This window comes from Triticum aestivum, chromosome 1B, assembly GCF_018294505.1.
Source record: "Triticum aestivum cultivar Chinese Spring chromosome 1B, IWGSC CS RefSeq v2.1, whole genome shotgun sequence".
NCBI classification, from domain to species: Eukaryota; Viridiplantae; Streptophyta; class Magnoliopsida; order Poales; family Poaceae; genus Triticum; species Triticum aestivum.
In genome coordinates this window covers 601929361-602001449 of record NC_057795.1, presented here as the reverse complement: position 1 = coordinate 602001449, position 72089 = coordinate 601929361, and positions in this window count along the sequence as shown.

The following is a 72089-nucleotide window of genomic DNA, read 5'->3' as shown; positions in this document are numbered from 1 at the left end:
CGGGATGAGGCCAACCCGCACCCTCCCAAGGAGGAACCATGCAGCCGCCACACCACGAAAGAGCACCAAGGCGCCGCCGCCACCCCAAGCGCTCGCCTTCATGCCCCCGAGCCCTGCACCAGCTCGACGCCTTCGTCGGCAAGGATGTCCCGCACCAACCAGAAACTCGGAGCAGAGAGGAAGAAGTGGCCCCACCGCCGCCTACGCCGGCCGAGCTTCGTCCAGTGGTGCCGCCAGGCGGGGGGGGGGGGCGGTAGGAGGGAGAGGGTGGAGACCAGTGGGTCAAGGTTTCCCCGTCCGCTCATGGGTGCGGCGTATGGGAGAGAGCCTGGCGAGAACTGCTCATGTGTTCGCCTCTACCTCATTAATTCCTCCAACTATAGGCCCGGCCGACTTGGAGGCACAACACGACTGAAGAGCTTTCTACCTTCACACTAGATGCACCGTTCATGCCTCGGTGTCCTTGCGGACTGGTCAGGCCGAGGTTTGTGCCTCTACTGGCGATACGGTTTGACATTTGTTGCATGATTTTCACCTTGAAATACACATCCTGAGGGCGTAGCTGAGTAGTCCAACTTGAAGGAGTGCCAAGTTCCTGTGGTCGGAATTGGAGGACATCTTAAATTATTCAAATGATTCAAAAATGATATTGCTATTTAGAAAAATTGAAAAGAAATCTGTGAAAACTCACATATATATGTGATTGATCTGTAAAATTTTGTTCAAAACTATTATCATTTGCAAGCTGCACAAAAAAAATCGGGCGCAATAACAAAAAAAGACACATCTTCATGTATGTATTTGTTTATTTTGCCTACAGAATGTATAAAAGTATATTGTAATGAAAATTCCCCTAAATGTGTTATATATATTTTCATGTACGAAGTTGGGGTTTGTCGCGGCCATGACTGCCACGACCTCCTCGCTCGCGCGCTCGCCATATATCTGGCCCTCCGTCAGCCGGTGCTGCTCCTGGAGGAACATGTTGTAATGATGTTTCTCCTGCGTCTGTTGGAACACCGACAAGGGCTCGGCGCAGGCTACACCTCTGCCATGGTGGTGTTGTAGTGTGTCTGCGCCTGCTCCATGGTGAAGCGGCATGCACAGGAGCCGCAGGAGCCGGGGTGGTGTCGTCGGAGCCCGTATCCATCGTTGTGTTGTCCTTGTTGGAGATCTCGGGTGAGCTGGCCGGCAAGCCGGACTCGAACCGCCTGCACGACGGCTCTGCCAGGCGGCGGCAAGGGCATCCATCGCGTGCTTCATCTCATTGAAAAGGCTCTCTCACATAGCTTTGTCGCATGTAGTCATGGCGAATGCAGTGCAAGGGAGGAGGATGTGGAGCGGCTTGTGTTGTGGAGTGGAGTTAGCCGGTTGTGGCCGCTTTTAAATAGCGGATTCCTATGAGGCCAGGCGTTCGAGTGCGTCAATGCGTGCCCACAACCGAAGTGGGTTTCTTGACCGGTGAGCCCGCTTAATGGCGGCATATGGACGAACGAGCATTGAACGGGCATGGTAGATATCCGTTCCGTCTAGTCACGCATCTCCGGCATTGTACAGCCGCGGACACCAAAGACGCGTCACGGACGACACCCTCGGTCGGTGCGCCTGCTTAATGACGACATATGAATGAATGGGGCATTAAACAGGCGTGGTAGATATCCGCCCCATCCGTCCAGTCACGCATCTCCTGCATTGTACAGGCGAGCACCAAAGACGCGTCACGGATGGCGCCCTCGGCCGGTGCACCTACTTAATGGAGGCATATGGACGGACGGGGTATTGAATGAGCATGGTAGATATCCGTCCCGCCTCGTCCAATCACGCGTCTCCGGGCACTGTACAGACGCGGACACCAAAGATGTGTCACGGCTGGCGCATCGCGTTAGTGGCAGAGGCAATGAGAGGTCGTGTCCGCCCTGAGCCATCTTCAATGTGGAGCGGCGCACTCTACAACGGCATAAATGCGGTCAGCTGGGGCCAGGTGGGAACGCGGGCGGCCAAGGGAGAAGGGGGTTTGGGTGGGCCGTGGCGATCAAAAGTGGGCTTCAGAGTGGTCCGGATTCCCGCAAAACCTCCACATTTGTCTCCAGTTTGCACGATAAAGTAGGCCGGAGCACGTCACAGACTGATACAGGATGGATGCGGAAGGTGTGAGGATCGGCCTTGGACATGGCTCACTCACGGTTGCTCACATTCAGTTCGACATGTGCAACAACCTCCTTGCCATCTCGTGCCGGATCACATCAACTTCTTTAATGTTGGCATCTACTGGCCACATATAAGAGCATCTCCAGTCATGCCCCCAACAGGCCCCCAGGCCCTTTTTCAGCGCCAGCGCCCAAAAACGGCCAAGTCGCGCCCCTAAGAGCCCATTTTCACCGGTTAGGCCCGAAACTAGTGCCGGCGGACCCAGGCCGAACCCGGCACGGTGGGGGGCGCCGGGGCAATCGTTTTTGGCACGAAAGAACGGCAAGCCCACTGACGGTGTCCTGGACTAGGGGGTACTCACCACGTCATCTCCCGATCTGTTAGATTGGGCCGAGGACCCCCATGGCCGTACTCATGGGCCAGTTCAGACAACTGCCGCATACAAGGAAGATTCCACAAGACTTGGCGATCAAGACAAGGACTCCTCGCCCACCGCCGTATTCGACTAGGATTCTTGTTATCCTAGGCCTCTGGTGCATTATATAAACCGAGGCCAGGCTAGTCGATAGATATACAACAACAATCATACCATAGGCTAGCTTCTAGGGTTTAGCCTCTCTGATCTCGTGGTAGATCAACTCTTGTACTACCAATATCATCAATATTAATCAAGTAGGAGTAGGGTTTTACCTCCATCGAGAGGGCCCGAACCTGGGTAAACATTGTGTCCCTTGCCTCCTGTTACCATTGATCCTAAGACGCACTGCTTGGGACCCCCTACCCGAGATCCGCCGGTTTTGACACCGACATTGCTGCTTTCATTGAGAGTTCCGCTGTGTGATCGGCGAAAGGATCAATGGCTCGACTGCAGGTCAACTGCGACGTCGGCTTCTTCGTCACCAGCTCGCCTGGTCACCTTGGTTTGACCGAGGACTGCGCCCTACCTCCGATCGTCATGTTCAGATGAAGGCCTTCATCAACACCAACTCCGATCTCTATCAAGATCATGGAGGAGTCATCCATGGAGCTCGGGGCTCAAAGTCAACATTGCCCTCAGGCGACCGTGCTGTTTTTCTGGACAGCAAACTTGTATCCGCTGCCACCGCCTCCTCGAGTGTCGCTTAAACGATTACTTCGGTGGAATTATGCGGAATTACTTCGGTGGAATTACGCCAAAATTTCGTCGAGTTCCGATGGAGGAATCTCTGGCAATCTCCGATATACCGGAGCCCTGTTGAATCTGGAGGAGAATCCGGACGAGTTTAGGGCGTGGTATCCAACATCTAGCTCGGATGTCCTTTGGAGGATCCAACCGTTGATTTGCTGCGGAATTCCCATATCTACCACCTGCCAACAATTCAGCTCGATCCGCCCGTCCAAACTCTGGGAAACTTCCAATTAGTGCATCACTTTTTGGATCTGTTTTCTGCGCGAGAACAAATCCGACCCGAACTCATCTTCTTTATGAACGGGATCTCGGACATCCCTTTTGAAGGAAGTCTTTGTATGGGGTGTTGTGTTTTATTCCCAAACACATCCCAGTAGTATTAAAAGTATTCTTGCAATACGAAATTCACTGTCGCGCCGGTGTAAAACCAGTCCGACATTATCACTCCACGACGGCCGACCTGCGTTAGACACGTCGTCGCTTTGTTCAACCGAGCTCAATTTCTTCGGATCATCATCTCGGCCAGCCGAACAATAGTTCGGCATCACGAAGGATAAATCGTCACCAACATCGCCGCCCCACAGATTACACGGAGCAGGCACACCTGCATCACCGCACGGTCACTTCATCAAGCCGGCATTGACCACGTCATGACCTGCATCGGCAGGGCCGCACTGTTGCTTTTTCAAGCTGGTGTCCATCACGCTGACCTAGTTCGACTCATCGGCTGACACCGAGGCTTCATCACGTTAGCTGGATCGGGGGCTTCATCATCTCTTCAACAACCTACTCTGGAGACTTCGGCGTCGCTGGCCAACCAGCTCCGTCACGTTAGTTGGACCGAGGGCTTTGCCTCGGCGAGCCAACCTTTGCCAGCATCACCATGCCGTTGCTTTATCGCCCATCAGGCGATAGGTGTGCGGATCGAATCCCAATTTTGGGAATCACCTTTCTCCGGATTGCTACAACAAATAAGCCAGGTGCTATTAATCCTAGTATATTTTTTTTGCTTGTTTGGGTTCGTTTTTCCAACAATTATTACTCTGGTTTGTCCATCATATGTACGCAGGTCTATCAAATGGTGGCCGCATTAACAACGGTCACATGGTGGTTCGGTCAGTTTCCGTACATAGTCCGGCGAACGCCGCATCCGGAACTCGGACCGACCTGTGAATTCAGGCCTTGACATGCCTTTACTGCATCACGCCGCCGCCCTGCATCGACATTGAATTTGGCGCCAGGCCATATTTCTTTTATTACTCACTTTGCACAAATTATTTGTTATGCAACGATTTTTTTTATTATTACTATTATCTCCGGTTTGCACTATTTTTTGTGCACAGGAAAATGATCCAGCCGGACTATATCCTTTGGCGTCACCTCGGCTAGACGGGGGGCTTCGTCAACACTTCATTACCCCATGCCGGGGACTTCGGCATCACCCTGCTCTCCTGCATTGACCGTGCTATGTCACCACATCGGAGTGCCGAGCTCTTTGCTCCGCCACCTCGGGACCGGCTTGGGTGACGGAACCTTGTCCCGCATCAAGCTCGGACCACGTCATCAATACCGAACACATTAACCAGCTAAGTTGCCTTCATGCTCAAAGTTTTAAATTTTTAACTTGTGTTCGGCTCGGCCAAGCATTATACTTTTTTGGAAAAAAGTTGCTTCTAAAAATTTCCTTGTCCAAACTTTGTTTGTGACGCGCAAATTCAAATACCCCATTTACTTCGGGGCTTCCTTCATGAAGCTTTTTCCTCTTGCATATGGTTATACTTGTATGGCTTTGTTCCTTGTTCGTGTATTACGCCACAATATGCGCCATATTGACTTAAGCGATTTGCAAGCTGGGTTGCCTGGCTCCTGTGCTTACCCCTACGTTCCCGATTGTTCGGCTAGCGAGTAAAGGGAGCACCTCTGCGATTGTCATGATCGGGTCACCCGAGCCGGACCTCAGACTGGGTGAAGCCGAAAGCTAGTGCTCTTATTGTTTTCAATCATGGTCGGCACACAACGGAACTCATGAGTATAAAAAATCTATTGCACAAGTCTCATAATAACAATGAGCACCGAAGAAAGGTATCGGTGGGGGTACTATTTTCTTCGAAGATGCTTCTTACTCTTCGCAGTAATATAGCATAAGTTCCCTGAGTGCGCTTTGTCTGTTACAGCCTTATAGCCTGATTGCCTGGTTATTGAAAGCACCGTCGATATTCTCGACAGATGGAGTACATAACACTTTTCGGTCCTTGACCGAAGAGGGAGAAGCCGATGGTCGGTTAAGACGCGTTTAAAGTTCGGTTGAACATAGATATGATACAAGTACTTCGGTACATACAATCATTTTTTTACCCAAGTCACTTGGGGGCTCTTATGTTTATTTGAGCCGTTTTATAATAAGTGTTTTTCTTCTTAGTCGTTGCAAAGTTTTTATTATTTATCACTCCTTTCTTCGACACAAGTGTGCGGTCACTAGCCGGGGAGCCTAATTTCTCTCTCAAAGCCGCTAGAGTTTAGTTTGCTAAACTGGCCTAGCAAGAAGTACTCCGCCTTCGGGATAGGAGGTTAAAGCCGTAGGCTGACCCGCTTGAAGTTTTGAGATAGGATGTGTCATGTTAAATCACGGCAGAAGCACCTTTTTTTCTAAAGTCCAATTTTTGGATTGGCACCGAACACTTGATCTAGTTCGGACATTAACCTTTTGAATAAGTTTTTTTGGCTTTTCGAGCCCATGGCACTTTTAAACTATTTGTGTGTTTTCAGCACAAGTCTCGCAGTGCAACGCCGGACACCTTTAGAGATTCGGCAAAAACGTTCTCGGATATTGCTCTACATGCATCGGTTTTGAATTGTGTCTTCGGTCAATAGTTGGGTTGCCCGGCTCCTGCGCTTGCCTCTTATGTTTCGTTTTGTTCGGCTAGGTGTGCAAAGGGAGAACCACTGCGATTGTGCTTCCAGCTCACATGGTTAAGCACCTCAGTGGAGAAAGCCGAAAACTGACTATCACAATAAGCGAAAACTGGCCAGCAATCCGATGACGGTGTTAAACGACGGGCCATTCATAACAATGGCCGAAGTGTTTACGGCTTGACCTCGACTGTCGCCGAACACTACCGGGGGCTATTAACTGGCCTCCCAAACTAAATCCTCGATATTTTGCTCTTACATTGGAGCTGACGTTTCATGATCATGCTTAGCATGACAACCCAAAGAAAGGAACCGATAGCGGAACTATTTTCTTTGGAAGACATTTCTTCTATTAAACAGTAATTTAACATATCTCTCTACGTACCTTTGTTTATAAAACCGTATGGCCAGATTGCCTTGTTTGTCATAAATCTTTGCCCTCATAAAGGCTTTACAAAGTAGGACAAACACTCCTCGACTATTGGCCGAGGAGGTTGAAGCCGACGGTCGGTCAACAAAGTTTTGTACAATACGGATCCGAGCATTAATGACATAAAGTACTTGGATACATTGAGTCATTACACATAATTTGTGATTTTACTATGGATATCGATCCTTAATTCGGCCTCCCGTGCCCGCATTAAGGCTCGGGGGCTACTGGGCTTTGGGCTTATTATTTACAAATATTAAAGGGGCACATCGATCCCCTGATCTGGTGTTGCCACCCGACCAGTGTCTCGGGGGCTACTGCATTGCCTGTCCAATGCAGAAAATTTTAAGTGTAATACAGTCTCCGAGGAGATTTTGATCCTCAGGTTGGTCGGCCGCACCCAATCTGAGTCTTGAGGACTGAGCACGCCGCTTTTTGTGTCCTGAAGTATTCTGCCGAGCTAGGACTTGATCCTCAGACCGATTTTGCAAATCAACCTGAGTCTCAGTAGCTACGGGGATGAGCGGTCTTATGTCATCCTTCATGGGCATCTCGGGTTTTAGACCGATACCCACCTTGACGGCTACTGGCTATGTATCTCGGTAGAGAATAAATTGCACCAATCAAAAATATTGACAAAAATCGGCTCACATACGGAGTGGTGCACCACCTCGGAAGCAGTCCGGCATAAAGCTCGGGCGCTAGTGGATGGCTCCATAGAGGGCATTTCCGGCGTTAAGCTCGGCTAAACTCCTTCAAACTTCTTTGAACCAAGGTGATTTATGACACCTCGGATACAGTCCGGCGTTGGAGCTCGGATACATAGTCCAACGTTGGAGCTCGGATACAGTCCGGCGTTGGAGCTCGGATACATAGTCCGGCGTTGGAGCTCGGATACATTCCGGCGTTAGAGCTGGGAAGCGGTCCGGAGTTGGTGCTCGGCTGCAAAAGATACCTCGAATGTAGTCCGGCGTTGGAGCTCGGACGCAAGAGGACGCTGCCTCCCGGGAACAACTTCAAACCCGAGGTGTGGCATAAAAATAACAAGGCATTGATAAAGGCCAGAAACTTAAAGGGGCTCCTCGGATACCCGACATGTAAACTCGTCGAATGCATTTCGGCGATCCTCAAGATCGAAGATGAGAAGATTTGTTGAACCAGTTTTCAAGACCGACGACTGAAGATGAAGAAAGGTTCGGAAGAATTGAGGAGCATCCCTAACTTGAAGACCGGTTCAGGGGGCTACTGACGGTGTCCTGGACTAGGGGGTACTCACCACGTCATCTCCTGATCTATTAGACTGGGCCGAGGACCCCCATGGCCGTACTCATGGGCCAGTTCGGACAGCTGCCGCATACAAGGAAGATTCCACAAGACTTGGTGATCAAGACAAGGACTCCTCCCCCACCGGTGTATTCGACTAGGATTCTTGTTATCCTAGGCCTCTGGTGCATTATATAAACCGAGGCCAGGCTAGTCGATAGATATACAACAACAATCATACCATAGGCTAGCTTCTAGGGTTTAGCCTCTCTGATCTCGTGGTAGATCAACTCTTGTACTACCCATATCATCAATATTAATCAAGCAGGAGTAGGGTTTTACCTCCATCAAGAGGGCCCGAACCTGGGTAAACATTGTGTCCCTTGCCTCCTGTTACCATTGATCCTAAGACGCACTGCTTGGGACCCCCTACCCGAGATCCGCCGGTTTGGACACCGACACCCGCCGAGTCAACGACCCACGCCTCATCGTCCTCACATCCCCTCGGTCTCCCACGGGGAATCAATGCCAAGGTTGACGCTGGTCAGCCTTCGATTGATTCCTCACGGGCGGTGCGGTGCGGCGACGCGCCCCCTCCCCACCACGCGTACACACAACGCCACCCCCCGGACGCTATATAAAGCAGCGCCTCTCTCGCCGGTGGACACACCCACCCGCAGCCCCTCTCTCTCCCTGTACACAGCCGCCGCCGACGAGCTCTCTCTCCTCTCCCTCCCCGTTCACAGCCGCCGCAGATGATGGGCGAAAGGTTCCCCGGTGATGGGGCAGCTACCAATGGCTGCGGACGCCGCTCTCTGCACGAGTGTGAAGCCCATCTCCTGCATGAAGCCAACTACCTGGCGCCTCCCAACATGCGCGCGCCGGGGCGGTGGAGGCTCAGCGCCGGGGGCGTCCCCGTCCCCCCGCTGCCCGACGTCACGCGGCCCGACTACTTCCGCACCAAGATTGAGCATGCGCGGGCATCTCTAACGGGGAACAGCGGGCCCTCCCGGAGTACGATGCCGACAACCACGAGGCATGGGCGGCGTACTTCGAACGCCGGCTGGCGGAGCGGCTAGCCACCACCAATAACGCGTCGGTGGTGCGGGGGAGCAAAAACAGCGAAGGCCGCCGCCTGTGGTGGGGCGCCCCCGCCCGCACGCTCCACGCCGTCCTCGAGCACCTCGAGGGAGATAACGAGCCGCCGCTGACGTACCTGGCCACCCCCGTCCCCCGCCGGAGTGGCGGCCAACGGATGCCGGCGAGGACCGGCTCCTCTTCCTCCTCCTCCTCCCACTCCTCCGGGTTGCCGGCGCTCTTCAACGTCATGGCCAAGCCCGCGGAAACGCTGCTCGGCCGGCGCACCCACAGCGCCGGCATCGTCATCAACAAGGGCAGGCGTGCCTCCTCCTCGGCTCCTCCCCGCCTTGTCAAGCCAAAGACGGAGCTGGGGCTCGCCGCTGTCAGGACGGAGCCGGGGCTCGACGACGAGGCGGCCATGAAGTGGGCGCGGGAAGATTGGGCGCAACTGGAGATGGTGCGCCAGCACCGCGCCCTGGCAGAGATCGTCGCGCACTGCCGTGGGCGCGACGAAGGGGGCGTCATCGTGCTTGAAGACAGTGACGACGACGCGCCGCCACCAGCCAAACTTGTCCGCCAGGGCGACCCCGGGCAGGGGTCCAGCAGCGTGAAGAAGGAGAAGGGCGGTGGCGGCAACGGCGACGGCGACTACGCCGCGTTCAGCGAGTTCTTCGGCCTGTAGTCGCGGCGCTTTGTTTTTTTATCTATTTTATGTTTTCTATGTAAAATAATGTAGAACGCCGAAGTTTATGTCCTGTTTGCCGAATCTTTGTAATGTTTGCTGAATTTTAACCGATTTTTTTTCAAAAATATTTAAAAAGGGCGACTGGGGGCGACCTTAGGAGCGGCGGCTGGGAACCCGATCGCCCCCAAGCCAATGTTTGGCGCTGGTTCGGCCCGAGGCGGCGATTTTTGGAGCCCCCTGGGGGGGGGGGCAACGGCTGAAGATGCTCTAAGGCTCCTAGGCAGTGATGAATCCATAAGATAAGAGAAGTAGAACAATGCAACAAAGGCGGGCTGAGGATCTGAGAACATAAGTAGTGTTTCTAAAAGTGTAGCCATAGGTGTGAGAGGTGTCGGTAAATTTTTTGCAGCGTACCTATCCATTTATACTCGTGAACATAGATGACATAGGCTGAATGAAGCTTATCAAGAAATTGTTCCACCTAACAGCATGCATGACATAGGTTTTGGACAACGCTAACGTCCACATGTGTGATAGGAGCCAAACCCGTCCACGCGCCCTATAACACATAGACTGCGCCACATCACCGCATGCATGCATGTGAAAATATTTTTGGATTTTTGGTTTTTAAAATATTTTATCTCTTAAATGAAAAATCTGATTGAAGATTTTTTTTCATCATTAAATCCCTCGCGACGAGATCTTCAAAACTAGATCTCATATCAATATATTTCGACGAATTTTTTGGAGGTTAAAAGTTGCCATGTCTGTTGCATATGAATTGCCATGATGTTTACACTGAAGTTGCCATGATATGTTTCAGCTATTTTCTTCTACATTTTAAAATGAATTTTGATATATTATAAAACGGGAATTAAGAAACTAGACTTGCCATGAACCATAAACTAAAATTTCCATGGTACATGCACTTAAATTTTCCATGGTTCATACAAAAAATAATTCTCATGGTTAAAGTACTGCAATTGTCATCATCAGAAAACTAAAATTGTCATGCTCTACAAACTAAAATTGCGCATGGCAACTTTAGTTTAAGCACTATGGCAACTAGAGTGTAAACATTATGGCAACTTTTGGGCAAAACAAAATTTCGTCAAAACATATCAACATGGGGTCTGTTGGAAATATGCCCTAGAGGCAATAATAAAAGTATTATTATTATTATATTTCCTTGTTCATGATAATTGTCTTTTATTCATGCTATAACTGTATTATCCGGAAATCATAATACACGTGTGAATACATAGACCACAATCTGTCCCTGGTAAGCCTCTAGTTGACTAGCTCGTTGATCAATAGATGGTTACGGTTTCCTGACCATGGACATTGCATGTCGTTGATAACGGGATCACATCATTAGTAGAATGATGTGATGGACAAGACCCAATCTAAGCCTAGCACAAAGATCGTAGTTCGTATGCTAAAGCTTTTCTAATGTCAAGTATCTTTTCCTTAGACCATGAGATTGTGCAACTCCCGGATACCGTAGGAATGCTTTGGGTGTATCAAACGTCACAACGTAACTGGGTGGCTATAAAGGTGCATTACAGGTATCTCCGAAAGTGTCTGTTGGGTTGGCACGAATCGAGACTGGGATTTGTCACTCCGTGTAAACGGAGAGGTATCTCTGGGCCCACTCGGTAGGACATCATCATAATGTGCACAATGTGATCAAGGAGTTGATCACGGGATGATGTGTTACGGAACGAGTAAAGAGACTTGCCGGTAACGAGATTGAACAAGGTATCGGTATACCGACGATCGAATCTCGGGCAAGTAAAATACCGCTAGACAAAGGGAATTGTATACGGGATTGATTGAGTCCTTGACATCATGGTTCATCCGATGAGATCATCGTGGAACATGTGGGAGCCAACATGGGTATCCAGATCCCGTTGTTGGTTATTGACCAGAGAACGTCTCGGTCATGTCTGCATGTCTCCCGAACCCGTAGGGTCTACACACTTAAGGTTCGATGACGCTAGGGTTATAAAGGAAGCTTGTATGTGGTTATCGAATGTTGTTCGGAGTCCCGAATGAGATCCCGGACGTCACGAGGAGTTCCGGAATGGTCCAGAGGTAAAGATTTATATATGGGAAGTCCTGTTTTGGTCGCCGGAAAAGTTTTGCACTTTATCGGTATTGTACCGGGAGTGCCGAAAGGGGTCCGGGGGTCCACCTGCCCCGGGGGGCCACATGGGCTGTAGGGGGTGCGCCTTGGCCTATATGGTCCAAGGGCACCAGCCCCAAGAGGCCCATGCGCCAAGGAAACTTGGGGAGGGAAGAGTCCTCAAGGGGGAAGCCACCTCCGAGGTGCCTTGGGGAGGATGGACTTCTTTCCCCCTCTTGGCCGCACCCCTTCCTTGGAGGAAGGGGCAAGGCTGCGCCTCCCCCTCTCCCTTGCCCCTATATATAGTGGAGGGAAGGGAGGGCATCCATACCAGAAGCCCTGGCATCTCCCTCCGTCCCGTGACACCTCCTCCTCTCCCGTAGGTGCTTGGCAAAGCCCTGCAGGATTGCCACGCTCCTCCATCACCACCACGCCGTTGTGCTGCTGCTGGATGGAGTCTTCCTCAACCTCTCCCTCTCTCCTTGCTGGATCAAGGCATGGGAGACGTCACCGGGCTGTACGTGTGTTGAACGCGGAGGTGTCGTCCTTTCGGTACTTGATCATCGGTGATCTGAATCACGACGAGTACGACTCCATCAACCCCGTTCTCTTGAACGCTTCCGCTTAGCGATCTACAAGGGTATGTAGATGCACTCTCCTTCCCCTCGTTGCTGGTTTCTCCATAGATAGATCTTGGTGACACGTAGGAAAATTTTGAATTTCTGCTACGTTCCCCAACAGTGGCATCATGAGCTAGGTCTATTGCGTAGATTCTTTGCACGAGTAGAACACAAAGTAGTTGTGGGCATTGATGATGTTCAATATGCTTACCGTTACTAGTCCAATATTGATTCGACGGTATTGTGGGATGAAGCGGCCCGGACCGACCTTACACGTACTCTTACGTGAGACAGGTTCCACCGATTGACATGCACCTGGTGCATAAGGTGGCTAGCGGGTGCCAGTCTCTCCTACTTTAGTCGGATCGGATTCGATGAAAAGGGTCCTTATGAAGGGTAAATAGCAATTGGCATATCACGTTGTGGTTTTGCGTAGGTAAGAAACGTTCTTGCTAGAAACCCATAGCAGCCACGTAAAACATGCAAACAACAATTAGAGGACGTCTAACTTGTTTTTGCAGGGTATGCTATGTGATGTGATATGGCCAAAAGGATGTGATGAATAATATATGTGATGTATGAGATTGATCATGTTCTTGTAATAGATGATCATGGAGCCCCAAGATGGAGATCAAAGGAGCTATATGATATTGGCCATATCATGTCACTATTATTTGATTGCATATGATGTTTATCATGTTTATGCATCTTATTTGCTTAGAACGACGGTAGTAAATAAGATGATCCCTCATAACAATTTCAAGAAGTGTTCTCCCCTAACTGTGCACCGTTGCTACAGTTCGTCGTTTCGAAGCACCACGTGATGATCGGGTGTGATAGATCCTTACGTTCACATACAACGGGTGTAAGACAGATTTACACACACGAAACACTTAGGTTAACTTGACGAGCCTAGCATGTATAGACATGGCCTCGGAACACGGAGACCGAAAGGTCGAGCATGAGTCGTATAGTAGATACGATCAACATGAAGATGTTCACCGATGATGACTAGTTCGTCTCACGTGATGATCGGACACGGCCTAGTTGACTCGGATCATGTAATCAATTAGATGACCAGAGGGATGTCTATCTGAGTGGGAGTTCATAAGATGAACTTAATTATCCTGAACATAGTCAAAATACCTTTGCAAATTATGTCGTAAGCTCGCGTTTTAGTTCCACTGTTTAGATATGTTCCTAGAAAAAAATATAGTTGAAAGTTGACAGTAGCGATTATGCGATCAGTAGAAAGCTTATGTCCTTAATGCATCGCTCAGTGTGCTGAACCCCAAACGTCGTTTGTGGATGTTGCGAACATCAGACATATACGTTTTGATAACTACGTGATAGTTCAGATAAACGGTTTAGAGTTGAGGCACCAAAGACGTTTTCGAAATGTCGCGGAACATATGAGATGTTTCGAGGGCTGAAATTGGGATTTCAGGATCGTGCCCACGTCAAGAGGTATGAGACCTCCGACGATTTTCTTAGCCTGCAAACTAAGGGAGAAAACCTCAATCGTTGAGCTTGTGCTCAGATGGTCTGAGTACAACAATCACTTTAATCGAGTGGGAGTTGATCTTCCAGATGAGATGGTGATGTTTCTCCAAAGTCATTGCCACCAAGCTGCTAGAGCTTCGTGATGAACTATAACATATCAGGGATAGATATGATGATCCCTGAGGTATTCATGATGTTTGACACCGCGAAAGTAGAAATCAAGAAGGAGCATCAATTGTTGATGGTTGGTGAAACCACTAGTTTCAAGAAGGGCAAGGGCAAGAAGGGATACTTCATGAAATGGCAAATCAGCTGCTGCTCTAGTGAATAAACCCAAGGTTGAACCCAAACCCGAGACTAAGTGCTTCTGTAATAAAGGGAACAGCCACTGGAGCAGAATTACCCTAGATACTTGGTAGATGAGAAGGCTGGCAAGGTCGATAGAAGTATATTGGATATACATTGTGTTGATGTGTACTTTACTAGTACTCCTAGTAGCACCAGGGTATTAGATACCGGTTCGGTTGCTAAAGTGTTAGTAACTCGAAATAAAAGCTACGGAATAAACGGAGACTAGCTAAAGGTAGCTGACGATATGTGTTGGAAGTTTTTTCCAAGCTTGATATGATCAAGCATCGCACGCTCCCTCTACCAACGAGATTGGTGTTTGTGTTGAGCATAGACATGATTGGATTATGTCTATTGCAATACGGTTATTCGTTTAAGGAGAATAATAGTTACTCTATTTATTTGAATAATACCTTCAATGGTCTTGCACCTAAAGGAATGGTTTATTGAATCTCGATTGTAGTGATACACATTTTCATGCCAAAAGATATAAGATAGTAATGATAGTACCACTTACTTGTGGCACTGCCATGTAAGTCATAATGGTATAAAACGCATGAAGAAGCTCCATGTTGATGGATCTTTGGACTCACTCGTTTTTGAAAAGTTTGAGACATGCGAACCATGTCTATTGGTGTATACGCATGAAGAAACTCCATGCAGATGGATCGTTTGGACTCACTTGATTTTGAATCACTTGAGATATGCAAATCATACCACATGAGCAAGATGACTGAAAAGCCTCGGTTTCAGTAAGATGGAACAAGATAGCAACTTGTTGGAAGTAACACATTTTGATGTGTGCAGTCCAATGAGTGCTGAGGCATGCAGTGAATATCGTTATGTTCTTACTTCACAGATGATTCGAGTAGATATTGAGTATATTTACTTGATGAAACACAAGTCTGAATTATTGAATGGTTCAAGTAATTTCAGAGTGAAGTTGAAGATCATTGTGACAAGAGGATGAAATGTCTATGATATGATCATAGAGATGAGTATCTGAGTTACGAGTTTTGGCACGCAATTAAGACATTGTGGAAATTGTTTTACAATTAATACCGCCTGGAACACCACAGTGTGATGGTGTGTCCGAACATCATAGTTGCACCCTATTGGATATGGTGGGTACCATGATGTCTCTTATCGAATTACCACTATTGTTCATGGGTTAGGCATTAGAGACAACCGCACTCACTTTAAATAGGGCACCACGTAATTCCGTTGAGATGACACCGTATGAATTATGGTGTAGAGAAACCTAAGCTGTCATTTCTTAAAAGTTTGGGGCTGCGACGCTTATGTGAAAAAGTTTTAGGATTGATAAGCTCGAACCCAAAGCGGATAAAATGCATCTTCATAGGACACCCAAAACAGTTGGGTATACCTCCTAATTCAGATCCGAAAGCAATATGGATTGTTTCTTGAATCGGGTCCTTTCTCGAGGAAAGGTTTCTCTCGAAAAGTTGAGTGGGAGGATGGTGGAGACTTGATAAGGTTATTGAACCATCACTTCAACTAGTGTGTAGCAGGGCACAGGAAGTTGTTCCTATGGCACCTACACCAATTGAAGTAGAAGCTTATGATAGTGATCATGAAACTTTGGATCAAGTCACTACCGTACCTCGTAGGGTGACAAGGATGCGTACTACTTCAGAATGGTACGGTGATCCTGTCTTGAAGGTCATGTTGCTAGACAACAATGAACCTACGAGCTATGGAGAAGCGATGGTGGGCCCAAATTCCAATAATTGGTTAGAAGCCATGAAATCCGAGATAGGATCCATGTATCAGAACAAAGCATGGACTTTGGTGGACTTGCCCGATGATCGGCAAGCCATTAAGATAAATGGATCTTTTAAGAAGAAGACGGACGTGGACGGTAATGTTACCGTCTATGAAGCTCGACTTGTGGCGAAGAGTTTTTCACAAGTTCAAGGGGTTGACTACGATGAGATTTTCTCATCCGTGGCGATGCTTAAGTCCGTTGGAATCATGTTAGCATTAGCTGCATTTATGAAATCTAGCAGATGGATGTCAAAACGAGTTTCCTTACCAGTTTTCGTAAGGAAAGGTTGTATGTGATACAATCAGAAAGGTTTTGTCGATCCTAAGGATGCTAAAAGGTATGCTAGCTCTAGCGATCCTTCCATGGACTGGAGTAAGCATCTCGGAGTTGGAATGTGCACTTTGATAAGATGATCAAAGATTTTGGGTTTATACAAAAGTTTATGAGAAACTTGTATTTCCAAAGAAGTGAGTGGGAGCACTATAGAATTTCCGATGAGTATGTGTTGTTAACATGTTGTTGATCGGAAATGACGTAGGATTTCTGGAAAGCATATAGGGTTATTTGAAAAGTGTTTTTCAATGGAAAACCTGGATTAAGCTACTTAAACAATAAGCATCAAGATCTATAAGATAGATCAAAATGTTTAATAATACTTTCAAATGAGCACATACCTTGACATGATCTTGAAGGTGTTCAAGATGGATCAGTCAAAGAAGGAGTTCTTGCCTGAGTTGTAAGGTATGAAGTTAAGACTTAAAGCTCGACCACGGCAGAAGAGAGAGAAAGGACGAAGGTCATCCCCTATGCTTCAGACGTAGGCTCTACAGTATGCTATGCTGTGTACCGCACCTGAAGTGTGCCTTGCCATGAGTCAGTCAAGGGGTACAAGAGTGATCCAAGAATAGATCACAGTACAACGGTCAAAGTTATCCTTAGTAACTAGTGGACTAAGAAATTTTCTCGATTATGGAGGTGGTAAAAGAGTTCGTCGTAAAGGTTACGTCGATGCAAGCTTAACACCTATCCGGATAGCTCTGAGTTGAGATACCGGATACGTACAATGGGGCAACAATTTAGAATAGCTCCAAGTAGAACAGTTATTTGGAATAGCTCCAAATAGAATGTGGTAGCTACATCTAGGAGATGACATAGAGATTTGTAAAGCACACACGGATCTGAAAGATTTAGACCCATTGACTATAACATCTCTCAAAAGCATAACATGATCAAACCCAGAACTCATCGAGTGTTAATCACATGGTAATGTGAACTAGATTATTGACTCTAGTAAACTCTTTGGGTGTTAGTCACATGGGGATGTGACCTTGAGTGTTAATCACATATCGATGTGAACTAGATTATTGACTCTAGTGCAAGTGGGAGACTGTTGGAAATATGCCCTAGAGGCAATAATAAAAGTATTATTATTATTATATTTCCTTGTTCATGATAATTGTCTTTTATTCATGCTATAACTGTATTATCCGGAAATCGTAATACACGTGTGAATACATAGACCACAATCTGTCCCTGGTAAGCCTCTAGTTGACTAGCTCGTTGATCAATAGATGGTTACTGTTTCCTGACCATGGACATTGGATGTCGCTGATAACGGGATCACATCATTAGTAGAATGATGTGATGGACAAGACCCAATCCTAAGCCTAACACAAAGATCGTAGTTCGTATGCTAAAGCTTTTCTAATGTCAAGTATCTTTTCCTTAGAACATGAGATTGTGCAACTCCCGGATACCGTAGGAATGCTTTGGGTGTATCAAACGTCACAACGTAACTGGGTGGCTATAAAGGTGCATTACAGGTATCTCCGAAAGTGTCTGTTGGGTTGGCACGAATCGAGACTGGGATTTGTCACTCCGTGTAAACGGAGAGGTATCTCTGGGCCCACTCGGTAGGACATCATCATAATGTGCACAATGTGATCAAGGAGTTGATCACGGGATGATGTGTTACGGAACGAGTAAAGAGACTTGCCGGTAACGAGATTGAACAAGGTATCGGTATACCGACGATCGAATCTCGGGCAAGTAAAATACCGCTAGACAAAGGGAATTGTATACGGGATTGATTGAGTCCTTGACATCGTGGTTCATCCGATGAGGTCATCGTGGAACATGTGGGAGCCAACATGGGTATCCAGATCCCGCTGTTGGTTATTGACCAGAGAACGTCTCGGTCATGTCTGCATGTCTCCTGAACCCGTAGGGTCTACACACTTAAGGTTCGATGACGCTAGGGTTATAAAGGAAGCTTGTATGTGGTTACCGAATGTTGTTCGGAGTCCCGGATGAGATCCCGGACGTCACGAGGAGTTCCGGAATGGTCCGGAGGTAAAGATTTATATATGGAAAGTCCTGTTTTGGTCGCCGGAAAAGTTTCGCACTTTATCGGTATTGTACCGGGAGTGCCGAAAGGGGTCCGGGGGTCCACCGGGGGGTCCACCTGCCCCGGGGGGGCACATGGGCTGTAGGGGGTGCGCCTTGGCCTATATGGGCCAAGGGCACCAGCCCCAAGAGGCCCATGCGCCAAGGAAACTTGGGGAGGGAAGAGTCCTCAGGGGGGAAGGCACCTCCGAGGTGCCTTGGGGAGGATGGACTTCTTTCCCCCTCTTGGCCGCACCCCTTCCTTGGAGGAAGGGGCAAGGCTGCGCCTCCCCCCTCTCCCTTGCCCCTATATATAGTGGAGGGGAGGGAGGGCATCCATACCAGAAGCCCTGGCGCCTCCCTCCCTCCCGTGACGCCTCCTCCTCTCCCGTAGGTGCTTGGCAAAGCCCTGCGGGATTGCCACGCTCCTCCATCACCACCACGCCGTTGTGCTGCTGCTGGATGGAGTCTTCCTCAACCTCTTCCTCTCTCCTTGCTGGATCAAGGCATGGGAGACGTCACCGGGCTGTACGTGTGTTGAACGCGGAGGTGCAGTCCTTTCGGTACTTGATCATCGGTGATCTGAATCACGACGAGTACGACTCCATCAACCCTGTTCTCTTGAACGCTTCCGCTTAGCGATCTACAAGGGTATGTAGATGCACTCTCCTTCCCCTCGTTGCTGGTTTCTCCATAGATAGATCTTGGTGACACGTAGGAAAATTTTGAATTTCTGCTACGTTCCCCAACAGGGTCTAGTTTTGAAGATCTCGTCGAGATGGATTTAACGGTGAAAATGGATTTTTAATTCAATTTTTTAATTAGGAGATAAAACATTTTAAGCCAAAAATAAAAAAAAATCCTGCTGAAGTCATCTTTTCATACGTGCCAAAATGAGTGGTGATGAAGACGTGTGGGTGATGTGCAAGAAGCCACACGTGTGAACGTTAGTTTTTTCGCAGGTTCTGAGCTGCCACATTAAGCTCGAAATATTAGGGCACCATGTCCTGGGAGAAGTCGGTCAGGCTCTAGTGGTACGGAACCTGAAGCTGCACGAGCCCGTGACACAACAGCATATGCCATTCTTCACTCCACCATCTCCGGAGTGTTGATCATGATTCATGAACGGCGACTGTTTAAAAAGCTTTTTCGGCAAGAAGGGACGGAAAGGAACAGACGGCTAAGCAACCATAGCCGTGCAAGGATGCAAATGGAAGTAACTAATTAGCTCTATGCTCAGTGGTTGCCTTGCTGCCTAGCCAATCCACAAGTAACACTCATTAATACATTTGAGCTCTTGGCAAATTGGCCCGCGTCGGGCCTGACCCGCAGGAGACACCAGCTGATCGCTGCAAGTTTGTCAGGAGTGGCTAGTAGTAAGATACAGGCATGAATAAGTGAAACACACAAAGCTAGACCTGCCGGGCATCTCGTTCGGAGTCCAATTGTTATGAAGCGGAGCGCTATGAACAGTCTGCATGGCCTCATATGTGCTCCTAGCAAAACTAGTCAATGAGTCCCGGCGTTATGCGTGTGAGCCCGATCGGGCGGCTACCACTCCATTCTAGATTTTTCACCGTACGTGTCTGCTTGTTGGGGTCGTGGAAAAATCACCGCGGCCTGTGGTCACCAACAGCAATGTTTGTTTGTTTGTTTCTTTTTTTTCTTTTTTGAAACTAACAGCAATGTTTTTTAAAGCTTCCATGTCTTCCGTCCCCAGGGACCATTGCATGTTTTATGGTTCTTGTACGTCAGCAGGTCAGCTACATCGTGATAGAGACATGGACGTGGAAGAACTGCGCGTACACTTTCTACAGAGAGAGCATGGACTTTAATTGGGTCCAGTTCCGTTGGTGATTTCACCCCATATTTATCCGCAAATAAACTATTTGTTTCCAAATTGCCGTGTGTGCGCGAACAGTGCATGCTCCATGCCGTGTGTACGTACCTAGAACCGGGATTCTACAAAGTGTGCAATTTTTTGTTTTTTCCATGAAAAAGAGGATCGCCCCGGCCTCTGCATCAAAATGATGCATGCAGCCATATTATTAAATAAAATATTCAAAAAGGTCTGGGATACAATACAAACTCACCGAAGCTTAAAATAAATGAAGAAAAAATAAAAGATGCCACAACCAGCGAAAATAGGACAAGATGACTAGAGCGCATGTGACATGATCCCCTTGTCGGTGAAGTTAACTCGCCCTCACTGATATGGCATATCAATCCAGCACTTCTTCTGAACGCGTCGAACAAATCTTAAAGCGCTCCCTCACCAGTGTTCGTCTCCTTCTCATTGTCTCCTCAAACTACTCATCGAGCAAAGTTATAGGCAACACGGCCGAAGAGGATGAAAAAGTGATAAATCTTATAATACCTGATCCATTTCACCATCACATGCGCTTGTCCATCAAAGTGTTCGTCTCCACATCGTTCTTTTATTTATCGAACCAAAGCCCCTTCCGAGTTAGGGGCAACACGCCTGAAGAGCTCTCTACCTTCACCCTAGGTGCACGGTGGACGCCTCGATCGATGTCCCTACGAACTGGTGGGGCTGAGGTTTGTGTCTTTGCGAACGATAAGATTAGACATGTGCTGCATGCTTTTCACCTTGAAACACACATCACAAGGACACAACTGATTAGTCCAGCTAGAGCTGAATGCTTCCCTGCGAGCATCCTTGCACCACATCACCAATCTAATCCCAGACTAGGAGTAGCTCCGCATTGTTTGCTTTTCATTGCATGTCTATGCATACAAAAGTAGCGGTTCATCTTTCCATTTGGCAAACATGTCCGCAAGAAACATGGGATGAGATAAATAGATGGTAAATTAAAAATCATCTTGTCTCGAGCCCTCAGCTCGCCAGTAGTGACACCGATCCTTGGACTCCAGTAAGTGAACCAGAATGCACACGGTGCCATTGGTCCAATTCAGAATAGATAACGTGTTCCTGGACACATTGACATCTGTTTCAGTTCTCAAGCATCACAAAGTACTTACAGTTACATTTGTAACACATGTATGTGTCACTTTTCACAGGTACCCACTACTTGACAAGCATTGATCACCCTCCACGCGCTAAGAGAGCAAATACCTTGTGGGTGCTAAAATTCATCTCTATCGATCAGGTGAATTGCTCAAAATAAAGCAGACATCGACCACATCTCTCATTTTAATAAAAAATTGTCCAATTCAACCGGTCACCATTGCCACCACATGCGGCTGGTGTTTTCTTTAGCAGTTTTGTTGCACGTGGGGGTAGACGAGGATACTGAGATATGTCAGTAAATGGGAGTGAAACAATGTGATATGTAAGAAGTCCCGTGCATTAATGCGACAGGCTTGGATGGATACCAATATCATCAAACCGTTGTTTAATACTGAGCGTACTGTTCTTCATAATTATTTGTGATGTGTTTAGTTTGATCGTTATAGTTTTAGCTGCCCAAAGAGCTAAATGGGATGGTGTTTCACTCTACTTGACTAAAGTAATTGAGTGCACTTGTTAGCATAGCTCACCAACTCCTTTGCTTACATTTAGTTGAACTCGTGCAAGAACCTCCTCAACATAATATATTGGATTGCATTAATTGCTGCAATGTATGTGGCTACATAAAAAGCTCCTAGCTGCACTAGAAAAGAAGTACATTGAAACAAAGGTGAATTGAGCAGCTGAGGACTAAAGCAATGCAAAGTGTAGACAAGAGTGTGTGATCTATAAGCACGAGAGTGGAAGGTGTCGGTAAAATGTTGGCTACACACATCACCTGTTTGAGTCAACAACATATAGAACATATGACGTAGCCTCCCGTACGAGGACACAGATCCATGTCATGCATAAAGCATGCTCCATGTGTTGTGCCTTCTATTTTGCATTTTCTTCATCTTTAAGAATTTCCTTGGATTGAACTAAATCAATCATTGTTCCACTTCCACCAAGATTTTCTCCTCTGACATTGCAATATTGCTATAGCATGGAAAGGGTAACACCATCATTCCTTCTACCATCAACGCAAAACCATGAGGGTAACACCATAGCCCATGTGAGGGCGAGTGTGATCCAGTGAAGCCACCATCTCATGTTTCACCGGTCAGACCACCAGTTCACCACTTCACTAGCTAGTTTATTAAGAAACAAAAGATATGTAATAATAGGTAAAATATGCTAAGTTTCTATATTTTGACAAGAACATGGGCGGGTTAGTTGGTTGTTGGGCCAAACTAGGCTTCGACTTGTTTCCCGGCCGACCATGCATGGACAAGAACATAGGTCAAATATGCCGGCTGTAGTATTATTTTTTCTATTTACCATGAATGCATGCATGCAGCTAGTTCAAGCAACAGCAGGGCTTTCTCCTAGTTTGCATGAAAAACTAGTCAGTTCTCTCCGGTTCATTTGCAGGATGGTCCATATATAAAGCTTAAAGCCCACATGTGCCACTTGTTCGTTTTTCTGGGTCTGACCGGAAGTCCTGTTCCAGTTTCTAAAAGTATGGCCGGAGGTTGATGGTGGAATTTAACAACGAAGGGAGTTGTTTCTTTACATACTTATATTGAAACTAGAGCATGTGATATCCGCATAGGTATGCATATTACATGAGACACAAAAAGACACTACCATCTAGGCAGGTATACAAGGCCCAATTGTATTTTGAAACTAACTTTGTCCATGGATTTAACTACGTGTTATATACCCTAAAATGTATTACCGTTGGATTTTCATTTAGAAAATGTTTGCGGTGGTATATGTTCGGGAACATAGATCGTAAATCAATGGTCAATGTTTGCCTCAAAATCTAATGATACCTTATATAGATGTCTGAAGGAAGTACTAGTACATTTATTTAACACTTCATAGAGTAGAAGGTAGCATTTTCACAAAGTGACAATGTGAAACTAACATAATTGTTGCACGTTTTTCATCATGTGTCAATTGTTTACCTGTTGCAAGAAATGTCGATTGGAAATTTCACCTGAGTGAATTGTTGACCATGAAGGAGAAGTGATGCTAATTTATTTTCGTCATTCATATGGTGCCCTGACCAATGCTCATGAACATCTTCAACCATGAAGGAGAGAAGTGATGCTAATTTATTTTGTGTCATTCATATCTAGCTAGAATCAATAAAGGTTACAACTTTCTGGGGAAAGGAATTGCTCGTGAAAATTCATTTAATAGTTTTAGTTGGTTAAAGATGTCGTAGTCATACAAGCAACACCATTGCTTATGAACATTTAGTTTAGCAATTGTAGTTGTACAGGTAAATTGGGAATATACTCCCTCTGTTCACGGGTATAAGATGTTCTTAATATTCCAATAGGGGCTACATACAGACCAAAATGAGTGAAAAAAACGCACTAAAATGTGTCTATATACATCCCATTTAGAGAAAAAAAGATAGAACAACTTATATTTGTGAATGGAGGGAGTAGTATGTAGTACCTAACTGACTCCAAGTCCAAAGATTGGCTCGTTGAATCTTATTCTAACCAAGACACGGATAACAATTTTTTAACCCACTTATGAGCTATGCGAGTAAACATAGGGTGAGACAAATAGCGGCGCAATTTAGTTGTGCCAGTTTATGGAGGCCTCGCCTCACATGCTAGAGATACAAGGCAAAACACTACATGTTCCTCTGGTTCTAGGTTAGAGATGTACTACAAGTTCCTCTGGTCGCAACAGGCTTGGTGTGGATATCAAGATCACATAGAATCATATTTGTTCACGACAAAGTTTGTGCATTATTTCTTACTACTTGTTCAGTGTTCAAAATGGGGTGGCAGTTCAGTTGCACTCTACTTGGCTTGAGTAAGCGCGTGTAGGGTGTTTATGTGGCTCACCAACTAATTTGCTTACTTTATCTCAAACGGTGCAACAACCTCTTCCTCGTTATCTTCTGCTTGATTCTATTAATAACTTTAATATAATCAGCTACATATAAAGCTGTCACTAGTGCTTGATCCATAGGCTTACACAAGAAGATCAAAGCCATGCCGCCTTACAGCTTGAGTGGGACTGCCGAGGTCAATAGAGGTACAAAAAGTGTAAGCATGGGAGTGAGAGCATGGGGGTGAGAGGTGTCGGTAAAATGTTGGCCACACACTACACTACACGAGTTAGACATCATATAGAACAAAGGTTGAATGAACCCTCTCATAAGAGGAAGCGGATCCCTGCCACGCATAATGCACACCACACTTGTCATGCCTCATGTGTTGGAAATATGCCCTAGAGGCAATAATAAATTAGTTACTATTATATTTCCTTGTTCATGATAATTGTTTATTATCCATGCTATAATTGTATTGATAGGAAACTCACATACATGTGTGGGTACATAGACAACACCATGTCCCTAGTAAGCCTCTAGTTGACTAGCTCGTTGATCAATAGATGGTTACGGTTTCCTGATGGACATTGTATGTCGTTGATAATGGGATCACATCATTAGCAGAATGATGTGATGGACAAGACCCAATCCTAAGCCTAGCACAAAGATCGTGTAGTTCGTATGCTAAAGCTTTTCTAATGTCAAGTATCATTTCCTTAGACCATGAGATTGTGCAACTCCCGGATACCGTAGGAATGCTTTGGGTGTACCAAACGTCACAACGTAACTGGGTGGCTATAAAGGTGCACTATAGGTATCTTCGAAAGTGTCTGTTGGGTTGGCACGAATCAAGACTGGGATTTGTCACTCCGTGTAAACAGAGAGGTATCTCTGGGCCCACTCGGTAGGAATCATCATAATGTGCACAATGTGACCAAGGGGTTGATCACGGGATGATGTGTTACGGAACGAGTAAAGAGACTTGCCGGTAACGAGATTGAACAAGGTATCGGGATACCGACGATCGAATCTCGGGCAAGTACAATGTCGCGAGACAAAGGGAATTGTATACGGGATCGATTGAGTCCTTGACATCGTGGTTCATCCGATGAGATCATCGTGGAACATGTGGGAGCCAACATGGGTATCCAGATCCCGCTGTTGGTTATTGACCGGAGAACGTCTCGGTCATGTCTGCATGGTTCCCGAACCCGTAGGGTCTACACACTTAAGGTTCCATCACGCTAGGGTTATAAAGGAAGTTTGTATGTGGTTACCGAATGTTGTTCGGAGTCCCGGATGAGATCCCGGACGTCATGAGGAGTTCCAGAATGGTCCGGAGGTAAAGATTTATATATGGGAAGTCATGTTTTGGTCACCGAAAAAGTTTCGGGTTTTATCAGTAACGTACCGGGACCACCGGGAGGGTCCCGGGGGTCCACCAAGTGGGGCCACCATCCCCGGAGGGCTGCATGGGCCAAGTGTGGGAGGGGACCAGCCCCAGGTGGGCTGGTGCGCCCCCCCCCCCCACAAGGGCCCAAGGCGCCTAGGGTTTGGGGGAGGGGGCGCACCCACCTAACTTGGGGGGCAAGTTTCCCCTCCCCCCCCCCCTTGGCCGCACCCTAGATGGGTTTGGTCTGGCCACCACCCCTAGGGGTGGAACCCTAGGTGGGGGCGCAGCCCTCCCTCTCCCCCTATATATACTTGAGGGTTTTGGGGCTGCCAACTGATGAGTTTTCACCTCTCCCTGGCACAGCCCTACCTCTCTTCCTCCTCCTCTCCCGCAGTGCTTGGCGAAGCCCTGTAGGATTGCCACGCTCCTCCATCACCACCACGCCGTTGTGCTGCTGCTGGACGGAGTCTTCCTCAACCTCTCCCTCTCTCCTTGCTGGATCAAGGCGTGGGAGACGTCGCCGGGCTGTACGTGTGTTGAACGCAGAGGTGCCGTCCGTTCGGCACTAGGATCTCCGGTGATTTGGATCACGACGAGTACGACTCCTTCAACCCCATTCTCTTGAACACTTCCGCTTAGCGATCTACAAGGGTATGTAGATGCACTCTCCTTCCCCTCGTTGTTGGTTTCTCCATAGATAGATCTTGGTGACACGTAGGAAAATTTTGAATTTCTGTTGCGTTCCCCTACAGTGGCATCATGAGCTAGGTCTATTGCATAGATTCTTTGCACAAGTAGAACACAAAGTAGTTGTGGGCGTTGATTTTGTTCAATATGCTTACCGTTACTAGTCCAATCTTGTTTCGACGGTATTGTGGGATGAAGCGGCCCGGACCGATCTTACACGTACACTTACGTGAGACAGGTTCCACCGACTGACATGCACTTGTTGCATAAGGTGGCTAGCGGGTGCCAGTCTCTCCCACTTTAGTCGGATCAGATTCGATGAAAAGGGTCCTTATGAAGGGTAAATAGCAATTGACATATCACGTTGTGGTTTTTGCGTAGGTAAGAAACGTTCTTGCTAGAAACCCATAGCAGCCACGTAAAACATGCAAACAACAATTAGAGGACGTCTAACTTGTTTTTGCAGGGTATGCTATGTGATGTGATATGGCCAAGAAGAATGTGATGAATGATATGTGATGTATGAGATTGATCATGTTCTTGTAATAGGAATCACGACTTGCATGTCGATGAGTATGACAACCGGCAGGAGCCATAGGAGTTGTCTTTATTTATTGTATGACCTGCGTGTCATTGAACAACGCCATGTAATTACTTTACTTTATTGCTAACCGGTAGCCATAGTAGTAGAAGTAATAAGTTGGCGAGACAACTTCATGGAGACACGATGATGGAGATCATGATGATGGAGATCATGGTGTCATGCCGGTGACGACGATGATCATGGAGCCCCGAAGATGGAGATCAAAAGGAGCAAAACGATATTGGCCATATCATGTCACTTTTTGATTGCATGTGATGTTTATCATGTTTATACATCTTATTTGCTTAGAACGACGGTAGTAAATAAGATGATCCCTCATTAAAATTTCAAGAAAGTGTTCCCCCTAACTATGCACCGTTGCGAAAGTTCGTCGTTTCGAAGCACCACGTGATGATCGGGTGTGATAGATTCTTACGTTCACATACAACGGGTGTAAGCCAGATTTACACACACGAAACACTTAGGTTAACTTGACGAGCCTAGCATGTACAGACATGGCCTCGGAACACAAGATACCGAAAGGTCGAGCATGAGTCGTATGGAAGATAAGATCAACATGAAGATGTTCACCGATGATGACTAGTCCGTCTCACATGATGATCGGACACGGCCTAGTTGACTCGGATCATGTAATCACTTAGATGACTAGAGGGATGTCTATCTGAGTGGGAGTTCATGAGATGAACTTAATTATCCTGAACATAGTCAAAAGATCTTTGAAAATTATGTCATAGCTCGCGCTTTAGTTCTACTATTTTAGATATGTTCCTAGAGAAAATATAGTTGAAAGTTGACAGTAGCGATTATGCGGACAGTAGAATGTTTATGTCCTTAATGCACCGCTCAGTGTGCTGAACCCCAAACGTCATATGTGGATGTTGCGAACATCAGACATGCACGTTTTGATAACTACATGATAGTTCAGTTAAACGGTTTAGAGTTGAGGCACCAAAGACGTTTTCGAAATGTCGTGGAACATATGAGATGTTTCGAGGGCTGAAATTGGGATTTCAGGCTCGTGTCCACGTCAAGAGGTATAAGACCTCCGACGATTTTCTTAGCCTGCAAACTAAGGGAGAAAAGCTCAATCGTTGAGCTTGTGCTCAGATTGTCTGAGTGCAACAATCACTTGAATCGAGTGGGAGTTGATCTTCCAGATGAGATAGTGATGTTTCTCCAAAGTCATTGCCACCAAGCTGCTAGAGCTTCGTGATGAACTATAACATATCAGGGATAGATATGATGATCCTTGAGGTATTCACGATGTTTGACACCATGAAAGTAGAAATCAAAAAGGAGCATCAATTGTTGATGGTTGGTGAAACCACTAGTTTCAAGAAGGGCAAGGGCAAGAAGAGATACTTCATGAAACGGCAAATCAGCTGCTGCTCTAGTGAAGAAACCCAAGGTTGAACCCAAACCCGAGACTAAGTGCTTCTGTAATTAGGGGAACAACCACTAGAGCAGAATTACCCTAGATACTTGGTAGATGAGAAGGCGGGCAAGGTCGATAGAAGTATATTGGATATACATTATGTTAATGTGTACTTTACTAGTATTCCTAGTAGCACCAGGGTATTAAGATACCGGTTCAGTTGCTAAGTGTTAGTAACTCAAAATAAAAGAGCTACGGAATAAATGGAGACTAGCTAAAGGTGAGCTGACGATATGTGTTGGAAGTGTTTCCTAGTTTGATGTGATCAAACATCGCACGCTCCCTCTACCATCAAGATTAGCATTAAACCTGAATAATTGTAATTTGGTGTTTGCGTTGAGCATAGACATGATTGGATTATGTCTATCGCAATACGGTTATTCATTTAAGGAGAATAATGGTTACTCTATTTATTTGAATAATACCTTCAATGGTCTTGCACCTAAAGGAATGGTTTGTTGAATCTCGATCATGGTGATACACATTTTCATGCCAAAAGATATAAGATAGTAATGATAGTACCACTTACTTGTGGCACTGCCATGTAAGTCATATTGGTGTAAAACGCATGAAGAAGCTCCATGTTGATGGATCTTTGGACTCACTCATTTTTGAAAAGTTTGAGACATGTGAACCATGTCTATTGGTATGTACGCATGAAGAAACTCCATGCAGATGGATTGTTTGGACTCACTTGATTTTGAATCACTTGAGACATGCAAATCATATCACATGGGCAAGATGACTGAAAGCCTCGGTTTCAGTAAAATGGAACAAGAAAGCAACTTGTTGGAAGTAATAAATTTTGATGTGTGTAGTCCAATGAGTGCTGAGGCATGCAGTGAATATCGTTATGTTCTTACTTCACGGGTGATTTAAGTAGATATTGAGTATATTTACTTGATGAAACACAAGTCTGAATTATTGAATGGTTCAAGTAATTTCAGAGTGAAGTTGAAGATCATTGTGACAAGAGGATAAAATGTCTATGATATGATCATAGAGATGAGTATCTGAGTTACGAGCTTTGGCACGCAATTAAGACATTGTGGAAATTGTTTCACAATTAATACCGCCTGGAACACCATAGTGTGATGGTGTGTCCGAACATCATAGTTGCACCCTATTGGATATGGTGTGTACCATGATGTCTCTTATCGAATTACCACTATCGTTCATGGGTTAGGCATTAGAGACAACCGCACTCACTTAAATAGGGCACCACGTAATTCCGTTGAGACGACGCCGTTTGAATTATGGTTTGGAGAAACCTGAGTTGTCGTTTCTTAAAAGTTTGGGGCTGCGACGCTTATGTGAAAAAGTTTCATCGTGATAAGCTCGAACCCAAAAACGGATAAATACATCTTCATAGGATACCTAAAATGGTTGGGTATACTTCCTATCTCAGATCCGGAAGCAAAAGTAATTGTTTTTAGAAACGGGTCCTTTCTCGAGGAAAAGTTTCTCTCGAAAGAATTGAGTGGGAGGATGGTGGAGACTTGATGAGGTTATTGAACCGTCACTTCAACTAGTGTGTAGCAGGGCACAGGAAGTTGTTCCTGTGGCGCCTACACCAATTGAAGTAGAAGCTTATGATAGTGATCATGAAGTTTCAGATCAAGTCACTACCATACCTCGTAGGGTGACAAGGATGCGTACTACTTCAGAGTGGTACGCAATCATGTCTTAGAGGTCATGTTGCTAGACAACAATAAACCTACGAGCTATGGAGAAACGATGGTGGGCCCGGATTCCGACGAATGGCTCGAGGCCATAAAATCCGAGAAAGGATCCATGACTTTGGAAGAAATACTTGATGGTCGTAAGGCCGTTGGGTACAGATGGATTTTAAAAGGAAGACAGACAATGATGGTAAGAATCACCATTAAGAAAGCTCGACTTGTCGTTAAGATGTTTTCCGACAAGTTCACGGAGTGGACTACGGTGAGGCTTTCTCACTCGTAGCGATGCTAAGAGTCTGTTGGAATTATATTAGCAATTACTACATGATTTATGAAATCTCGCAGATAGGATGTCAAAACATTGTTTCCTCGACGATATCCTTGAGGAAAGGTTGTATGTGATACAACTAGAAGGTTTTTTCAATCCTGAAGAACGCTAACAAGTATGCAAAGCTTCAGCAATCCTTCTAAGGACTGGAGTAAGCATCTCAGAGTTGGAATGTATACTTTGATGAGATGATCAAAGATTTTGGGTTTATACAAAAGTTTATGAGAAACTTGTATTTCCAAAGAAGTGAGTGGGAGCGCTATAGAATTTCTGATGAGTATACGTTGTTGACATATTGTTGATCAGAAATGATGTAGAATTTCTGGAAAGCATATAGGGTTATTTGAAAAGTGTTTTTCAACAGAAAACCTGGAATAAGCTACTTGAACATTGAGCATCAAGATCTATGAGGATAGATCAAAACCGCTTAATGGTACTTTCAAATGAGCATATACCTTGACATGATCTTGAAGGTGTTCAAGATGGATCAGTCAAAGAAGGAGTTCTTGCCTGAGATGTAAGGTACGAAGTTAAGACTTAAAGCTCGACCACGGCAGAATAGAGAGAAAGGACTAAGGTCGTCCCCTATGCTTCAGACGTAGGTTCTATAGTATGCTATGCTGTGTACCACACCGGAAGTGTGCCTTGCCATGAGTCAGTCAAGGGGTACAAGAATGATCCAAGAATGGATCATTGGACAGTGGTCAAAATTGTCCTTGGAGTAAATAAGGACATGTTTCTCGATTATGGAGGTGATAAAGAGTTCGGCGTAAAGGGTTACATCGATGCAAGCTTTAACACCTATCCGAGTGACTCTGAGTAGCAAACCGGATACGTATAGTGGAGCAACCATTTGGAATAGCTCCAAGTGGAGCGTGGAAGCAACATTTACAGAATGACCTAGAGATTTGCAAAGTACATACGGATCTGAAAGTTGCAGACCCGTTGACTAAAACCTCTCTCCCAAGCATAACATGATCAAACCCCAGAACTCATTGAGTCTTAATCACATGATGATCTGAACTAGTTTAATGACACTAGTAAACTCTTGGATATTGGTCACATGGCGATGTGACGTGTGAGTGTTAATCACATGACGATGTGAACTAGATTATTGATTCTAGTGCAAGTGGGAGACTGTTGGAAATATGCCCTAGAGGCAATAATAAATTAGTTATTATTATATTTCCTTGTTCATGATAATTGTTTATTATCCATGCTATAATTGTATTGATAGGAAACTCAGATACATGTGTGGGTACATAGACAACACCATGTCCCTTGTAAGCCTCTAGTTGACTAGCTCGTTGATCAATAGATGGTTACGGTTTCCTGACCATGGACATTGGATGTCGTTGATAATGGGATCACATCATTAGCAGAATGATGTGATGGACAAGACCCAATCCTAAGCCTAGCACAAAGATCGTGTAGTTCGTATGCTAAAGCTTTTCTAATGTCAAGTATCATTTCCTTAGACCATGAGATTGTGCAACTCCCGGATACCGTAGGAATGCTTTGGGTGTACCAAACGTCACAACGTAACTGGGTGGCTATAAAGGTGCACTACAGGTATCTCCGAAAGTGTCTGTTGGGTTAGCACGAATCGAGACTGGGATTTGTCACTCCGTGTAAACGGAGAGGTATCTCTGGGCCCACTCGATAGGACATCATCATAATGTGCACAATGTGACCAAGGGGTTGATCACGGGATGATGTGTTACGGAACGAGTAAAGAGACTTGCCGGTAACGAGATTGAACAAGGTATCGGGATACCGACGATCGAATCTCGGGCAAGTACAATGTCGCGAGACAAAGGGAATTGTATATGGGATCGATTGAGTCCTTGACATCGTGGTTCATCCGATGAGATCATCGTGGAACATGTGGGAGTCAACATGGGTATCCAGATCCCGCTGTTGGTTATTGATCGGAGAACGTCTCGGTCATGTCTGCATGGTTCCCGAACCCGTAGGGTCTACACACTTAAGGTTCCATCATGCTAGGGTTATAAAGGAAGTTTGTATGTGGTTACCGAATGTTGTTCGGAGTCCCGGATGAGATCCCGTACGTCACGAGGAGTTCCGGAATGGTCCGGAGGCAAAGATTTATATATGGGAAGTCCTGTTTTGGCACCGGAAAAGTTTCGGGTTTTATCGGTAACGTACCGGGACCACCAGGAGGGTCCCGGGGGTCCACCAAGTGGGGCCACCATCCCCGGAGGGCTGCATGGGCCAAGTGTGGGAGGGGACCATCCCCAGGTGGGCTGGTGTGCCCCCCCCCCCACAAGGGCCCAAAGCGCCTAGGGTTTGGGGGAGGGGGCGCACCCACCTAACTTGGGGGGCAAGTTTCCCCTCTCCCCCCCTTGGCTGCACCCTAGATGGGTTTGGGCTGGCCGCCGCCCCTAGGGGTGGAACCCTAGGTGGGGGCGCAGCCCTCCCTCTCCCCCTATATATACTTGAGGGTTTTGGGGCTGCCAACTGATGAGTTTTCACCTCTCCCTGGCGCAGCCCTACCTCTCTTCATCCTCCTCTCCCGCGGTGCTTAGCGAAGCCCTGCAGGATTGCCACGCTCCTCCATCACCACCACGCCGTTGTGCTGCTGCTGGACGGAGTCTTCCTCAACCTCTCCCTCTCTCCTTGCTGGATCAAGGCGTGGGAGACGTCACCGGGCTGTACGTGTGTTGAACGCGGAGGTGTCGTCCGTTCGGCACTAGGATCTCCGGTGGTTTGGATCACGACGAGTACGACTCCTTCAACCCCATTCTCTTGAACGCTTCCGCTTAGCGATCTACAAGGGTATGTAGATGCACTCTCCTTCCCCTCGTTGATGGTTTCTCCATAGATAGATCTTGGTGACACATAGGAAAATTTTGAATTTCTGCTGCGTTCCCCTACATCATGCTCCACATTTTCTTCACCTTCATCCATCTCTTTGTCCTCAATTGAATACCCTTTCTATCTAGACCTTCTCTACCATTGCAATATTGTGTGCATGGAATGGGTCATTTTCTTACCACCCTTTCCTCAGACCCGCCATCGTTTCATGGTTTGTCATTGCAAGACCATCATGGTCAGTGATCAAGGTAACACCTTGACGCATGTGAGTGCAAGCATGAGCTCTACATGTAGATCATTCAATCCTTATATGAAATGCAACAATTGCCACAATGCAAGAATTGACTGGGTCCAAACATCACTTTTCTGGGACTTAATAGTCTGATTAGACCGGGCAAGAATTTCTTTTGCAGTGGCAAGCTATTATGATAAATACATGTACGTTTGTTCTACATAAACCTTTAGATTTAAATGCATGAATATTTTTTAATAAATGTTTTGTCCTGATTTATTTAAGAATTCACTTTAAGAAAAATAAATTTATTAACGAGTCATGATAATGGTCAGTCTGTTTATGTTTCCTTCAAGTGTCGACCACATTAAATCTATATTAAAGTGGGCGCTAGGTCCTCCCACTCTCGCCGGCCATTTATTTTCTTACACGTTCATTAACTATATGAGGTACTTCGAGCAGGTGTTTGCAACACCTCCTATGGCGAGACGTGAAGCAATGCATGCCGACACATGCCACGTGTAGGTTGATTGGTGGAATCTAGAAACCAAGGGAGTTGTTTTGGACGTACTCCCTTCGTTTATTTTTTACTATGTCTGACTTAAGACAAATTTTATATGCGGATTAAAAAGAAATGGAGGAAGTACTTACACTGAAACTAGAGTATGTGATTATGTGAGGCACAAAAAGGTATTACCTGGATCGGTACACAATTTCCAAAGAATCTAATTTTGATCACCAATTTAACTATGAGTTATAGAACCTATAAAGTAACACCATTAGATTTGCATTTGAAAAATGTTTCCAATGGTATATGTTTGAGGAACATAGTTTGTTCAGTGGTCAAAGTTAGACTCAAAATACTGGTTCAAAGAAAATACTAGTGCATTGATTTAGCATTTCTTGTGAAAGAAACTTTTATTATGACAAAGCAGCAATGCCAAAACTGATGGTTCACGTACCTTTTCATGACATGTTAATTGTTTTCCTACCGCGTCGATTGAAATTTGACATATGTGAATTGTTACTTGACCATGGGAGCTTTATTTTTGTGTGGGTGTTCATCCCTAAACAAGAAAGGTTACAACTTTAGGAAACAAAGAATTTCCCATGAAATTTCATTTGGGAGTTGTAATGTTGTCGTAGTCGTACAAGAAAGTAATACCATTACTCATGAACATTTATTTAATTAGTTGCAGTTGAATGGGTAAATTAAGAATATAGTTTGCACTAACTAATTGAATACAAGTGTGAATATTGGATGGCTGACTCCTGTTCTAACCAAGACACAAGTAACAGTCTTTTGATCCACTTGGTGAGGTGCCCCACGAGAAACAAGAGTTGAGAGAAACAGAGGAGAAATTTAGTTGGGTGAGTTCATGGAGGCCTTACCTCACATGCAAAAGACACAAGCCGAAACCACGACAAGTTGCTATATGTCTCGACTAGCTCTAGGACGTGCCCCAGACAATATTTAAGAAACCTTATTCCTTGGACGCAATAGACTTGGTGTGGATACCGAGACTACATCAGATCATATGTGTTTGGTATCAAGTGTATGTATTACTTATAAATGCTTGTTTAGTGTTCAAAAAGGAGTGATGATCCAGTTACATTCTACTTGAGCTGGCTAGTTGAGTGTAGGTGTTAATCTGGCTCACCAACTCGTTTGCTTACTTATCTCAGCATGTGCAACAACCTCTTCTCACTGTCTTGTGTCGGATTGCATTAATAACTGCAATATAAGCTGCTACATATAAAGCTAACAGGTAGTGTTGAATCCCATATGCCAAGAGAAGAAAACCAAAGCCATACAACAGCACATTGTGAGTGGAATGCCGAGAATAAGGGCGGTGCAAAGTGTAAGCATGGGAGTGGAAGGTGTCGGTAAGATGTTGGCCACCAGCTGTCCGTGTCCAGGCCGAGCGCATAGATGAAATACGTTGACTGAGACCTCTTGGGTAAGAAATATGATCATGAATTGCATGTCACACGTGCCATGTATTCGTGGAGGCCTCACCTCACCTGCGGTAGGCAATAGTCGAACAACGGCAAGGTCTCTGGTTGCTACTCGCAAATTCAGGCCGAGTTGTTTGTCTCATTGTATGTAGTAGCTTGAGGCGCGCACTAGGCAGCTAGCAAACTACAACTCTACAATCTGAGGATATTCAACCAGCAAAGGGTTAAGTAGCATTGGAACTGCCGGCGACAAAGGAAGATGGGCTGAGACAGAATGCAGGCGACATCACAGCTGTAGGGAGGCAATCATCTCGACGTAGAAAATGCCACGTTAGTGCGCTTGCACGACTATCTTTCACCTGGTGGCTGCCTATGTTACCAGACCGATAAATATAGACCACGGTTCCTTGGACACACGGTGGCATATCCTAGAATGCTCTTAGTCGTGATAGTCTGATGGTCGTTGTAATACAAAATGGATGCTACAAGTATTGAACTAGTAGCTACAGACGAAGAAGAATGAAAAAAATCAAACCAAGATAGTCAATCAGTCTCCACAAACGCGTGTGTGAGCTCAGTCAAACGTCTACCATTCCATGCAAGAGTGTTCACCCTGTCATGTCTAGGCTGAAAATCACCACTAGGTGTGTTTAACTTGTTTGAACCTTCCATGGTGAAGGTGGGGGAAATTCTTTGTCCCCAGGAGCCAAGAAATACGACTCACTTGTGAGAAATGGATGTATAATCCCCAGGAGCCATACATTTTTTTATTTCGTGTCGATTGTTTTCCGGGCGCTGAAAAATTCAACTGAAAATTTGACGCATATACTATTTCTTACTTTTTGTTGTGATGTCACGTGATTCCTTACTCAACTGTGGAGACGACATGATGTTAATTTATTTGGGTGATTCATATGGTACCCTGCTGTATGTTTTTTCCTTCAATAAAGGACATCTTAATTCCATCGATTTATCGAGATGACACAACTACAACGGGCTAGATGATAAAGGACATTTCCATTCAATCAAGATAGTTAGATTATTCAATCGATATTTTATTTTGGGTGATTCATATGTAAGAGGAAGTGGAAGAGTGGTATGGATGGAGCTATACATATAGAGTTGGTGTGAGGGAAATGCATGAAATGTTGGATAAGAAGGAAGCAAAGAGAAAGGAAGAAATAAGCACACAAGAAGAGAAAGTAAAAGCCATACACTAAGGAATTACCAACATAATAGTATATTTCGCAACAGGAAAGGAAGTAGTTCCTTTTCACAAATATAACAAAGAAGGAACCGAGGGAGAGAAGTCTAGTGTATATTTTCCCAACCGTGTGCCGCAAAGTTGACATCGCACACATTTTTTCTGGTCGCGTGCTTTGAGGCACCACCATTGCAAACCAAGGCGGGACAATGGTTTTCCATACCGTGTGCAATGGGCTATTTTGACCATGTGTGTTAGGTGAATTTGTACCTTGTATGACTTTGCTCTTTGCCAGTATAATCCTTTGTGTGTGCAAGTTAGTGTTGGTTGTTTAGCGGTTGAGAGTGAACGGAGAGCCCGCGCCACCTCTCTCTGGCGATACTGGGGGAACTCTCAGGCGCCGCTACTGTAACATCCTAATTTTAATTTTGGATGTTATACATAGATCATCATATGCATATCATATTTTATTTCTGCATTTGGTTGAGATCCTCGAAATCTTAAGCAACTCAAGGACCCAAGGAGAGAGTTAGAGGTTTCACAAAAATTTCATATTTGAATTTATTTCAAATTTGAAAAGACGATCAATTTGATTTTCAATAATTTCTCTCCAGTTATTTCCAATGATAAAAATAAATGAGTGAAGATAAAATGACTTCTTCAAAGCAGAGGAGAAATATTGGAGAAGAAATTTTGAAATCAAATTATTATTTTATTTGAATTTTATTTGCAGTTTTATTTGAATTAGAGAAAAACATGCATTTTAAAAAAATTGCATTTAGTCCAAAAAAATGTTCATATTGTCCCAAATATTAGGTAGGGACGGTGAAAATTGTTTCTGGAATTTTTTTAGATTTTAATTTTAGGATTTTTCTCGCGAAAATCATTTAAAAAAAACTTCCTTGATCGCCCAGCCGAGCTGGGCCACGGCCCAGTCGCCTCCGCCGCCTTCCTCCGCTCGGGGAGTCCCAACCGCCGTCGCCAGGAGGAGTCCGGCTCAGACTCATCAACGTTGTCGCCCCCTCCGCAAGCCACCACCGTCCCCTCGGGCCTTGGTAAGGAGCCGACCCCGGCCCCCTCGACCTCCAACTCGCCGCCGCCACCGAGCACGCCCCGTAGCCGCGCCGCCGTGTCGCCTTCGCCCCGCACCGACGCCTGTCGCCGCCCGCCTTGGCTAACGCCGCCGACCCGAGCCGCTGCCGCGGTCAACCCCGGTTAGCCGGTAAAAACCGCCCAGGTCTGACGGTTTAGTTTTGTTTTTTTAGTTCGGTTATTAGGTTTAGATCTATTTTTTTAGTTTGTTATTTAACGAGCGTTCACCTGTTAGTTTATTTTAACGAACGAATTCGTTCGTTACGATCTGTTAGCGAACGTTCTTTCTGTAGATTTTTTCTTTTTAGTTTTATTTTCGCCCAGGGACCTATCCGCGAATAGTTTTTTCGCAATTTAGCCCCTGATCTTAAAATTAGCGTAACTTTTTGTTCATTTATCCAAATTAGATGAAACCAGGGCCTAAATCTTCATAACGTTCTCTTCTTTCTAGTAAACCAACTTGAACATGATTTTGACAATTTAAAAGTTGACTTTAGTTCAGATTAGTAATCGATCTTATTTCGTTTGTATCTTGAGTTTCGTATCTCCGTTTGAGTTGATTCTTTTTGCAAATCATAGCTAATCAAGTGTACATATTGTTAAAATCTAATTCACATGAAAATAATGCTGTTAGGTTTTGTTTTCTATTTAGTTTAGTCGTTTGCTTCTTTTGAGTTTTATTTGGATCTTTTATCGATTTCTCTCTATTTCGTTTGAGTGTTTGCTTATGTATGCTACTGTTTGTCTATGCTAGATTACCCGGAGTGCGAAGCTTGTTACTACGAATCTCTAGAGTTTGCAGATCGTCAGCAAGGCAAGTTACACTTTGATCATACTCTTCTATACCCATTTTTTACTATGCATTAGTTTTGCCCCTCAAATATTTGCATGAGTAGGATTAGGAACATGTGGTTTGGTTGTAGTACTTGAGGTAGGAACCTAATACCTTTTGATCACCCCGGGAATATGCGTTATGCTCTATTATTGCTTAGCCATGCTCGTAGATGGGGATTGGATCGTGATACACATGGAAGTTATGAGAGTTATTAATTTTGGATAACATTAAGGTGGGAACTTTAATACACATCTGGGTGAATTGGTTGGGGCACCTGGAGAATCCAGTGTTTGTCCATTTGGGAAATCCTGGAGTACCCGTGTGATTTTTCCTCGGTTCGCCACCCAGACTCAGAGGGATCATATGATATTTCATGCCTAGAAACTTTCGTGTGCAGCCACAAGCCATTATGGGCTCTGGCATAGTTGAGTAAGTTGTATGAGCTCTCAAAGAGGTGGACTAGAAGATGTAGGGGAAAGTAGGTGTACCGGTCTACCGGAGTAGAGAGTTAATGCTTTAGAAAGACTATGTCTCGATCTTCTGATCATGGATGCGGTCGAGTCTTGTGGGGAAAAGTGCACAACCTCTGCAGAGTGTATAAACTAATCATGGTTAGCCGTGTCCCCGGTTGTGGACATCTTGAGTACCTGGAATTGGATATTATTGTTGATCTCATCACTCCTTAATTAATTGAATTGGTTTAATGATGATGCTTGTTTAATTGGGATTTGAGTAGGGGGAACCTTCTCAAATGTTGGTACAACTTGGGGGAAGTAAATAAAATTTATTCCTTTATTGTAGGGAAAAACTAGCTTTATGCAAAAAAGCATAAACTTAGAGCCTCCATCAGCTAAATATTGCATGTAGATACAGTTCTTGCATTCATTGCTTTACACTGTAACTCTGCTAGCATATTCAATGTGCTGACCTACACGGATGCAATGTCTCATGTTGTAGACTACTCAGACGACGAATAAGGTGCGATAGGTCGTTGTCATGCACTCAGCTATGCCATTGGAGTTGATGGACTCATTTACCTTCGAAGCTTTCGCAGTTATTTAGTTTAGATGGCCTTTGGCCATATTATTTGTGTAATCATACTCTTTATGAGAACTCGATGTAATAAGTGTATGATTGAACTCTGTTATAATTCATCGAGTACTGTGTGTGTCAGCATTACCGATCCAGGGATGACACTTAAGCACAGAGACTTCAGCCCATTAGGATCGTGGTCGCTACAAGATGGTATCAGAGCACACGCTGACTGTAGGACATGACCACTAGGATAAGCCATAGGATTTCTCTTCTTTGCTCATTTCTAATTCTCCTCTATTTCTAGTCTATAGATGGCAGACACCAGGAACAAGTTCACTCAGCCGGATGACGACACCCCTTTCAGACGACACTTGAAGGGAGTCACTAAGTACTTGAACATCGGACTACCAAGCTTCACTGGGACTTTCTCTGCAACTTTACCGGAAGAGGAGCGCTGGAAGATCAAAATTTGGGTATCTGGGAGGACATTTGCGCCAACAATGGAGCCTATTGATTTCTACCTGGATGCACCAAGTTGGAGCTTGGGAAAGAGCATGGCAGCCCATATCACTTTTGGACGCATATGTGAAGTGTATCACAAGGAGCTTGAAAACACCATCTACCAAATATGTGGATGCCGAGACGAGGAATGGGAGATGATTCGTACCAGGAAGGATGGATCAATTCCAGCTTACATTCAGGAGATGGGCGATCACATTCGCCAGTACAAGAATCAGCTGTGTTTCAACATGAAGAAGATCAAGAAGCTGATGAAGAATAATATCGAGCTAGAAGAGGAACTCAAGTCAACCCGCGATGGATATGAGGAAGAAATTGTTGTAGTACTGGAAAAGCATGAAGATTTGAAGAGGAAGTTAGGAATACCCGTGGAGAACCATAAGCGAGAACCTGAAAAGGAGATCCGTTCGGAGGACTACATCATCTTGGACAACACCGACATGGACAGTGAAGCAAATGATGACAGTGATGACGACTACGTAGATGAAGCTGGAGCAGATATCATGGAGTCTTCCTCCGATCAAAATTTCTAAACGACCACCATGTTACTAGTAGTATTCTTCCAAGTAGTTAGCATCAGTCAATTTGTAATCATAGTTAGATCGTTTGTGTGAATCTTATTTGATTTTTGAATGAAGTGAATTGATTGTGTTTGCCTCATGTGCATATGGGTAGTGAAATCTCTCTTAGACCTTATTCTATTCTGTTTTCTCGCTCCTTCTAACCCATCAGATGCCTCCGAGACGTGACACTGGATTCGTGTTCCCACTGGAGCTCACCCAGTTGATCCAGCAGCAGAATGCCTTGATGCAGATGCTAGTTCAGAACCAGAACCAGGGCGAGAACAACAACAACCCACCGCCATCACCTCCTATTGACAACCTAGCCTATTTTCTGAGTTTAAATCCGCTGGTTTTCTCTAGCAGCACCGAGCCGATTGTTGCAGATGATTGGCTCCGCAAGATTGGAAGAGAGCTAACTACTGCAGGATGCACAGATGCGGAGAGAGCACGCTTTGCCGCACATCAGCTTGATGGACCCGCATCATCTTGGTGGGACAACTTCACCACCACTTACCCCATTGATACATTTACATGGGATCAGTTTCAGCAGGCTTTCCGCACCGCCCATATTTCAGCTGAAGCTATGAGCATGAAGAAGCGTGAGTTTCACAACTTGCGCCAAGGGAGTCGTACAGTCGGACAGTATGTGGATGAGTTCAGCAAGTTAGCCCGTTATGCCCCAGATGATGTGGCCACAGATGTCGCAAAGCAGGAGAAGTTTCTTCAAGGATGCAATGATGAGCTAAGCATGCAGTTGATGGTGGCAACCTTCAACAACTACCAGGAGCTGGTAGACAGGGCCCTCATGATAGAAGGCAAGCAGCAACAGATTGAAAATCGCAACAGGAAGTATGGATAGGGGAGGTCACTTCTGGATCTCAGCAGAAGCCCTGCTATTCCCCGTACTCGGGAAGACATACTCACAACCATGGAGGCCATAACCATGGAGGACATACGCACAATGGAGGAAGTTTGCACAACCACAGTGGCCCTAAGAATGGCAATGGGAATGGAGGAAGCAACAGTCAGAACCGTTCCAACCCTGCAACACCAACCAAGAGGGATCTGAGTCACATTACTTGTTTCAAGTGCGGGAAGACCGGATATTATGCCACTGAATGTCCCGAAGAAAAGAATGGAAATGGCAATGGAAGTTCTGCAAAGAAGCCCAACCCCTTCACCAAAGGTCAGGTGAACCATGTCAGTGTGGAGGAGATTGAGGATCAGCCCGATGCAGTTGTCGGTAAGTTTTTGATTAATGCATTTACAACACTTGTTCTTTTCGATACTGGTGCATCTCATTCATTCATATCAAGGGGATTTGTGGATAAGTATAAGTTGCCAACAGTAGCCCTTAAGTCACCTATGTTAGTAAGTTCCCCAGGAACGGAGTATATGGCTAGTAGGAGATGCTCTAACCATAGGTAGACATGTTTTCCCCACCGACCTGATTGTCCTGGAGTCACAAGGATTGGATGTGATACTAGGCATGGATTGGCTATCCAAGTTTGAGGGAAACATCGATTGCGCCAGTAAATCAATTCTTCTGACCACCTCAGTAGGAAAGAGGATCAAGTATGTGTCTAAGCATGCGCCGAGGAGGACTCAGGTGAATTTCTTATCAGGAGTTGTTCAGGAGGAAGTACCAGTGGTGAAGGATTATCCCGATGTATTTCCGGAAGAGTTACCAGGCATGCCGCAGGATTGAGACATTGAGTTTTTGATTGGGTTATTGCCAGGCACCGGACCAATATCCAAGAGACAATATCGGATTCCCGCAAATGATCTGGAGGAAACTAAGAAGCAGATTAAGGAGTTACTGGAGAAATGTTATATTCGACCAAGTTCATCACCTTGGGGAGCCCCAATGCTTCTAGTTGAGAAGAAGGATGGATCTTTGAGGATGGTTGTTGATTATCGTGCGCTGAATGAGGTGACGATCAAGAACAAATACCCTCTGGCGATGATCAATGATTTGTTTGACCACCTCCAAGGAGCTAAAGTTTTCTCCAAGATCGATCTTCGCTCAGGTTATCACCAGTTGAAGATCCAAGAGCAGGATATACCTAAGACAGCTTTTACCATGAGGTATGGGCTATATGAGTATACAGTTATGTCATTCGGATTGACTAATGCCCCTACCTATTTCATGAGTATGATGAACAAGGTGTTCATGGAGTTTTTGGATAAGTTCATCGTGGTGTTCATTGATGACATATTGTTCTACTCAAAGAGTGAAGAAGAGCATAAGGAACATTTGCGTTTGGTTCTCGAGAAGCTCAGGGAACATCAGTTGTATGCCAAGTTCAGCAAATGTGAGTTTTGGTTGAAGGAAGTGGGATTTCTCAGACATGTTATATCCGGAGAAGGAATAGTAGTAGACCCTACCAAGGTTGCTTCTGTCACTAAATGGTCGGCACCCACCTTAGTGGGAGAGATCAGAAGTTTTCTTGGACTCGCAGGTTATTACCGGAGATTTATTGAGAATTTTTCCAAGATTGCGAAGCCCATGACAAAATTATTGAAGAAGGACACCAAGTATAAATGGACTGGGGATTGTGAGGCCAGCTTTTAGGAGTTGAAGAAACGTTTGGTTACAGCCCCAGCCCTGATTTTCCCAGACATACGCAAGGATTTCCAAGTGTATTGCGACGATTCACGTCGACAACTTGGAGGAGTGCTCATGGAGGAAGGAAGGGTTGTTTCATATGCCTCACGATAGCTTCGTTCTCATGAGTTGAATTATGCTATGCATGATTTGGAGTTAGCAGCCGTAGTGCATGCGCTCAAGACATGGAGACATTTTCTCATCGGTAATCGATGTGATGTATACACGGATCATAAGAGTTTGAAGTACATCTTCACGCAGAAGGAGTTAAACCTCAGGTAAAGGAGATTGTTGGAGCTCATAAAGGATTATGATATGAGATTGCATTATCATCCAGGAAAGGCCAACATCATAGCATATGTGCTGAGCCGCAAGAGTTATGTTAACACGCTCATAACCGGAGGATTACCTAAGGAGTTGGCATACGACCTTCGAGAACTATGCTTGGAGATGGTTCTGAGAGGTTATGTTGCAGCATTGAAAATTCAGTCCACTTTGTTGGGTAAGATCAGAGAAGCCCAGAAGACAGACAAGGAAATTGCTGAGATAAAGGAAAGGATGAGTAAAGGAAAGGCTAAAGGATTTCATGAGGATGAGCATGACACTTTATGGTTTGAGGATCGTATCTATGTGCCTAATTACCAGGAGATTAGGAAGTTGATTTTTCAGGAGGCTCATGATTCTCCTTACTCGATTCACCCAGGCAACACCAAGATGTATCTCGATTTGAAGGAAAGTTTCTAGTGGAAAGGAATGAAGAAGGATATTGCCGAGTATGTAGCAGTATGTGATGTATGTCAGAGAGTTAAGGCGGAACATCAGAAACCAGCAGGGTTATTACAGCTTTTGCCGATACCCGAATGGAAGGGGGATAAACTTGGCATGGATTTTATCACTGGATTACCCAGGACTCGTTCAGGCTATGACTCTATTTGTATTGTAGTTGATCATTTGACGAAGGTAGCCCATTTCATCCCTGTGAAGACAACTTATACGAGTGCTAAGTTGGCAAAGATATACATGACCAGGATCGTATGTCTGCATGGAGTTCCAAGGACCATTGTATTAGATAGAGGAACACAGTTTACTTCAAAGTTTTGAAATGAGTTGCATGAAACTTTGGGTACCAGTCTAGAGTTCGGTACAACCTTTCATCCACAGACAGATGGACAGACCAAGATAGTCAATCAGATTCTGGAAGACATGTTGAGAGCTTGTGCGCTAGATTATGGATCTAGTTGGGATGACAATTTACCCTATGAAGAGTTCTCCTATAACAACAGTTATCAAGCCAGTTTGAAGATGGCCCCTTTCAAAGCTTTGTACGGAAGAAGGTGCAGGACACTGTTACTGTGGGATGAAGTTGGAGACCGACAGTTGTTCGAAGCAGACCTAATCAGAGATTCTAAGGAGAAGGTTAAGTTGATTCGAGACATACTCAAGGTAGCCCAGACAAGGCCGAAGAGTTATGCGGATACTAAACACAAGGAGGTAGCCTATGAAGTTGCAGACAGAGCATATCTTCGTGTGTCCCCACTTCAAGGTGTTAAGCGTTTTGGAGTCAAGGGAAAGCTAGCACCACATTTTGTGGGACCATACAGAGTTTTGGAACGCATGGGAGAAGTTGCGTATAAGTTGGAATTGCCCGAAGGATTGTCAGGAGTTCATGATGTATTTCACGTTTCCCAGTTGAAGAAGTGCCACGCAGAGATGGTCGATATTCCTTTGAGATATACAGTGTCATTGGAAGCAATTCAGTTGGATAGTGATCTGACCTATGAAGAAAAGCCAGTTAAGATTCTTGAGTTTTCCAGCCGTGTTACTCGCATCAAGGTTATCAAGTTTTGCAAAGTTCAGTGGAGCCACCATACCGAGGAGGAAGCCACCTGGGAGCGAGAAGAAGACCTCCGCAAGGACCACCCAAACCTTTTTGCTGACCAATCCGAATCTCGAGGGCGAGATTCATCTTAAGGGGGGTAGGTTCGCAACATCCCAATTTTCAATCTGGATGTTATACATAGATCATCATATGCATATCATATTTTATTTTTACATTGGTTGAGATCCTCGAAATCTTCAGCAACTCAAGGACCCAAGGAGAGAGTTGGAGGTTTCACAAAATTTTCATATTTGAATTTATTTCAAATTTAAAGGAGGATCAATTGGATTTTCAATAATTTCTCTCCAATTATTTCCAACCATAAAAATAAATGAGTTAAGATAAAACGACTTCTTCAAAGCAGAGGAGAAATATTGGAGAAGATATTTTGAAATCAAATTATTATTTTATTTGCAGTTTTATTTGAATTAGAGAAAAGCATGTATTTTTTAAAAATTGCATTTAGTCCAGAAAAATGTTCATATTGTCCCAAATATTAGGTAGGGACGGTGAAAATTGTTTCTAGAATTTTTTTAGATTTTATTTAGGATTTTTCTCGCGAAAATCATTTAAAAAAACTTCCTAGGCCGGACCAGCCGAGCCGGGCCACGGCCCAGTCGGCGCCGCCGCCTTCCTCCGCTCGGGGAGTCCCGAGCACCCCTGCTAGGAGGAGTCTGGCTCGGGCTCCTCAACACCATCGCCCCCTCTGCAAGCCACCGCCGCCCCCTCAGGCCTTTATAAGGAGCCGACCCCGGCCCCCTCGACCTCCAAGTCGCCGCCGCCACCGAGCACGCCCCCGCAGCCGCGCCACCGCCGCCGCCACTAGCTGTTGCTGCCGCCGCCGCCTCGCGCCGCTGCGTCGCCTTCGCCCCGCGCCGCCGCCAGTCAACCCCGGTTAGCCGATAAAACCGCCCCGGTCCGACGGTTTAGTGTTGTTTTTTTAGTTCGGTTATTAGGTTTAGATCAGTTTTTTTAGTTGGTTATTTGACGAACATTCACCCGCTAGTTTATTTTAACGAACAAATTTGTTCGTTACAATCTGTTAGCAAACGTTCATTCTGTAGATTTTTCTTTTTACTTTTATTTTCGCCCAGGGAACTATCCACGAATAGCTTTCTCGCAATTTAGCCCCTGATCTTAAAACTAGCGTAACTTTTTGCTCGTTTATCCAAATTAGATGAAACCAACGCCTAAATCTTCGTAACGATCTCTTCTTTCCAGTACACCAACTTGAACATGATTTTGACAATTTAAAATTTGAGTTTAGCTCAGATTAGTAGTCGATCTTATCTCGTTTGTATGTTGAGTTTCGTATCTCCGTTTGAGTTGATTCTTTTTGCAAATCGTAGCTAATCGCATGTACCTACTGTTAAGATCTAATTCACATGAAAATAATGCTGTTAGATTTTGTTTTATGTTTAGTTTAGTCATTTGCTTGTTTCGAGTTTTATTTGGATCTTTTCTCGATTTCTGTTTCGTTTGAGTGATTGCTTATGTATGCTATTGTTTGTCTATGCTAGATTACCTGGAGTGCGAAGTTTGCTACTACGAATCTCTAGAGTTTGTAGATCGTCAGCAAGGTAAGTTACACTTTGATCATACTCTTCTATATCAAGTTTTTACTATGCATTAGTTTTGCCCGTCAAATATTTGCATGAGTAGGATTGGGAACATGTGGTTTGGTTGTAGTACTTGAGGTAGGAACCTAATACCTTTTGATCACCCCGGGAATATATATTATGCTCTATTATTACTTAGCCATGCTCGTAGACGGGGATTGGATCATGAGACACATGGAAGTTATGAGAGTTATTAATTTTGGATAACATTAAGGTGGCAACTTTAATACACATCTGGGTGGATTTATTGGGGCACTTGGAGAATCCAGTGTTTGTCCATCTGGGAAATCCTGGAGTACCCGAGTGATTTTTCCTCGGTTCGCCACCCAGGCTCAAACGGATCATATGATATTTCATGCCTAGAAACTTCCGTGTGCAGCAACAAGCCATTATGGGCTCTGGCATAGTTGAGTAAGTTGTATGAGCTCTCGAACAGGTGGACTAGAAGATATAGGGGAAAGTAGGTGTACCGGTCTGCCCGGAGTAGAGAGTTAATGCTTCAGAAAGACTATGTCTCGATCTTTTGATCATGGATGCAGTCGAGTCTTGTGGGGAAAAGTGCGCAACCTCTTGAGTATCTAGTTAGCCGTGTCCCCGGTTATGGACATCTTGAGTATCTGGAATTTGATATTATTGTTGATCTCATGACTCTTTAATTAATTGAATTGGGTTTAATTATGATGCTTGTTTAATTGGGATTTGAGTAGGAGGAACCTTCTCAAATGTTGGTACAACTTGGGAGTAGTAAATAAAATTTATTCCTTTGTTGTAGGAAAAAATTAGCTTTATGCAAAAATCATAAACCTAGAGCCTCCACCAGCCAAATATTGCATGTAGATATAGTTCTTGCATTCATTGCTTTGCAGTGTAACTTTGCCAACATATTCAATGTGCTGACCTACACGGCCGTGACGTCTCATGTTGCAGACTACTCAGACGACGAATAAGGTGCGATAGGTCATTGTCATGCACTCAGCTATGCTGTTGGAGTTGATGGACTCATTTACCTTCAGAGCATCCGTGGTTATTTAGTTTAGATGGCCTTCAGCCATATTATTTGTGTAATCATACTCTTTATGAGGACTTGATGTAATAAGTGTGTGACTGAACTCTGTTATAATTCCTCTAGTACTATGTGTGTCAGCATTACCAATCCAGGGATGATACTTAAGCACAGAGACTTCGGTCCATTGGGATCGTGGTCACTACAGCTACCTTTCCACCCCCCCCCCTCCTCCACCTCCTCACCTCACCGCCGCCTGAGGAGGCTGTCGACGAAGCCCAGTCAGGCTCAAGGGAGGTTGGCAGCAGGGCATCTCTTAGTCAGGCACAAGGGCGCATCTAGCGTGTTGGCGCAGCGGACTAAGGCGGGCGTGATCGCGGGTCCGGCGCAGGCTGGCGAGGTTCCGACGCAGGTTGCTGCGGCTTTGGTGGTCTAAGGGGAGGGGAGGGGTGATGGTGGACTCGTGGCGACCTTGAGCGGTGAGGGATGTGACATTCCCTCAAGGGAGCCGACAAGAGGATCGTCAATCTGACGGCTACAAGGGGAGGCGCGGTCACTCTAGGCCGCGAGGGCGTGGTGCGTGCAGATCTATAGGGGATGCGGTTATGTGGCGCAGGGTGTGGCGCTTTGGCGTGATTCAGGCGCTTTGGCCGGGGCGCCGGCAAGGCGCGGCGCGGATGCTATAGGCCACACATCTTGGGTTGGCGGCTAGGGGCGGGTTCCCGCTCTCTACATCAAGGTCTGGCCTGGTGGTGGCTCTAGGAAGCGACCTGTGGATGAGGCATCTTCCTGATGTGGAGATTCAGCTACAGTTTTAGGCTGCCCAGGTGGAGGACGCGTGGAGATGTAGCGAGGGAAGGTGGGCTGCCGGATTGGTTGTCGACCGGAGGATTACAGAGGGATGGGTGAACCCGTTCTGGCCGTGGCGGGAGCCTGTGACGGCACCGCCCATAGACGCCGTAACCTTCTTGAAGGCGTCGACATGATGCTCTCTCTTCCTCTACGAGGGACAACTCAGGGGAAACCCCAGACCCAGAGGGTTAGTAGTTGGTGGTGTGTTAACGTGTTCCCCTCTCAAGGGCATCGATTTTGGAGTATAATTCGGTCAGAGGGATCAGTTGGTGTGTTGGAGGTTGGGTGGTAGTCGTTGGTGTGGCATCGAGGCTTATGTGGCAACGATGATAGGTCAAGTGAAGTCGGAGGCATTACAGTGGTAATCGGCTCTTGTCTGGCGTGCTCGTGAGATTACCTCGTTTTGGTTGTTGTGGTGAAGTCGGAGCTGCGGCGGTGGGGCCCCTCTGGCAACAATGACAGGAAGCAGGTGGTCCATTCGATGGTCTTCCACAACGCCAGTCATGCATAGTTCTCATTTGGATCTTTCCTTCAGAGTCAGGGCTGCACTGCCCTCGACGCAGGTGGCTGAGTTTTGGCATGGATCTACATGTGTTTCTACACGGCCTCTACAGTGAGTGTTGGGTCAACGTTCGTCCACATCGAAGTCGGAGCCGCTTGCTCGGGGATTAGGGATGGCGATAACACCCATTTGGGAAGAAATGATGATGACGCATGTGTGCTAGCTTGACGAGGCACTCTTTTTAAAGGTGTGCGTGGGGTAGCTGTGTGTGCCTCTCAGTGGTTGCCAGTTTTCGCTTGGATTTTTGCTAATTAACCGAGCATTTATTTTCTGCTTAATTAATGGATGAGGCAAATCTTTTGCCTCCGTTCCAAAAAAATTGTTGGTTGTTTGCATTCTATTAATGATGAGGTTGGGTGTGTGCTCACTATGTGTATATCCCCTTGATGCTACATTGTGAGCAAAAAAATGCCCTTTTCAAAAAAATCAATTAAACCAGTCCTAAACTCTAATAATTATGGTTGGAACAACTTAGTATATAGTATTAGGGTCATGACAAGGCGTGGTATAAGAGGTGACCGGCGGCTAGGGTTTGTTTGTCTCCCGGGTCACTCTAGGTGCAACATAAGAGTTTGTTGTGTTTACTTGATGAAGAATCAACTCACAATTTTTTTTAATAAGAAATAGTAATATGATGATATGAATGAGCTTTGCAACTCAATTCCTGGGCACTCTCTCTAAACATAAGGTAGCTTGTCTACCGACTATTTCTCGTACTCGATGTTTACGCATTTTCTACAGTGTTGGAGTTATGCAAAGGAAGGAACAGGGGAGAGGATGTTCTTAGTGTCACCCCGCTTCATTATGACAGGGAAGATGTTCGTAGTGTCACCCTGCTTTGTTATGAGATAACAATTGTCAAGCTTCATACAGGTGCCAATGCCATGAGGAGTAGGTGAGGTTAGTAGCAAGTTTGTTTGTAGATATGATCGCAAGATGCAATCCCGAGTATGCATAATTTTGTTGTTTGGTTTCTTTCTTCTATTGGTCTAACCATATATGCAGCTTTTCATAACATGAACATTTCAATAATTCGTATCTAATATTCAAAAAATATTGTGCACTGAAGGCAACAATCTTAACACCGACATGTATCGATATCACATTGAGCCGATGGGTTTATTATTGTCGATCGACTATTTCAATGCTTAATTCTTCAAATAAAGGATCTCATGATCTCCTGCATTTTATGGAGGTACAAATATACATCTAGATCATCACCAACAGAAATGTGTATGTTCTATCATTGTCCTAAAAATCCATATGTAGTTTTGTTAAGTTTGGTCTATAGAAATGTGTCGACTCCATTTGTGCGGGGTAGTTGATGCTGAGATCGATGAGATTTTAGATCTTGCAGGTAGGAAGGGAGGTAGTCGAAAAAGTGTTGGGCATTATTGACAAATTAATGTCCCTCTTTGAGCAATCCAAACTATCCTCCGACACGTCATGTAAGGGATGCGTTGAATGAAGAATTCTGACATACAAAGTCCATGCAAGATTTCAGTGAAGTCGATGATTTTCTACTAAACCCCGAAAAGGCGATTTGCCACCATATTTCGCTAGACCTTTACCAAAGTGTATTGTGTGTACAAAAGCCACAACCTTCATTTGCACCAACCGGTCTGTCTGCTAAACTCTTTAGAATTTTCAATGTGCTAAGTGGGGATATACCAATGTGACTGTTTTATACTCTCAATCCATACATAACTAGGAGCAGTGTGTAAGAATCTCATGAATTGAATACGACACTTCGAGCGGATATCCAAATCAAATCGGATCATATGTGTTTACTGCTTTGTGTACACACTATTTATGACCACTTGCTTTATGTTCAGTTTGATTAGTGGAGCTGACAGACAGCACAGAAAGATGGTGATGCTATTGCACTCTACTTGACTTCAATACTTAGTGCATATGTTAATGTGGCTCACTCACTCATTTGCTTACATTCAGTTTGGCAGGTGCAACAATCTCCTCGTCATATTGTGATCTAATATAATATTTGGTGGCTACATCTAAAGCTCCTAGCCAGTGATGGATCCATAGGCTAAGAGAAGAAGAACAATGCAATAGAGCTAAGCCGAGGTGTCGAGGGAAAAAGTAGTGTATAGGGTAACCATGGGTGTGGGAGGTGTCGGTAAAATGTTTGCAACCTAATCCATATCTTCTAGCTGACTACATATAAGCCATAGGCTTAGTGAAGCCTTTGGAGAAATCGTTTGAGGTGGCGGCATAGATGAAATAGGTGTTAAGCTTCCCAATGAAGCTCCATGTACTTGGGCACCATGTCCCATGAGGCGTCTAGGGTGTTCTACACAACAAAGTTAGCGCCGCTGGGGCACCACAACAAAACACGGCTGCTCACTTGTTACTCCACCACCTCCCGAGTGTTCATCAACTACAACACCGACCTGTTGTGCAACTGTAACTATGAGACCTCATCCATGTCCCTCAATCCTTGATCCTAGTGCAGTGGCAAGGATAAGTAGAGCACAAGAATCACCTCCATGTCCCCCTATCCTTAACCCTAGTGCAGTGGCAACTAACAGCAGAGCCCAAGTATCACTTCTGTCGACTTGCATGGAGGTCTGAAAAACCATTTTTACATTGCGCTACCATGGAAAATTCTCATCAAGAGGCCATAGACAACGGCTTGTTGTCTTGGAAGGACTTGTTCTACAAGAATACAACAATGGGCAGAAGCAACAAACAACCGTAGCCGTGCAAGTAAATGATGCAAATGAAAGTAATGAATTAACAGAATCTAAGCACAATGATTATCTGGTTGCCTCCCGTATTCAAATTATCTATCCACATACAAGACTATTTATTATAATTGCAATGACAATTAGGCCAAACTATACCATTTGTGGTGTGTTATTCAAAAAACTGTGAACCGGTCTATTGGAACTACATTACTTGTGCATGGTGAATGTAAATCATGGCACCACACATCTATGATCCTAATTCGGCCAATGCATGAATGCCTCACCCTTCCATGAGACACCAGCTGTTCGCGGTAAGTTTGTCGGGACGGGTTGGACACAAATAAAGGGAGGTTGTGTTGGGTCCTCCTACTTAGCGCACAATACGCTGGGTGACACGCAGACGTGCACCCTGCTCCCTCTTCCCACGCATGATATGGGCCGGCCCATGTTAGTGCGTGTGTAAAAATTGTTTCTAGATTTTTTTAAAGTTCATGCATTTGGAAATTGTTCTCGGATTTCAAAAGATATTTTGAATTTCAGAAATGTTCATGAATTTCAATTATTGTTCACGAATTTGAAAAATGTCCCTAGATTTTTAAAAATGTTCCTAACTTAAAAAAATAATTATTAATTCCCAAATATCAGATAGAAAACATACTCATCATTCAAAAGAGGTTCAGAATTTAAGAAAATGTTTGAAAATTTAAAAACAATGTTGGTGAGTTCAAAAATGTTCACTAATTTTAAAAAAAATTGAGGCTGATTTAAAAAAAATCAAAAAATTGCTTGCAAATTCAAGTAATGTTCACAAATTCATAAAATATTCATGAATTTCGAAAAGTATTTGGGAGTTTGCAAAAATGTTCACGACTTTCAAACAAATATTCCCATGTTGGAAATATGTCTAATGTGCCCAAATTTCAAAAACAAAGATCAAAAATAAAAATCATTCATTGGATTTGAAAAAAATCACGAATTTGAAAAAATATCCAGAAATAAAAAAATGTTCATGGTTTCAAAAAATGCTCATTATTTCATAAAACTGTTCAGGATTTAAAGATATGTTCAGAAAATTGAAAATATCCATGAAATGAAATAGAGATGAAGAGAAAAACTAAAAGAATAAATGTCAAAACCGTTAAAAACACAAAGAAAGAACACAGAAAAACCGGCGTGAAAAGCTTCTAGAATGGGAACTTCTATTTATAGCATTGCGCACTCGGCGCTCATAAGTGGCATGTTTTTTAGTAACCCTAAGTGGCACCCTAAGAGCCACTTGGAGGAACCGACGCCCACACGGTCACCCTTCATGTGCTGTCGTGCTGGTTCAGTGAAAAAACCGGCCTTCGTTTTTTGAAATTTTGAATATGTTCATGAAATAAATAAAAAGTTCATGGATCTATTAAATTTTAGTGTGTTTTAAAAATTTCACAAAATTAAAAAAAAGTTCCAAGAAAAAGGAAAAAAAAGGAACAAGAAAGAAGAAAAAGTAGGAAAACTATGTAGCAAATTGCATCACTTGAGGTTGTTTGGGTGGTTCAGTGCAGCCTAAATTCAATCAGTAGGTTGCCGGATAGAATCATCCTATATGACGCACACTGTGTCAAGTTGTCGAGCTTTTGCACAAGGATTCGCGAGCGAGGGATGATCCGGCCCGGCCCGCCTAGCGGTCCAGCCATCCCGGTTTTCGGAACCTTCGACGCGGTTCCTATCTGGTTTATTCCGGTTTTGGGAACCTTCTAGGAGGTTCCTATACCAGGTTTTTTTTGTTTCCATTTCTTTTTATTTTTTTCTTTGCTCCTATTTTTTCTCCTTTTTCAGCTCTTTTTCTTTCTCGTATTCATTTCAAAAATTCTTGTTTTTTATATTGTTCATTGTTTACAAAAAATTCACATTTTACAAAAATTTGGGAGTTTCAAAAAATGTTCATGTTTCCAAACATTGTTCAAGTTTTCAAATTGATTCCGTGGTTACAAAAAGAAATCATGTTTTCCAAAAACTTTTGTGTTTCCAAATATTGTTCCTTTGCAAACCTTATTCCTTGTACGCAATAGACTTGGTGTGGACACCGAGACCACATCAGATCATATGTGCTTGGTTCCAAGTGTACGTATTACTTATAAATGCTTGTTTAGTGTTCAAAAAGGAGTGATGATCCAGTTACATTTTACTTGAGCTAGCTAGTTGAGTGTAGGTGTTAATCTGGTTCACCAACTCATTTGCTTACTTTATCTCAACATGTGCAACAACCTCTTCTCACTGTCTTGTGTCGGATTGCATTAATAACTGCAATATAAGCGGCTACATATAAAGTTAATAGGTAGTGTTGGATCCCATAGGCCAAGAAAAGAAAACCAAAGCCACATAACAGTACACTGTGAGCGGAATGCCGACAAGAGCGGTGCAAAGTGTAAGCATGGCAGTGGAAGGTGTCGGTAAGATGTTGGCCACCAGATTTTCGTGTCCAGGCCGAGCGCATAGATGAAATATGTTGGCTGAGAGCTCTTGGATAAGAAATATGATCCTAAATTGCATGTCACACGTGCCATGTCCTCGTGGAGGCCTCACCTCACATTCCGTAGGCAATAGTCGGACAACGGAAAGGTCTCTGATTGCTACTTGCAGATTAGGGCAGAGTTATCTGTCTCATTATTTGTACTAGCTTGAGGCGCGCTCTAGGCAGCTAGCAAACTACTCCCTCCGTCCGGAAATACTTGTCATTGAAATGGATGTATCTAGATGTACTTTAGTTCTAGATACATCCATTTTCATCCATTTTGATGACAAGTAATTCCGGACGGAGGGAGTACGACTCTACGTTCAGGGCAGATGGAACTAGCTAAGGGTTCAGTAATCAGTCGCAATGGAACTGCCGGCGACGGACGAAGATGATTTGCGAAAGAACGGAGGCGACTGCGCCACTGCATGGCGGCAATCATGTCGACGTAGAAAAGGCCACGCTGATGCGCTTGCACGACTGTCTTTCGCCTGGTGGTTGCCTGTGATACCCGACCGATAAAATATAGATCACGGTTTCTTGGACACACGGTGGCGTATCCTGGAACGCTCTCAATCGTGATAGTCCGAGGGTCATCGTAATACAAATGGATGCTACCAGTATATTGTACTAGTAGCTAGACAGAACAAGAAGAAGAATGAAAAAATGAAACCAAGATAGTCAATGAGTCTCCACGATACGTGTGTGTGTGCGCGCGCGCGCGTGAGCTTAATCAAACGTCTATCTTTCCATGCAAGAGTGTTCACCCTGGCATGTCTAGGCACGTGAAAAAAATCACCACTAGGTGTGTTTACCTTATTGAACCTTCCATGGTAAGGTGGGGGAAATTCTTTGTCCCCAGGAGCCAAGCAATGCAACTCACTTGTGAGAAATGGACGTGAAATCCACAGGAGCCATACATTTTTAACCTGTGGCGATTGTTTTCCTAGTGCTATAAATGTCAACTGAAAATTTGACACATGTACTATTTCATACTTTTTGTTGTGATGTCACGCGATTTACCGTGGAGACGACATGACGTTAATTTATTTGGGTGAATCATATGGTACACTGCCGTATGTTTTTTCCTTCAATTAAGGACATTTTAATTTCATCCATTTATCTAGATGACACAACTACACCGGGCAAGATGATAAAGGACATTTTCATTCAATCAAGATATTTAGATTATTCAATTGATACTTTATTTTGGAGTGAAATGCGCTACTAGTCCATGAAATCAAACTGATTGCACACTTTAGGCCAACAATTTAAGAAGTGATCGGATTTAGTTCGCAAACTCGTTGATTTGATCAAATAAGGACAAAACCGGCCTGACTAAGGAAAAACCGGCCACGTGGATGCCATGTCGTCATTCCTTTGACTGCTCGTCAATTCACTATTCTTTATAGGGGTCTATCTGCAAATTGACCGGTTTTTTGTCACAAGCCATGGTAAGGGCGTTTGGAGAGATAAAACTATTACAAAACTGCGGTGGCCAGGACTTGAACCTCGAGTACGAATAGGCAATGCCTCACTGACCACTGCAACAACACAAGGTCTACACAATAATTTGCAGGCTAGCATATATATTTTGACGTAGAATCAGGAGAGAGAAAATCAGGCGTTTCCATCCCATCATTTTTCAATCAGGGGACCTCTTTCCTTATGTTTCGCTTGACTGTTGCCTTGTTTGTCGCTAGATCGTAGCGTTTGCTGAACAACAAGGTGGGCGTCATTGCCGAACTAAATGTTAGGAGCATGAACACATCTGTAAATTTGGCAAACCTGGTGTTGTTCCAGTGGTCGGTGAGGCAATGCCTATTCCATACATTTTTTTAATACTTTTACACTCTAAACAACGTTAGCATGGTTTATGAGATAAACGACCACTTTTCAATTTGACCCCTGTAAAGAATAGTGAATTTACGAGCAGTCAAAGGAACGATGACATGGCATCCAGGTGACCGGTTTTTTCCCAGTCGGGCCGGTTTTGGCCTTATTTGATAAAATCAACGAGTTGACGGACTAAATCAGATCACTTCTCGAGTTGCTGGCCTAAAGTGTGCAATCAATTTGAGTTCATGGACTAGTGTCACATTTCACTCTATATTTTGGGTGATTCATATGTAAGAGGAAGTGGAAGAGTGGTATGGATGGAGCTATGTAGATAGAGTTTTGTGTTTCGTTGGAACCTTACTACATCAGGATCTTTCATAGTATACTCTATGTACCATATGCTCATGCATTCTGAGGTACCAGTGAGTAATAACAAGAAAATTTGGAAGTCCAAGATTCCACTAAAAGTGAAAATCTTCTTGTGGTATCTTCGTAGGGGAGTTGTGTTAACGAAAGAAAATGTCGCATGGTACAACTAACCAGGGAGTAATAAGTGTTGTTTTTGCACTCGTGATGAGGCAATCAAACACCTCTTTTTCCAATGCAAGTTTGCACGTTCTACATGGTCAGTCATCCAAAAAACGTCAAATTTGTATCCGTCCATAAGTGTTGCCAATATTTTTAGCCATGGGTTGAACGATATTCCGAATAGATTCAAAACGCTAATAAGGGTGGGAGTGTATGCCTTAATTTGGTCGCTTTTGGCTATGTATAAATGATTTGGTTATTAATGGCCAAAATGCTTCTCCCCTGCAGGTTATTTTTCTGTGTACGCCTCACTACGTATGTGGTCTATTCTACAACGACCGGAGTACCAACCGTTGTTCAAGGCGTTGTGTACGCGTCTGGAGCAGGTGGCTATGGAGGTTTTTTCCAAATATGGATGGCAGCATAACCTACAGATTGATCCACCACCTCCTTCGACATAGGCATGGTGTCGGTCTATAGGACTTTACTGTTGCCGATTTATCGGTTTTATTTCTTGATTTTTCATTAGATTTTTGAATTTGGTTGTGTGCATCTTTGTTATGCAGGGGCCGGGTGTTACTCATAATGCTTTTTATCCGCTTGATGCTAAATTTTGATATAATAAAATCGCCCTTTATCAAAAAAATACAGATAGAGTTTGATCCGATGGGAATGCAGGAAATGTGGATAAGGAGAAAGCAAAGAGAGAGCAAGGAATAAGCACACAAGAAGAGAAAGTGAAAGCCATACAATAAGGAATTACCAAAATAATAGTATATTTTGCAACAGGAAACAAAATAGTTCCATTTTACAAAGATAACAAAGAAGGGACCGAAAAAGAGGAGTCTAGTGTATATTTTCCCAACCGTGTGCCACAAAGTTCACATCGCACACATTTTTTCTGGCCGCGTGCTTTGAGCCACCCCCATCGCAAACCAAGGTGGGACAATAGTTTTCCATACCTTGTGCGACGGGCTAGTTTGACCATGTGTGTCGGGTGAATCTGTACTATTGTATTAATGCTTTTTGCCAACTTGATTCTTTGGTCTGTGCACGTTAGTGTTTATTGTTTGCGTTCTGTTAGTGCTGAGTTTGGGTGTGCGCTCATTATGCATATATCCCCATGATGGTACATATGAGCAAAAAAATACCCTTTTTCAAAAAGAGTAATTAAATCAATCCTAAACTCTAATAATTATGGTTCTAACAACTTGGTAGTATTAGGGTGGTGACAAGGCATGATAGAAGAGGTGATCGGCGGCTAGGGTTTGTTTGTCTTCCGGGTCACTCTAGGTGCAACATAAGAGTTTGTTGTATTTACTTGAGAAAGAATCAACTCACGATTTTTTAGTAAGAAATAGTTATATGATGGTATGAATGAGCTTTGCAGCTCAATCTTGGGCATTCTCTGAACATAAGGTAGCATGTCTGCCAACTGATTGCTCATACTCAATGTTTGTGCATTTTCTACGGTGTTGGAATTATGCAAAGGAAGGAACCGGCAAGGATGTTCTTATTTTCATCCCACTTTGTTATGAGATAAGAATCGTCAAGCTTCATACAGGTGCCAACGCCATGAGGAGTAGGTAAGTTTAGTAGCAAGTTTGTATTTAGATATGATCGTAAGATGCAATCCCGAGTATGCATCATTTTGTTGTTTTTTTTCTTGTATTACTTGAATCTTATATGCCGCTTTTCAGAAGCTAAACATTTTAATAAACCATATCTGATATCTAAAAAATATTGTGCACTAAAGGCAACAATCTTAGCACCAACATGTACCGATATCACATTGAGCCGATGGGTTTATTATTGTCAATCGACTATTTCAATGCCCAATTCAAATAAAGGTTATTGTGATCTCTTACATTTTGTGGAGGTACAAATATACATCTAGATCATCACAAACAGAAAATGTGTTCTATCATTGTCCTAAAAATCCCTATCTAGTTTTGTTAAGTTTTGTGTATAGAAATGTGCCGACTCTAGTTTTGTGGGGTAGTTGATGCTAAGATCGATGAGATTTTAGATCTTCCAGGTAGGAAGGGAGGCAGTGGAAAAGTGTTGGGCATTCTTGAAAAATAAATGTCCCTCTTTGAGGATCCAGACTATTCTCGGACACGTCATGTACGGGATGCGCTGAATGAAGAATTCTGACATGTAAAGTCAATTTGGTTGCAATAGTGCCTGCAAGATTTTAGTGAAGTCGATGATTTGCTACTAAACCTGAAAAGGTGATTTGCCACAACAGTTCGCTAGAACTTTACCAAAGTGTATTGTGTGTACAAAAGCCACAACCTTCGTTTGCACCAACCGGTTCGTCTACTATACTCTTTAGAATTTTCACTGTGCCAAGTGAGGATATACCAATGTGATTGTCCCATACTCCCAATCCAGACATAACTAGGAGCAGTCTGTATGAATCTCATGAATTGAATGCGACACTTGGTGCGGATATCCAAATCAAATCGGATCATATGTGCTTACTTCTTTGTATACAGACTATTTATGACCACTTGCTTCTATGTTCAGTTTGATTAGTAGAGCTGGTAGACAGCACATCAAGATGGTGCACTGGTGCACTCTACTTGACTTCAATACTTAGTGCATATGTTAATGTGGCTCACTCACTCATTTGCTCACATTCGGTTCGACGGGTGCAACAATATCCTGGCCATTTTGTGATCTAATGTGATGTTGGCGGCTACATATAAAGCTCCTAGCTAGTGAAGGATCCATAGGCTAAGAGAAGAAGAACAATGCCACAAAACTAAGCTGAGGTGCCAAGGGCAAAAGTAGTGTATAGTGTAAGCATGGGTGTGGGAGGTTTCGGTAAAATGTTTGTCACCTAATCCATATCTTCTAGCTGACTACATATAGGCCATAGGCTTAGTGAAGACTCTGGAGAAGTCGTTTGAGGTGGCTCCATAGATGACATAGGTGTTGAGCTTCGCAATGAAGCTTCAAGTACTTGGGCACCATGTCCTGTGAGAAGTCTAAGGGGTTCTGCACAAAAAAGTTGGCGCTACCGAGGCACCACGACACAACACGGTTGCCCATTCGTTACTCCACCATCTCCCGAGTGTTCATCCACTACAACACCAACCTGCTGTGCAACTATAACTATGAGCCCTCCTCCATGTCCCTCTATCCTTAATCCTAGTGCAGCTGCAAGGAAAAGTAGAGCACAAGAATCACCTCCATGTCCCCCGATCCTTAACCCTAGTGTAGTGGCAACTAACAACAGAGCCCAAGTATCACTTTGGTCGATTCACATGGAGATCTAAAGAACCCTTTTCCCTACCTTGGTAAATTCTCATCAAGTGGCCATAGACAATAGCTTATCGTCTTGGAAGGACTTGTTCTACAAGAATGCAAGAATGGGTGGAGCAACAAACACACTCGTAGTCGTGCAAGAATGCAAGTAACGAATTAAAGAAATCTAAGCACAATAATTACCTGGTAGCCTACCGTATTCCAATTATCTAACAACTTTCGAGACTATTTATTATAACTGCAATGACAGTTAGGCCAAACTACACCATTTGTAGTGTATTTTCAGGAAAAACTTTGAACTTGTATATCGAAACTATATTGCGTATGCATAGTGTATGTAAATCGTGGCACCACACGGCTAAGATCCTTATTCAGCCAATACATGAATGCCTCACCCTTGCAAGAGACACCAGCTATTTGCGACAAGATTGTCGGGATGGGTTGGACTCGATTGAAGGGGGGTTGCACACAGTCCTCCTATTAGTGCACAACATCCTGGGTGACGCTGAAACGTGCACACCCCCTCCCTCCTCCCACGCAAGATTGGGCCGGCCCATGTGCGGGCGCGTGCCGCCCTAGTTTTTTATTCATGCATTTTGATTATTTTTTCTTTTCCACTCGAAAACAAATCAGGTTTCAAAGAGACCGATCACAAAAATTTGAATCTTTTTCTGTATTTTTAAAAAGTTCACGAATTTGGAAGTTGTTCTAGGATTCAAAAGATGTTTCGACTTTCAAAAACGCCCACAAAGTTGAGAAATTGTTCTTGAATTCCAAATATTGTTCACGAAATTCAAAAAATGCTCCCAGATTTTACAAATTACTAATTAAAAATGGTTATGAATTAAAAAATCAGATTCGAAAAATTCTCATTATTCAAAAGAGGTTCAGAAATTCAAAAAATGCTTGAACATTTCAAAAAAAAGTTAACTAGTTTCAAAAAATGTTTCACATTTTTTTCTAATTTTCAGAAAAATGTTTCGGAATTCAAGTAATGTTCATAAATTCATAAATGTTTGTGAGAAACTGTTCACAAGTTTCAAACAAATATTTCCATGTTGGAAAAATGTCCACAAATTTCAAATATTGACCTCGAATTCGATAAGGTGCACAAATTTCAAAAAAATCAAATCTGAAAATCATTCATGAATTTGGAAATATTCACGAATTGAAAATGTCAATAACGAAAATGTTAATGATTTAAAAAAACCGTTTTATCATAAAATGGTCATAATTTCATAAACAAATGTTCACAATTAAAAGATATGTTTGAAAATTTGAAAAATGTTCAAGAAATGAAAAAAATAAAATAAGAAATAATGTCAAAACCATTAAAATAAAGAAATAGCACGAAAAAATGGGCCTGGGAAGGTTCTAGAATGGTTTTGAAAAGTTCACATAATTAAAAAACACAATAAAACAATTACTAATTATGTAAATGGTTGATGGATTTGTAAAAAAGTTCATTAATTCTGAAAAAAATGTTATCAACTTTTAGAAAATCATATATAATAATAACAATTTCATGAATTTGAAACTAAATTATTTTAAAAATCATATATTTTAAACAAATTCACGCATTTAGCACAAGAAAAGAAAAAAAGAAAACGGAAAAAGAAATAAAATAAAAAACCGAACAAAACCGTTTCAAGAAAAATAAGAATAAAAAAGGAAATAAGAAAGAAGAAAAGGAGGAAAACTATGTAAAAAATTGGCTAGTATGGGTCGTATGTGTGAACCAGACCACTCTGTATGGTGAGATTCTGATATACCAGCCAATGTGTGTGGCTGCTTGTGCTAAGGGCGATTTGCCTAGGCATGGTTAAGTTATAAAGCTATGCTTCCCCACGCACGCCCTTTTGGGCGAGCCCATGTGCGGAGCTGGATGCCCCTGTTTTTTTATTTATCTTTCTTTTTTCTTTTTTTATCTTCTTAAAATAATTCAGGAATAAAAAAGCCTGAAATTTGAAAAATAAATTGAATAAATCATAAAATTTTCACGGATTCAAATTGTTTTGTGATTATAGAAAATGTTCACATATTCACAAAAGTACGCGGCTTTTAAAAAATGTTTGGGAAATCAGAAAGTGTTCATGAGTTTGAAAACTTGTCCGTGTATTCAAAAAATGTTCGCCAATTCAGAAAGTGTGCATAGTATTTTAAAATATTCAGAAAATTCAAAAACTGTTGGCAAGTTAAAAAATAGTTAATCAATTTGAAAAATATTTACATATTCAAATAATATTCTTGAATTCAAAAATGTTCATGCATTTTACAAAATGTTCATGAATTTCAGAGAATGATCCAAAATTTTAGAAAATGTTCGTTGGTTAAAAAAAGTTCATGAGTTTGAAAGCATGGGTAGAATTTTACAAAATGTTCACAAAAAACTTGTGCACAATTGTAAAAAATTTGATGATCTGAAAACATTTGCAAATTTTTAAAAATGTTCACGAATATGAGAAATATTATTGATTTCAAGAAAATATTCATGAATTTTAAAAGCTGCTCCTAAAAATGAAAATGAGAAAATAAAAATGAAATATAAAAAGAAAATAAAAAGGAACATGGAAAAATGAAAAACAAAAATAAAAAAGGATAGAGAATATGAAAATGAAAAAAATAATGAAAGAAAAACACACAAAAACGATATGGGAAGTATGAAACGAGCTAGTTGGGTCGGCCAAAGTATACCTAGAACCTTCCCAAAACCAGAATAGAGAGAGTCTCCCATAGAAACCTACTTGGGCAACATTTGGAAATAAGAAACTCCTCAATTTGCTGGTGGCCATCAGGACCACTCGATGATAGTTAGTCAACATGCTGTTGCGATTTACAGTAGTTTAGCCCGAATAAATGGAGGAGGAAATCACGATTCATATATTAACAATTGATTACTCCTCAATTTGCAAAGGTAGGTAAAGGGGCGCTGCTATGTGTCAACCGACCAATTTCCAGGCGAAATCTTGGGTTGCCAGTCGTCTCGGTTCCTCTCAGACCTTGGACAGGTCAACGCATGCACGTTCTTCTCCTCACATCGCAACAACCAGCCCCCTATGATTCAATCTCGCGGCACCAGGAGTTGCCGGCGAGCGCTCCATTGCAACACTGGCAGCCACCAGCGAGCACTCCAGAGTAGCACCGAATGCTGCATCTAGCCACCGGCGAGCTCTATAATGCAGCACCGGGAGTTGCTGTTGTTGGTGCCGCCTCCCCGCAGTGCCGCTCTTTATCTTCCTCTATCTCACACAGGTCTTTCTTTAGTTTGTCTCACACAACACAAAGAACACACACGGGGCAGAAGACACACACACGCACACACACTTCACGATAGAGAAACTAGCTTTGCCTCTTGTCTCCAGGTGAAAAGCACATACACTACATCATGGCCCAGCCCTGTCGGCTCCTTTCCATTGCTCAATGTGACATATATATACACAGGAGGGCACACAGCCAGCCATCACGCCCGGTCATCACGCACACACTAACCGGCCAGCACATCCAGCCACTACTCCAACTAACTCCATGCATGATAATCACTAACTACATGCACGTAATGCCATCCACTCCTATCCATGCGCCACCAACACACGGCCAAGAGCCACCGGCTTGGACTCATTCCATGCAAACTACACTCACTCATTCATGCACTAACTAACTAACCGAGTCATCTGACTAGCTAGTACTGTACTGAACGTCACCTAACGTGGTTTACTCCAACAGCCGTTGAGGGCTTTATTGTGGCACCGAGCGTTGGATCGCAGCTCCGACAGCTACCGGCGAGCGCTATGATGTAGCACCAGGACCCACCGCGCGGGTGCTGCGTTGGAGCACCGGGAACCGCCGGTGAGCACTCCATTAGAGCTCCGCCGCCAGTGACTTGCAATACCAGCAGCGACGACGAGGTTGCATCGCAACACAACAATTGTGGATGAGTTGCTGCATCGCATTGTCGGTGGTCGTGCACGAGTTGCTGCGTTGCAGCACCAGTGGTCATAGCGGTCATCAACGAGCGCCGCATCGCATCGCCGGCAGCATCGACCAACGGTCGCTCCCCCTACATGTTGTGTGGTGTCGCCCCCGCGGGGTTGCGGCACCATGGCAATTGCGTGTGAGGGCTTCACCACCCTTCATTTGCAAAGGAATGCAGCAGGTGGGGCGTCGTCACTCCTCAAGGTTCACAATAGCGTAGGCCAGTGGTTCGCGGCGCCATGGGGGCCTCTCTCCTCTCAAGCGCGAGAGCATCTCCACTCGGCCCCCAAGAACACCCCCCCCCCCCCCCCCAGCACTTTTTCGCACCAGGGGTAGAAAAAGGTCCCAGCCGCACCCCCAAAACATTGTTTTGCGCCAGATTTGGGCAAATATAGCCCCGGCGACCTCAGGCCAAACCCAGCCCACCGGGGGGCACTTGGGGCGTCCGGCACTATTTTTTCCATGCCCAAACCCCACCGGTCAGCCTCTCTCCTCTCTCTCTCTCCTCCTTTTTCTGCTAGGCCCACCTGTGCATGCAAAAAAAAAAAATTCTCTTCTCTCTCTCTCCCTCTTGCCGCATCTCCTGCTCCTCGCTCCAGCCGCTCTCGCCGCCCCGCCTCCTCCGCCCCGCCCCGCCTCCTCGCCGCGTTCCCGGTCATGCTGCCGCCGATGGCCATGCCCACGCCCACGACTCCGCGCCACATGCTGGCTGTCAGCAGGTTCAACGCCCGCGCCGGCCCAGGGCCCAGATTATAGCCTCGCCCACGCCACCCCACCACTCGTGCCTGCCGACCCCCGACCGATCCAGCCGACCCGTCCAGCCATCTTCCTCAGCCTCTCTACTTCGAGCTCGGCTGGCTTGACTGCCATGGGGTGCGGCTTCTCGCCGGGGGCGTCGGGCGGCGAGGGCGGGTTGCGGCCGTTCGCGGGGGTGCGGGTGATCCACACCAACGGCTGCGTGGAGGACTTCCCCACCAGCAAGGACGGGGCGCCCGTCACTGTCGCGCGCGCCACTGTCTCCTCCCCCTCCTCGTGCCGGTACGTGCTGTGCTCGTCGGCGCACTTGTTGCAGTCGGGCCGTGCGCTCTTCCAGCCGGACGACTTGCTGTAGCCGGGCACCGTCTACTTCCTGCTCCCGCACTCCATCTTCCAGGCCGAGTCCTCCGCCGTGGACCTCGCCTGCCTCATGATCTGCCTCACCGCGCTCGCGCGCAAGGGCGGCGGCCCGGCGCCCAGCCGTCGACACGCTCTTCTCCGGCGATGTCGTCGCAACGCCGCGCCAGGGCCAAGCTCGCGTCCACCGGCTGGCTTCTGTGCGCGGCCACGACCTACAGAGGATAGTGGCGGATGTCGAGCTCGACGTCCATGGCAAGTAAAGGAAGGCTGGGGCGAGAGGGGTGGCCTGGGATCGTCGCCGGCGAGCTCGAGCTCGCGTGGCCGGCAGTGCCCACAACATGTTTGTTGTAATGACATGCACAATAAAGCGAAAAGAAAAAAGAAAGAAAAAACAATCTATTCGGGGGCGGCTGGGAAAATTCTCGTCCTCATGCCAAATATTTCGCCAGGCCAACCCCAAAAGCCTGAAAAAATGCCTCTTGAGGGACGCAAAGGCTGGAGATGCTCTGACAAACAGAGATGGGGAGAGGGAAAGATGAGCGGTGAAGAACGTGTAGAGGAGAGAGGGTCCGTGTGAAAAGATAAGGCTGGTTGGAGGGGAGGTCGTGGATGGCCCTAGAGGGACAGGTGTCAAGCAGCGGCAGTTTACGTTTCGTTATTATGAGCCGAAGGAAAAAAAGTGTTTTCTTTAGTAAAATCCATTTTTATATATTTCTGTGTTTATTAGTTATTGTGAGTGCAATTTGATTCCATCTAGTTATCCATGGTTCTCTCGTAATCCCTATTCCTCATAGGTTTGAGAGAGTAAAGGGGCTCAAGAACGCCCATGCGCACACGATGCACTCTTCCGCTGAGGTGTTTGTCTTTCAAAAAATGTATTTATTTTCCTAAATTGTGTGTTGTCACTATAGATGTGTAGTTTATTTTTTGGCAAGTAAGCAAAGTTTGTATATCATTTCATTGATAGGTAGAAGAGAAACAATGATAACATACGAAGGGAATGGAGGAGCACCAAACTAGGAGTGGGAAGTACTGAGAGGGAAACAACACATCACAAACTCTCTAAGTTTGAACTCTAGCCAAGAAGGCAAAGAACAGGATACAGGGCATCTAGACTACATTGTGGCCAACGGTAGGCACCAACGTCGCACAACCACGACACCAAGACTGACCCGGTCAATGTACCTCCCACCTCAAGCGCCTTTAGAGTCGGCAAGTGGGATGCAGGACTTGGACGTCCCGGAGGGAACGCCACCGATGCCGATCATTGCGCCCGGGATACCCATGCCATGACGAGTAGTTACAGTCATCTATCTAAAGAGAGTTTAGAGAGAACATGTCTATCGTATATTCAATATTAGAGTTTTGCTATTAAAAGTATAAGAAATTGTTTCTAAAAATATTCGGGTACAAACCCCTCATTTTGTCGGTTTGCATTAAGCAGCAATACCAAAACTCTGATAATTCCCATGTGTTTTCATCTCGTGCCAATTGTTTTACTGTCGTGGCGAAATGTCAATGGAAAATTTGACATGTGTGAGTTATTACTTGATCATGCATGGAGTATATAGCAAGAAACTACCACATTACAGGCTAGGGCTACAAAAAACTAACACTTTTTTTAATTTTTTAAAACGCTACCACAAAATTGGTGGATTGTTAAAAAAAACCTAGTTGTTGAAGTGTTAAGTTTTAACCGTGTTTATGACAGAGGGGGTCCACTCGTCAGATCACAGTCATATTGAACCGTTAGTTGACCGTTGTGACATGTGGAGCCCACATGTTGGTCCTACAAAAAATAAAAAGCAAATCGGTCCTGTAAGTTTTTTTAAAAAGGCAATCAGGCCCCTGTAAGTTTTGTAAAAAAGCAATCAGGTCCCTATTAGTTTTGGGAAAAAGCAATCGAGTCCCTGTGCTCATAGGCATCGCTCCCGTCAGCTGTCGCCATGGCTGGAAACTGTTGTTGTTGTGTGCTGCTATTCCTCTCCGGCGCCGTTCCCCTCAGCCGCTGCTCGCCGGCGCTGCTGCTCCACGCCGCTGCGGAAGCTCGAGGCTGCTGCTGCTCCCCGCCAGCGTTGTTGCATGCCATCGCTGCATCCCTCCGCCACTGTTGCTCGCCGGCGCTGCTGCGTACCGCCACCACTTCCCGCGGCTGTGGCTGCTCGCCGGCGCTGCTCCCTGTCGTCAGTGCTACGTGCTGGCGCTGCTCCCCTCTCCTACGGTGCCACCGCCGATCCCCGCCGGCGCTGTTGCGTGCCGCGGCCACGGCTGCTTGCCGCTGCTGCCCGCCGCTCCAGCAGCCACGGCCTTGTGGCCGACCCTTCGTGGTGCTCCCGGGAGAGAAGATAAAAGAAGGAAAAGGAGCTGCCATGTGAGTCCCACATGTCAGTTAACGATCAAATAAACAGTCAAAACAGACGGTTTAGTTAGGAGCGGGCCCAGCCTATCATAATCTGAATCAATTCTAAACAACATGGTCATTTGGGTTTTTTGAACAGCCCACCAATTTTGTGGTAGATTTTTGAAACATAAAAAAATTGTTGTTTTTTGTTGACCTAGCCTGTAATGTGGTAGTTTTTTGCTATATACTCATCATGGATGCGTTGTGAGGCTAATTTATTTTGTGTTTTTCACTTGGTTCCCTGCAGTATGCTCATGTGGTTTGAAACAATCATACAACTTTAGGGAAGAAAGAATTGCTCGTGAAAAAATCATTTGAGTTTTTTCCTTTCAAATAGAGCAATAACGGCAAGAGAGCCCCCCTACTATGAAATACTTCCTCTGTAAGCAAATATAAGATGTTTTGGAGACTTTAACACAAGTATTTAAACATGACTGTGGGCATTTTGTCACAAGACAGGTGAGCCACCTCGCCAGCACAGACTAAGAGTGAATAGTACCAATAAGATTGTCTATGAATGTTGTAAGGGCAGGGTTTACCCTAATCCTATTTAATTTTTTAATTAGAAGTTGTTGTAGTCATATAAGAAAGTAGTACCATTGCTCTTGAACATTAGTTAAGCAACTATAGCCATAAAAGTAAATTAAGGATGTAGTGTGAAGCGAGTAACCAAATCCCAAGTGCAAAGATTGGTTGGTTGACTCCTATTCTAACCAAAACAAAAGTAACACTCACTTAATACACTTGATGAATTGTCCCGTGAAAAACAGGGGATGAGAGAAGGTGAATAAATTTAGTTGGTCCAGTTCATGGAGGCCTCACCTCACATGCAAGACACATATGCCAACTCGTGGAAAGTTCCTCCAGTTTGAAGTTTTGGAGTGCTAAATGTCTCAACTAGCTCTGTGGTGTGCATTAGACAATATCTACGAAATCTCATGCATTGAATTGAATATACTTGTTATGGATATCAATATCACATGGGATCATATGTTTTTACTGCCAAGTGTATGTGTTATTTATAGCTACTTGTTTGGTGTTCAAAAGAGGATGGCAGTCCAGATCTATACTTGACTTGAATAGTGGTGTTAATGTGGGCTCACCAACTCATTTGCTTACTTTATCAAAACCGCAACAATGAATTGATTCATAACTGCATTATAGGTGGCTACATATATAGAGCTGATAGGTAGTGCCGGATCCCATGAGCCAAGTGAAGTTGATGAAAGCCAAGCGGTAGTATAATGTGAGTTGAACTGTTTTCAAGACTCAAGAGAGGCACAAAGGGTATACATGAGAGTGAGAGGTGTCAGAAAGATGTTGGCCACGAGTGGTAGACGTTCGAGCTGAGAGCATAGATGCCATAAGGTGAATGAAATCGCTCAGACAAGAAAGCAGATCATGGCATGCATGTAACTGCATGTCGGATCTTCACTAGTAGAAAAAGGACCATTTGTCCCGGTTCGTAAGGGCCTTTTGTCCCGGTTTAAGAACCGGGACTAAAAGGTCGATACTAATGCCCTTGGCCTTTAGTCCCGGTTCTTACACGAACCGGGACAGATGGGCCTCCACGTGGCCACTGCGGGCAGCCCAGGCAGGGGGGCCTTTGGTCCCGGTTGGTGACATAAACCGGGACCAAAAGGTATCCACGTGTCAGCAGCTGGCTGGAGCTGAGTTTTTTTTGAAAGGGGCTGGTTTAGGGGTTTTGGGGGTTAATTTAGGTTGTTATTAGCTAGCTAATAGAGAGAAGTGTCCTCTCTTATATCTTCATGCCTGGTTTACCAACGCTACTGCTATGTTCATTTCACCCCCTGATATATAATAACTCTTTATGCTCGCATCATACATCATCATATATAATAACAAGTCCTACTAATCATGCATCATCATACAACTTCTACTCGTTATTAATAACAAGTCATACGATCATCATCCTCATAGTCATCGAACCCAATCCTACTTAATTGTTCTTAGCACATGAACATGATCATCAGTATCAGGTAGGACCTAAACACCCTTAAGGTAAAATAGTATAAAACAATATAGACCCTGACTCTCCATTATGAAGAATTAAGATCATTCTGTCTCCAATTCTTGCGCTTCGCTTCCTTTTGCTTCCAAGAACCTCTTTACGACTGTCCAGACATTTTTTCCATTCTTTGCTTGTCATGTCTCCACTTCTTTTAGAAATCCGGTATGGACAGTTGAGATTCATAGGATGACCTGGTTGTATGTTCAAAACATCAAGGCGACCATGCGTATACATCATATGAGGCACATAATCATTCAGGATTATCTGTTGAAAAACATAGTAATAACTTTGTAGTTAGCAATGATGTACTAGTTTTAGAAGTATGCAAAAGATGCACGGATGTCATAATAGTAAAAAATCTTACTAGGGTATCTCCATGGTAGTTACCGTAGTTCAACACGTGCACTAGTGGCACGTATTGACCATAATGTTGAGGAGTTTGATTGTAGATATTGTAATTCTCAAGATCAATACAAAATACGATCAAATGATTTTTCTCCTTATAAGTTAATCCGGAGTCATCGGTGTAGTGGGTTTTGTCTATCATCTTCCACACATTCTTTGAAGAATGAAAATAAGCTGTCAATGGAAATAAGTTGTCAACTATTTTGAAATAAACAATATAAATTACTTAATAACTATGTTTGAGAAGCTCACATGGGGAAATAATTGGAAGTGTACCAACAAGGACCCAAATGTCCATATTGTCTTGCTCGATTTTAGGATCACCAAGATCCATGGTGACAAGCATACCCTCATCAAAACCATACATCTTGCAAAGTGCTTCCCAAATTTTGCAACCAAAATGGGTTACACTCTCAGAATTATACAACTTTACTTCAAAATCCACACCATGATGGGTCCTTTGGTGAAGTTTTTGGTTTCCATACTTTCATTCATGGTCTTCAAAACCCATCGTCTCCAAGACATAGCGTCTTGCATAGCATGAGATAAACTAGTCGAATTGGAAACGATGAAAAATACACGTTGAAATAGTTGAAGTCGTGCTTAATTACAAAAAAACTATTGTCGTTGTTGTGTACCGTTTAAACATCGAAGGTCTCCTCGAGCTTAATGCTGAAGCGCCGATCTTCATTCAGCTCAAGGAACCTGTCGCACATACCTCGGTCGTCGTGGCACCAGTCGCACTCCCCTGAGCGGTTTTCGTCGTCCGAGTACAATATTTCCGACCTATCTTCATAATTTAAATATTAAACTTATACAATTAAATATATGTACTAAAAAACTTAAATTAGATCATTATTATTAATCACGGGTTGACTATCGATGATGGTAGCTCCTCCTTTTATTCCATAGTGCATTATTACACCAAATTGTCTAGCACACAGGAATGAAGGAGAAGCTACCCCACGACGGCGTGGATGATGGAGGGGGCTCCTAGATTTCTGCATAGTGCTCTCCAATTTTAGCATTCAAAGTAGGAGTATTTTTCCAATATGAGCATTCAATAAGCAAAACCGAATCGTAAAATAAAGTAGTATTCAAATTAGCATGCATTCAATTATAAGCAAAAGTACATCATCTCTTGTGTCCGTACATCATCGAATATTATCACTAATACTCCTCGAATACTATCATACATATAGCATCACTAATACATCTAAAACCGTAGCACCCGACGGGTATCGTCGCAGGCGGTGAACACCCAAAGATAAGGAACCATCACATGATCATAGCTCCAGTGAGATCCCTGAAGAACCTGTCAGGTATTATCGAACCTGCCCTCCAACGCAACCATGTAGTGACGGACGTGCTCGTCCTCCTCGCTGACACGATGACGTACCATCTCCGTGGTGTCCGGAAGCCTCGGCACCGTCACTGGCCCACGTGACCGCCACCAAATAAGGATCGGGTCAACAACGGGCTGGCTCCTCACCAACCTACGCCCCCGGAAGGTAGCACCTCCCAATACCAGCCCGGCGGAGCCCAGTCCCGGACATGGACCTGATCAAGCAGGCCTGCACCGCCGAGTCGATGACGAGGATGCGGGATAGGCATCCCGACGTCAATGCGGGATTAATAGCTTGAACTAAAAAAAATAAACTAGTTCTATTAATTTTCTTCATAAAAATAAACGACTTCTATGTATAGTAAAATAAATTAGTTTTATTAAATCAACTAGTTCAACTACTAAGCACTTACTATAAATAAATAAAGTAGTACTTACTAAAAATAAACTACTTCTATAGTAAAATAAAGTAGTTTATTAAATCAACTAGTTCAACTATATATTAATCACTTACTATAAATAAAATAAAGTAGTACTTACTAAAAATAAACTAGTTTAACTAGTTCTATTATTTTTCTAACTAATTATATTAAACACTTTCTCTTCTTATTTTCCTTTTTCCTCTCCTGCTTTTTCTTCTAAATATGAACATATACATAAATGACTTTGATCATACACAATTTTCCTATACATACACAATATAAACATATACATAAATAAACAAAGAAAATTCTATGAACAAAAAAA